The 72,089-nt window shown below is 36.4% G+C and overlaps 8 protein-coding genes and 3 non-coding genes across 13 annotated transcripts in view; 6 read left to right on the top strand and 5 right to left on the bottom strand.

The window, feature by feature from the left end:
* Positions 1-2,261: 2,261 nt before the first annotated feature.
* LOC144445811 (rRNA-processing protein UTP23 homolog) lies at positions 2,262-7,180 on the bottom strand. The gene is made up of 3 exons (XM_078135451.1): positions 6,709-7,180; positions 5,104-5,292; positions 2,262-3,213 (listed from the first exon to the last, which is right to left on the bottom strand). The coding sequence occupies exons 1-3, from the start codon at positions 6,880-6,882 to the stop codon at positions 2,845-2,847; spliced, it is 732 nt and encodes a 243-aa protein (XP_077991577.1). The 5' UTR covers positions 6,883-7,180; the 3' UTR covers positions 2,262-2,844.
* A 413-nt stretch (positions 7,181-7,593) lies between these two features.
* Positions 7,594-15,529, top strand: LOC144445543 (eukaryotic translation initiation factor 3 subunit H-like). The gene is made up of 7 exons (XM_078135140.1): positions 7,594-7,656; positions 9,478-9,634; positions 10,709-10,876; positions 11,974-12,073; positions 13,164-13,310; positions 14,043-14,178; positions 14,441-15,529. The coding sequence occupies exons 1-7, from the start codon at positions 7,606-7,608 to the stop codon at positions 14,654-14,656; spliced, it is 975 nt and encodes a 324-aa protein (XP_077991266.1). The 5' UTR covers positions 7,594-7,605; the 3' UTR covers positions 14,657-15,529.
* A 1,800-nt stretch (positions 15,530-17,329) lies between these two features.
* Positions 17,330-19,954, top strand: LOC144445308 (uncharacterized). Its single transcript, XM_078134848.1, has 5 exons — positions 17,330-17,489; positions 17,705-17,876; positions 18,384-18,516; positions 18,636-18,746; positions 19,538-19,954. Exons 1-5 carry the CDS (start codon positions 17,330-17,332, stop codon positions 19,952-19,954), a joined length of 993 nt encoding a protein of 330 aa, XP_077990974.1.
* A 2,682-nt stretch (positions 19,955-22,636) lies between these two features.
* LOC144445310 (uncharacterized) lies at positions 22,637-25,262 on the top strand. Its single transcript, XM_078134849.1, has 5 exons — positions 22,637-22,796; positions 23,012-23,183; positions 23,691-23,823; positions 23,943-24,053; positions 24,846-25,262. The coding sequence occupies exons 1-5, from the start codon at positions 22,637-22,639 to the stop codon at positions 25,260-25,262; spliced, it is 993 nt and encodes a 330-aa protein (XP_077990975.1).
* Positions 25,263-34,328: 9,066 nt separating this feature from the next.
* LOC144445311 (uncharacterized) lies at positions 34,329-36,583 on the top strand. Its single transcript, XM_078134850.1, has 5 exons — positions 34,329-34,488; positions 34,704-34,875; positions 35,002-35,140; positions 35,261-35,371; positions 36,167-36,583. Exons 1-5 carry the CDS (start codon positions 34,329-34,331, stop codon positions 36,581-36,583), a joined length of 999 nt encoding a protein of 332 aa, XP_077990976.1.
* Positions 36,584-39,158: 2,575 nt separating this feature from the next.
* On the top strand, positions 39,159-41,774 carry LOC144445312 (uncharacterized). The gene is made up of 5 exons (XM_078134851.1): positions 39,159-39,318; positions 39,534-39,705; positions 40,204-40,336; positions 40,456-40,566; positions 41,358-41,774. Exons 1-5 carry the CDS (start codon positions 39,159-39,161, stop codon positions 41,772-41,774), a joined length of 993 nt encoding a protein of 330 aa, XP_077990977.1.
* Positions 41,775-48,775: 7,001 nt separating this feature from the next.
* On the bottom strand, positions 48,776-50,813 carry LOC144445583 (SPRY domain-containing SOCS box protein 3-like). The gene has a single exon (XM_078135190.1). It carries the CDS (start codon positions 50,550-50,552, stop codon positions 49,881-49,883), a length of 672 nt encoding a protein of 223 aa, XP_077991316.1. The 5' UTR covers positions 50,553-50,813; the 3' UTR covers positions 48,776-49,880.
* A 9,553-nt stretch (positions 50,814-60,366) lies between these two features.
* On the bottom strand, positions 60,367-60,564 carry LOC144446072 (U2 spliceosomal RNA). The gene has a single exon (XR_013481956.1). It is a non-coding gene; the product is annotated as a U2 spliceosomal RNA (small nuclear RNA).
* A 1,311-nt stretch (positions 60,565-61,875) lies between these two features.
* Positions 61,876-62,073, bottom strand: LOC144446071 (U2 spliceosomal RNA). The gene has a single exon (XR_013481955.1). It is a non-coding gene; the product is annotated as a U2 spliceosomal RNA (small nuclear RNA).
* A 1,270-nt stretch (positions 62,074-63,343) lies between these two features.
* LOC144446069 (U2 spliceosomal RNA) lies at positions 63,344-63,540 on the bottom strand. Its single transcript, XR_013481954.1, has one exon. It is a non-coding gene; the product is annotated as a U2 spliceosomal RNA (small nuclear RNA).
* A 261-nt stretch (positions 63,541-63,801) lies between these two features.
* Positions 63,802-72,089, top strand: part of LOC144445633 (uncharacterized) — a 10,387-nt gene continuing 2,099 nt past the window's right edge. The window contains exons 1-5 of one of the 3 annotated variants that reach the window (XM_078135257.1): positions 63,802-63,974; positions 64,077-64,301; positions 68,094-68,239; positions 70,417-70,559; positions 71,249-71,498. In XM_078135257.1, the coding sequence (XP_077991383.1) occupies positions 64,189-64,301; positions 68,094-68,239; positions 70,417-70,559; positions 71,249-71,498 (652 nt within the window). In that variant the 5' untranslated portion in view covers positions 63,802-63,974; positions 64,077-64,188. Of the gene's footprint in view, positions 63,975-64,076; positions 64,302-67,590; positions 67,719-68,093; positions 68,240-70,416; positions 70,560-71,248; positions 71,499-72,089 lie in introns of those variants that run through there. The other 2 variants (XM_078135258.1, XM_078135259.1) reach the window with 2 other exon arrangements.

Genomic DNA, 72,089 nt, shown 5'->3' on the forward strand with positions numbered 1-72,089 from the left:
AATCCCATCCAGCATTTCTCGGCTAAATAATCTGAATTTCCCCCAAACGTTTAGCGTGAAATCCATGAACCCAGAAGGATTCGTTCTGTATCAAAACGACAGTCCCAAATCAAGCAGTATTTCCATTTTCCTCATCCACAGTTCTTATTAACCCTGTAAACATACGCATTGTCAAGTCAATGAACAAATGATATCTGGAGATGATATCTATCTCACTTTGTAGTGAAGTAGTTAGAGAACGTACCTTTGGATAGATGAATAGGTACATAACTAGAGGTACTGTGTTTGAGACCCATTTAGGTAAAGTCGATTTTTTACAAACACTTTACTGAGAGACAGGTGCAAAATTAGGTGCGGTAGCACATGTTGATTGCATTTGAACAGTGACAAGGTAGGGAGTGGGCCATAGCCAGTTACATTCATGGATTAACGGTATGCGGATACTTCCTTTGTGTCTGATTAAATAAACATAGTGTCCGATTAACTAAAAGAAATGTATGATTAACTAAAAAAAAAGTGTTCAATTAACTTAAAGTGTACGATTAACTAAAAATAGTGTACAATTAACTGAAAAAAAGTGTACAATTAACTAAAAAAAGTGTACGATTAACTAAAAAAGTGTCCGCTAAATGAAATTAGGAGCACAGTTGAAACAATGGCGATGAGTTGGAAAGGAGTACAACAATTTTAAAACAAGTTTCAAATTCAGTGAAAATAACATAATGTCTAATTTTTGTCAATTGTTTTTTTCAGGGTTGTTGGCCCAAAGCCAGGCTTTTTCTTATTGTTGTAGTTGCCTTAATAATGGACAGCAAGTTGTTAAAATAAAATGAATAATAAATGAAAAGAATTTCCCATACTGTTGTCAGAAATTTTGAAATATTGTGTTCATGTGTGCATGTCTTGTGTGTGTGCGTAGTATTTCTTAAAGACAGCACTTGTCTGTGCGTGTGTGCATGCATGCGTGTGTGTGTGTGTGTGTGTGTGTGCATGCCATAGTATTTCTTAAAGACAGTAATTATCTAACATAACCTTTCCACAAAGGATACATGTATTATGGTAACGTGTGAGAATGAACAAAATCACGACAAAACAGAGAAAATATGGGTATTACTATGTCTAGATATATTTTGCCAACAAATCAGCTCTCTAGTTATTCTAAGTGGAGGTTGCTATTATTTGTTGTTCTCATATGATTTAATATGGGGTTGCGCACACCCAGAATTTTATAAACAAAAACAATTTATGGTAAATTAAATGTGTCTGTGATCACTAAAAAGAATTATGGATATTCTCAGTAAATCTTCAAAATTTCCCCCTAAGGGCATATAAAGTCAAATATTTTCACCCATTCCTAGGGGGAAAATTGAGCACATGTAGTTCCCTTAAGGACCTTCCCCCTATTGTAGCTCCTGGGGTTAAAATACCTTAAGGGGAAATTTTTGGAGGGCTAGAAAGTATATATCTTTTGTTATTTATTTAAATATTATATAAATGTCGATATCTGTAATGACTACCTAAATGTTAGTTAACTGAACAGTAACATTATGAATTATTCTTTTCCTTATGATTTTACAAGCAAATAAATAAAATTTCCCCCTATGGTTGACTTTTTTGGCATTTCCCCCTATGGTTGAATCTAGGTATATATATATATATATATATATATATATATGTCTGCAAGTAAGTGCAACATTTGATAATATGTACGAGTGTAAGTACGCGTGCACTGCAAGTGTGAACAGAGAGGGGGTTTCCTCGACCAGTGTGTGTTCCACGGTGAGGGGCTCCATGACAGCAGTGCAAGCAGTGCAAATCGTGTAACACACTCATTTATTTTTTTCCCCGTTCAAAGAGAATCTCAGATGACAGCACCTGTCAACTACCAACATCACCTTGTGACAAACACACCCCATAGAAATATAATGGACAAATCTTAAGTAAGTCTCTCTCCATGACCACACATGGAGATTTTTTTTTTTAAACAGATCTCTCAACAAGACTCACTGACATACAGCATATAAATGTTATGCGTTTTTTCACTTTTTCATGGCAACTATAGATCGGTCGGTTGATTTTTTTTTAAAAGTAAAACAAATAAAAAATCACCTTCATGTTTCTCTGCCTCTCCTTTTCCTCCTCTCTATCTTCTTTTTATTGGATTCCTAGTAACAAACCCTTTCCCTGCTTCTCTACACAACTGACATGTAAAATGTTCTCAGCCCCCCCCCCCCCCCCACCACTTATATAACTTCCGTCATAAAAGTACATGTAATGCTCTGTTCATACACAAGTGTAATTGCTGCCGCTATGACTGTAGCTGATGTTGACAGTCCAGACACTTGCTTGTTCTGCCAGAGAGGGTACTGTGTGACAAAATATTAAGGGCAGGCAAAAAAAAACAATTTGATGCCGCAGCTGAAAATTTGAGTCGGTCAGGTAATGGGAAACAGAAGAACAAATAGGATTACCCTAATCTATCTTAGTTAGCTTAAAGCTAAGGTTTCCACTGTTGTATCTAAATACAATATACACTGTTGTTTCCACTGTCCATTCCCTTCTTGAAGCTTGATTAATTTTTCATTGTAAGTTATCGATCTTCAAAATAATATTCCATGGCTACTCTCTCGAGTCAAAGTGAATCTGAATAGTCAGAGCATCTCAATGTTAATCATTTTATTCAAAATAGAGAAATAAATACACTGTTTGTATCTATTCCCTTGTTGCACCTTGATTATTTTTCATTGTAAACTTGTCACACTTTCTGTAATACTAATATTCCAAAACTGCTCCGTCAAAGTCAAAATTAAAAAAATTCAATGATATCAGTTGTTTCCTGTATTGCTAAGTACTATCCTGTTTAACATGTCCACCAATGTGAACTCTTTTATGTCGCTTCCTTTTCCTTTTCCCTTCTGTTTTCCGACCATCCTCTGGATTGTGCTTAACTTTCTTTTTCTTACAAGACAGAGGATTAGGTCCCCCTTTTCTTTTCCTCTTTTTCCGTTTTACTGGTTCCTCTATCCCCGCTGCTTTTTTCAGTTTATCGATTGTCTCCTTTTCTTGCTCTGATGGTTTCACTTTGGCGTCGATTATAGCCTCGGCAGCCTTTGTGCTGTTGATAGATGGCTTCTCTAGGACTATCGCATTAAAGTTGATGTACAGTAAAGGTACACCAGCAATGTGTTGTACTCTCTTAGTCAACTCTGGGTCCTAAGATAGATAAAAAAAAAGATCACACGGTCAGTGGTGGAAAGTTTTACCCAGGTCTAGAGACCATCCTCTCTTTAAGTGTTACTATGCGGATATAATTACTCTGGGATTCAAGGCTTCTGTTTACTAAAATAGACACAAACTAAAACTATTGTCGCACTATGCTGATACAACAGTGATAAGATATTGAATGGACATGGGTTAATTATAGTCTCAGTAGGGTGGCTCTCTGAAAGCTAGTTCCATAAACTTACACTGTACTGTTTTAAGACTTCCAATGTTTACACTATCTTGACCACATGGTGATTAGAATCACACAACAGAGGAACCGCTATCGTTGTGTAATCTACTACATCGAACAATAGTTTTACTTTTGTCTATCTTAATAAACCAAAGGTTGGATTATCCAAAGTCGTAATAGAAGCTGGTATCATGCAAGTCTACCAGGCACAAGTTTGCCTGATGTCATAACTTGGTGATCACCTGATCCAAGACAAATTCACATTCTATCTAACAAAACTGGTATACTATTTTGCAAGGACAAGATGTTCTCCACTGTTCTACAGTCTCGTTCTAAATAAATTTTACTCTTCACAGCCGACACATCCCCAATGTAATAGTTGAAAATAACACAGAAAGTCTGACTGTTAAAGGAAAAGTCCAGTTTGACCCTACACTCTTGTGTTTGACACTACACTCTTGACAGAAAATGTGGTAAATGTGATGTCATTTCCTGCAACGGTTTCCCCGGCACACACTTGTAGAAAATCCACGATGTTGCCAAACATATGTAAGTGAAGCAGGACTTCTTTACAAGTTGAGGAAGTTACCAGGGTGATATTTTATCACCTAAATCATCTGTAAACTGATAGCAGTAATCAATACAAGTGTAGTAAAGACAGAAATAAGACTGACTGGACTTTTCCTTAAGTTGTAATCAATACAAGTGTACTAAAGACAGAAATAAGTCTGACTGGACTTTTCCTTTAAGTTGATAGCAGTAATCAATACAAGTGTACTAAAGTCAGAAATAAGTCTGACTGGACTTTTCCTTTAAGTTGATAGCAGTAATCAATACAAGTGTACTAAAGACAAAAATATGTCTGACTGGACTTTTACTTTAAGTTGATAGCAGTAATCAATACAAGTGTACTAAAGGCAGAAATAAGTCTGACTGGACTTTTCCTTTAAGTTGATAGCAGTAATCAATACAAGTGTACTAAAGGTAGAAATTTATGTAAGTCTGACTGGACTTTTCCTTTAAGTTGATAGCAGTAATCAATACAAGTGTACTAAAGGCAGAAATAAGTCTGACTGGACTTTTCCTTTAAGTTGATAGCAGTAATCAATACAAGTGTACTAAAGGTAGAAATTTATATAAGTCTGACTGGACTTTTCCTTTAAGTTGATAGCAGTAATCAATACAAGTGTACTAAAGGTAGAAATAAGTCTGACTGGACTTTTCCTTTAAGTTGATAGCAGTAATCAATACAAGTATACTGAAGGCAGAAATAAATCTGACTGGACTTTTCCTTTAAGTTGATATCAGTAATCAATACATGTACAAGTGTACTAAAGTCAGAAATAAGTCTGACTGGACTTTTCCTTTAAGTTGATAGCAGTAATCAATACATGTACAAGTGTACTGAAGGCAGAAATAAGTCTGACTGGACTTTTCCTTTAAGTTGATAGCAGTAATCAATACAAGTGTACTAAAGGTAGAAATAAGTCTGATTGGACTTTTCCTTTAAGTTGATAGCAGTAATCAATACAAGTGTACTAAAGGTAGAAATGTCTGACTGGACTTTTCCTTTAAGTTGATAGCAGTAATCAATACAAGTGTACTAAAGGCAGAAATAAGTCTGACTGGATTCTTTTCAATACACTGACCTGTGTTGCAATGAAGTATCTATTGCTGTTATCTTTGCCAACCATACTAAGCAGACACTCCTTGGCTGTTACTGGGCTATTTTTATGACCACACATTCTGGGTTTAAATCTCTTCAGAATCAACATTGCTCCGTATGCAGCACTACCCAGTGATTCTGCCTCGTGTATACAACATTGAGTTGTCAAGAGCTGAAAATAAAAAAATGTATTTAAATGTTGAGAACATAATATAAATTTTTAATGCTGAAACTGTTCTTCTACATGTATCATCTCGTTTGTGGGAATGCACTGTGGCTAAGAAGAATTAATTGTGGCTAACACTAAAAGAAAATTTGGAGTGTTTTGCCACAGATTTACTGTATGTTAGACTGTAAGATACATTGTGACATTTCACCCTCACAGCCTCCTCTCGTAGGGGTTGGATGATGTGTGAGGGTGCCCCATCACAGCGTACCTTACAGACTAATTGTATGGGTGATATATTAAAAACCCTAGCACTAACACTGGTTGAGAGTATGAGATAGTGTATTGTTACCCTGTTTGGTCTATAAGAGAATTTGGGCTGAGAATAAAGTAGTGGATACAGGAAGAACAAAGAGTTTCATAATACTTTTATTAAGTATTAATTTTTTGTATTTACCATTGAATTGAAAATATATGCATATCTTCAAATGAACTCAAAGGCTGAGAATTTTGTTTGTTGCATTATAGACGTAGACACTGTCTATGGTTGCATAGATACAAAAGTTTGCATAATGTGTGTCCAAATTAGAATGTGTACTTGTTATCTGAGTATCTGAGTACATAAGTATCTATGTGCCCCACCCCCACCCCCTCCCCACCCAGTAAAGGGTGAGATATGTTAATAGTGTCATGCTGTGAACTCCACGGGTATAACTTAAGTAGTACACATATTAAAGCAAAAAACAATGTGGCAGATTAAAATAAGGTGGCAAAAACATGGATTTATTATGACACCCATAGATCAATGGTAGAACTGACATCTGATGGGACATTCAATTAAAGTAATGACCATGGAAGTACATTTGTACACGTGGTACTTTCATGTATTGACTGAGATTGTACTTAAGTACTGCTATGGTTAATGAAGCCATTATACCTCCATGCTGCTATCTACTAAAGTAAAATGTATTTTGCAATACTGCGGTATGGAACAAATTTCCAGCCAATGTGGTATCATCATCAACTGTACAGGTGTTTGAAAGTCGTCTAGATAAGCTATGGGAAAACCAACCCTTGTATTATGATTATAAGGAAAACACTATTAACATTTCACTATATAGTCATTATAGAGACTGTGGTAAAGAGGAACCTCATGACTAAGTTAGTACAGAGCTGACAGTAGAGGCCAGATAGTCCTAAACTCAGAATGAATCTATGAATGTGGTAGACTTTTCTTTTACGTTCTTTCAGTGATTGGAAAACAAAATCTAAAAATCTCAATCCACACGGATTCCAGGCTAGTCCCTTCATGACATATTTTACAGCAGTTTGCCATCTACTAGTATGAGATGACAAATGAAGGATAATACGAGAATATCTGGAAATCTTATACACTCTGACCATATCAACATTAAGACCTACCTGTACGTCACCACCAATATACTTGGGTAGCTGTTCTTTGATATTAATTTTGTACTGCAAAGCTGCCCTAGTAAATGTCCCATCCATCAAAATTTGATGTGGTTCTCGAAAGCTAAAATTATGACGATAGAAATTAAGGTTCCTCCTAGCGTGTTTGTAACGTTTGATTTTCATGGTTATACGAAGTGTCAGGGAACTGTTACCATGGTATTCAAGTACTCGGGTGGAGAACGACACTCGTACACGTCGTCCGTCTAAAACAAGAGTGTACACACGTGTTCGAACCAGCTATTCGCTCGATGTCCCTTTCCAATCCTGTGTACTTGGATATCACCTATTCCCCGACTCTATGCTCTGTGCATCAGTCTCATTTTGCTCTGGAATAAAACAAAAAGGTTAAATATACACAGGCTATGTCTTCATAAGTAACAAATAGCGAAGACGCAAGGTACAAGAACCCAGACCATGGACGCTGACATGTTGGAAAGTGGCATGCTGGGTAATTACAACAGCCAATATTTTGCATACGTGCTTGTCGCAGTTATTACTCGCAGGAAAAGCTTGAAACAGTTTCCCGGGTGTGAGAATGACGCTATCGTGCCATTTATCACACAATAATGGTAGAAATATGGATGAAATTGGGGAATACAATTATGTTCTCACTTCACCGAAGATGGCGCACTTTTAGAGACAACCTCGTTCATGTGTTATTTTGAATAATATTTAATTTTTTTCCTTCTAATGTTACGATGACACAATGAAATTTTACTTTCTGGGAAGTCCTCTATATAATAAATATTTATGAAGTCAAACTCCACATGTTCGATAAAGCGGACACATATGTTCACTATAATACTTTTGAACGAGGTTCAGTTCATGTGAAAAAAATTTCTCAAGATGGCGGCTAGTGGAGTTTCACCGGTGGCACGTGTACAGATTGACGGCTTGGTAAGTCGTTTACTTTACATCGTAAGACCGTTACACCCATTTATGTAATCCACGGGATTTCTTTATTACGTTTCATATGAAGTCGATGTGCTACATGGGTGAATTTCGCTGGGTTTTTATTTTATACGTACGGCGTCCAATAGCAGTGCACATGATCGCATGAAGAAGTCTGTTCCGTATGGCACGGTATGGAGTTGTACTGTTGTCGAGGGACAGCCTTTTATACACACTTCGTAATAGTACATCGTTTTCTTTTGCAATGGGTTGGTTTCATATGCTAAATATTTGTGTCAATGTCATAATCAAGGTTTAGAAATATATAAAACCACTGTAATGTTATAATTAAGGGTACCATACATGTAGAACATTGGACCACCCAGTATTTTGAGTTTTGACATTGTGACATTGATTTTAGTCATCTTCACGTCAGTGAGTCTAACACAGTGTGCCTTCTAATTTATACAAATGACAGCCAAATTTTCTTGTGGATTTCTTGTGAGTCATGTCACCACATAGTAAGAGATAGGGGAACACCAAATTTTGATGCGTTACTAGAATTTAGAAATAGATTAGTGTCAAATTAGCTTAGCGAGCACACTGGTCTATCACCACTCTAGACTCTGTCACAGCTCTGGGAGCTTCATATTACTGTATAATTAAAGCTAAACTAATTATTTTGTATGTACCGATACCATCTACGTAACATACTCTATCATAACTCTATCATGGTCAGTATTCGAGTATGGTTATATAGCTGGTATCGGTACGTACAAAATAATTCGTTTAGCTTTCATTTTAGTAAAACGAAGCTCCGAGGACTGTGAGAGAGTCTATCACCACCTCAGATAAAATAAGCCGTTAACAGTACATGTCTTTCTGAGGATAGATAGATAATGTACACTAAAGTAAATCCCTAACACCAACATGAATGCAGTTGTGTCTGTCAACCGTTCTACATTCTACATTTTAGATATATATTGTGATGACATGACAACAACAAACTTCAATGATAAAAAGAATAAAGTATTATGAGAGAAGAACCCATTTCTCAATCGATTAAAAAGGTCACATTTAGTTCATTCCTTATACATTTGTACAGGGCCTGTGTCACTGCAGTGACAACATATCTAACTGTGGTGACAGTCAACAAAATATCACATCTTCATGTTTGCAACAGTTTTCACAAAACATTGTTCTAGCAAAGACAGATCAATGAAATAACTGCAACTTGTATTTGATGGGATGGGTGTTGTTTTCAGCAAATAGAATTGCCTGGATCATGGATGTCACATGATCAAAAATTATTAAAATTTGAAACTGACATAAAATGTCAGCACAGAATGGTATTGATTCATATTCATCTCCAAAGAAAAATTGACAGAATATTTACAAGTGAGACATCGACACTTTTATATATGATGTAAACCATGATGAAAATTGTAGCAATCTTATCACATCACTCCAATCGATGCAGTGTAAAAACACAATAAACACATTAAAATACTACCGGAAATCCAGCACTGTATATCACATTAGAAGTAAAAAATTTTTAATCAACTTATCAACATCTTAATAGTAAATACATGTACAGAACGTGTTATCATGAAAGGCATAAACAATTTCAAAATTTGGTTAAAAGTGTGAGAATGAAGTTCAGTAATCATATTGACGCCAGACACCCTCCCTCGAATTAAGTTTATTTATTGAGCTTGTGCGTTACATCACGCAATCATCCCTTTGTACAGTTATCATTTGAAGAAGCCCGATAGGACAACATGACATTCAAATGTATCTTACATTCTAGTATCTATTTGTTTACAGGTAATTCTAAAGATTATCAAACACTGTGAGGAGGAAGGTACAGGAGGTACAGAACTTGTACAAGGTGTATTATTAGGATTAGTGGTTGAAAACACTCTAGAAATCACTAATTGTTTTCCCTTCCCCAGACACACAGATGATGAAGACTTTGATGAAGGTAAACAACCTCAGTGCTGTTAATCAAACTTTAAAGTATCCGTATAGATGAGGATTTGGTATTTTACTATTTTGGATTTTTAATTTATAAAACAATTTATCATGGCTTCCTTCTTGAAAAAATAATGTGAAGCAATATAGGCCAATTCCTTGTTTTGTAACTCAATGAATTGCAAAAGATTAATAAATGTGTAAAATGTTTGTGATTGTATGTACAATAACAAACTTTTAACACATTTTTGAGCGTTTTGTAATTTACTGAGTTACAAACATGGACTTGGTCTATGTTGTTTCACATTGATTTTTCAAGTAGAAAGCCATGATAAAATTGTTTTATAAATTAAAAATCCAAAATAGTAAAATACCAAATCCTCACTCATTGGCTACTTTAAACAATGAAGTACTCAGACATATAGATACAAAGTATTTGTTCTTATGTAAAGTGTTGTCTCCGCTACAGAGAAAGCACAGTTTTAACCACCATACTTTGCAGGTTTCTGTAATGCTTCCAAAAGTGCTCTACCATCCCTGAGTTTTAGTAATGACCAGTGCTATAATAATACTTTCACTTGAAATGAAATGACTGATTCCAGTGTCATTGTGTTGAATATAAACATGCCAGACTTCAATAATGGTAAATGATCCATATTTTCTGTTCAAAGACAATAACTTGGATTGTACATAGTATAATTAGATATTATTCCCCAATATTTTTCTTTGTTCAGCCAAGGAAAATATGAGTGACCGAAGTGGCGGGCCCTCTAGTGACTCTTAGTGACAACCCTTAGGTCATGAGTATTTTCCAGCTGAATGGAGACAAATATTGGGGAATAAATTAACATAATTATACCATCTTCAGTAATATAAAAAACATCGGAGAAAGTAATGGCAATTTTGAGTGTTTTGACTAGTATTTCGAACACTGCAGAACCAGTGATGTAGACACATGTTGTCATGACGTAGACACGCATTGTGATGTAGAACGACCAGAGTATATATTCCTCTTCTTTTTTTTTAATCCGGCTGGTGTGTGGTATAATGATTGACTAAATCTCTGCTTGTCTTTATTTTTTAGTCCATTACCAGATGGAGATGATGAGAAATCTACGTCATGTCAATATTGATCATCTACACGTTGGATGGTACCAGTCTACCATGCATGGATCATTCCTCAATAAAGCATTACTTGACTCACAGTTCAACTACCAACATTCAATAGAAGAATCAGTTGTTCTTATATATGGTTAGTAGTAATACTGTTGGGGGGGGGGGGGGGGGGGGGGTTTGACTAATATTTAGGAATCTCAGTAACAGAGTGCAAAATCTGGTAAAACTTGCATTTCCATATAGCTTGTACCATAATTTTGGTAGGGACCCTGGTAACAGAGGGGAGGGGTTGGGATGGGGTAATCTGGTAAAACTTGTATATATACATTTCCATTCTTTTTGTACTACGATATTGAGGAACCCAGGTAAAAAAAAAGGGGGGGGGGGGGGGGGTCTGGTCGAACTTACATAGATTTTTGCACCTTGTACCATAATTTTGATGGGTAACCCTGGTAACAGAGTTGAGTAACCTGGTAAAACTTGTATATATATTTCCATACTCTCTAGCATTATTTTGGTGGGTAACCTTGGTAACTAAGAAGGACAAGATATCAAAAGTTGCATTGATTTCCATACCTTAATACAGTAATATGAATGGGTAACCCTGGTAACAGGGGAGGGAAATCTGGTAAAATTTGCATAGATTTCTATAATTCATGCAATACTGTAATTTTGGTAGGGAATCCTAATAAAAAAAAAACCTGGGAGACTAAGATAAATTTTCCTACTTCACAAAAATATTCACTCTCTCTCTCAGCCCTGACTGGCTTCACTAAATTGTCTGTTTTTTGCATTTACTTGGGAGCAGCTATCGGCTTTAGCAACAAACACTATCTAGTCCTGAAGGTATCATTCACTGTCAAATTTATTTAAAAATACACAAACAGTGTGTGAATAAATTTGCATAAGAAAAAACCCTTGCTTATCTTATGTGAAGTCAACAAGAATGTTAGATGTCATCAAAGTATTTATAAAGAAAAATAGATTGCCCATTTCCAGTACGACATAAAAGTTCATGGGTACAGAAGTCAGAAGGCTTTTGAGAATCTATAAATTTTGAAATTCTCTATCTTCACATAGCTGTAGATGTTTTTGCTATAATTCCAGTTGAAATTTATTCTGGAGATGGGGTGCTGTTTACTGTACATTTAGTCAAGTTTTGTAAATTTGCTGACATAATGCATTAATTTGTTGTTACTATCCATTACAATTGTTGTCGTCATCCATTGACAGATCCAATCAAAACCAGTAGAGGAACTCTATGTTTAAGGGCATACAGACTAACTCCACTTATGATGCAGATGTACAAAGATGGTGACTTCACACCTGACAGGTAAATATCACAGAAAATACTAGTACGTTGTGTGTGTCGTTTCCGCCCTCAATGGTGTTAAGGTTGGTCGATCGATGAGGGGGCACATCAACACGGTGTACCTTACAGACCAATATCACCGTAGATACCAGTACATTCTGTCGCTCCGCCCTCAGTGGTCTTGGGGTTAACTGATGCATTGAAGGCACCCAATATTGCGTACCTTAGAGACCAATATCACAGAAGTATGATTTTGAATTTTTGGATGCACACAAGATGTGATGCAGATAAATTTCTATCAAGAATGTGGGAGCACTATAAACTATTTCAAGGAGGTAAATGGTGCACACTCTAAAAAGTGGTAACTGAAATGGGAGACATAAATTGTAACATAAATGGAAGAAATGTTGCATTGAATTACACATTTGTATAGTCTTTCATACGTGTTGGTTCTGTGCATTGCATACCAAATCAATACAAGATATCATTACTGTTTCTACCAGTGCTCACACTCCTTGGTGATAGATTAGGTACATTTTTGTACAAAGTCATTCATCTGACAAACAGAAAACATAGCAGCCAGTTATCTACATTTGTATAAATACACCTAATAAAAAAAATCAATAATTTACAAATTCAGCTTATAAATAATATGACTCTGGTAATCCAGCCTTCAGTTTACTAAGATAGGCACAAATTAAAACTACTGTTCTTCAATGGGGTAGATTACACAAGTGGATGATGACAGTTCCTCTGTTATGTGATTCTAATCACCCTGTGATCAAGATAGTGTAAACATTGGGAGTCCCAAAACAGTACACTGCAAGTTCATGGAACTCTGTCAATAAAACTCTGCTGACGCCTCCCTACTGAGACTATAATTAAACCAACATCCATTCAATAGCTTATCACTGTTGTATCAACATATTGCGACAATAGTTTTAGTTTGTGTCTATCTTAGTAAACTGAAGGTTCAGTCAGCAGAGTAATACCAACAAGTTGCACCACTGTTTTCTAGTACAAAAATAGTTGGCGATCTATTTTGGATCTATTTTGATCTGTTGGATTAAAAAGTGTCTAAAGTGAAAATCTTGATATTTTTCCCCTACAGTATAAGGAAGGCAAATCTTAGCTTTGAAGAAATGTTTGAGGAGATTCCCATCGTTATCAGGAATTCACATCTGATAAATGCCATGTTATGTGAAGTGGAAACCAAAGCACCAATCCAGCCTGGAAACTTTCTCTCCTTAGCAACAGGGTAAGTGTACCTTAGCAACAAAGTGTTACTTACCAACAGGGTAGGTGTAAATACGCCTTCTTAACAACAAGAGAAGTGTAACTTCCTCTCATTGGACATGGCTGAGTGGTACAGCCTACCCAGTGAGACATGGTGGAATGGTACAGCCTACTCAGTGAGACATGGCTGAGTGGTACAACCTACCCAGTGAGACATGGCTGAGTGGTACAGCCTACTCAGTGAGATATGGTTGAATGGTACAGCCTACCCAGTGAGACATGTCTGAGTGGTACAGCCTACCCAGTCTACCCAGTGAGACATGTCTGAGTGGTACAGCCTACCCAGTGAGACATGGCTGAGTGGTACAGCCTACCCAGTAAGACATGTCTGAGTGGTACAGCCTACCCAGTGAGACATGTCTGAGTGGTACAGCCTACCCAGTGAAACATGGCTTAGTGGTACAACCTACCCAGTGAGACATGTCTGAGTGGTACAGCTGACCTAGTGAGACATGTCTGGGGGTGATACAGCCTACCCAGTGAGACATGGCTGAGTGGTACAGCCTACCCAGTGAGACATGGTTGAATGATACAGCCTACCCAGTGAGACATGGCTGAGTGGTACATCACTCACCCTGGCTTTGGTTCAATCACTGAAAAAGCTCCGACTACAGTAGGACTTGAACCTGTGAGCTCCTAACAAAAAACTTGTTAATCCTGAATATCAAATTATCTTACATTATTTTTACTATAGGTCAGTTCTTGAGAAGCAGCTTAGATTACTGATGGATTCTGTGGATGAAACGAATCAAGAAAACAACAAATATATGAATTATATGAGAAACAGTGTCAAACAGGACATGGCCAAACAACAACACAAATACAAGAGGGTAAGTTAACAACAAATACCTCCTTTAAAGATAAATATACCACCACCAGTAATATCAAAGAAAAACCAGGAAAAGTAATGGCAAGTTAGAACGTTTTGACTCATATTTTGAATACAGCAGAACCAGTGATGTAGGCATGTGTTGTCGTGTCACAGATGCACATTGTCACGATAAGAGTATATACTCCATATTTTTTGTTCAACTTGGCTTTCGCATGGTATGTCTTAATATTTAATCATATATTTGTATTTCCTTCCAACAGCAACAAGAGAATTCAGCTCGACAAGCAAGGGGAGAACCACCTCTTCCTGACGAAGATCTTACAAAGATATTCAAATCAATTCCTACTCCTTCAAGATTAGACGGATTATTAACATCTAGTCAAATCAAACATCATGCAAATGAGATCAATCAGTTTGCTTCACAGAGCTTTGGCAAGTTGTTCATGGCTGAAGCATTACAACCAAAATCAGAATAAAAAGAAAGTTTACTTCCAAGAACATTATGATGTATCCGAAGAAATGTATTCACGACAAATGGATGTTATGTAAATTTATACCGAATCCGCAACTTAATTTACATAACAAAAATTGATATTTAAATTTTGTCATACTCGTCCCAAATTTACATCATAAAAAATTGATATAAAAATTTTGTCATATTCACTAAAAATTGATATGTAAATGTTGTCATATTCACCCCAAATTTACATAACAATATGTCATAATTTCCACCATATCCATAACTGTATATGAATAGCAAAATCATAATGTAAATTTATGACATCATGTTTACAGGTAATAACTCAGTGAAATTGTCTACTCTGTCATGTCCATTGAAGAATTTTGAAAAAGATCAAATTCTAGAAAAAATATCTACCAAATGAAAGAATCTTATAAGACATGCTGTCTCAAAATCCAATTTTGTTTTAGTTTACCACAGTCTAGTCTAAAATTCTGTATACGGTAAAAATAACAATTTTTTGGAAAACCTTTTGTCACACTACTCTTGGCAGAATGTTTTCTTCAATCATAGACCAAAATCTTACTGAATTTTATCAAAAAGTTGGAGAAAATCAAGAATTTTTAAGAATAATTTTTTGGTTGCCAAAGTATTTATTTTGATACCCATTCAGTCCTTTAGTCAGAACTAATTTCATAACCCCAGTTAATATTGTACATGGAATTTTCCACAATTTCTGTCCAAGATTTGAAAATTATATCTCCCTGCCCCAATTCAAATTGTTTTTGTAAAGACTACATTGAAAATTAACGGAAAAGCAAAAGAGAATTTTTGCATTTAGAAAAAAGAGAAAAAGCAAAAATGACCATGGAGAGAATTTTTTTTCCGAAATAAACGACTGAATGGTTTAACCGAAAACATTCCTTTTTTGGTGTTAGTTTTATTGGTGAAAATGTTGTGGTAATGTATGTAAGAGTTCACTCAGTGTGTATGTACGCCAACGTAGAATCCAGTCATGTGGGGAGTTTAAATTTGCTCTCACTTTCCTCCTACCATGCCTGGCATTTCACTATAACAGTCCTATATTCACACCTAAAATTAGATTACAATTTCCTGCAATGTTGAATATGGTAATCATGTTTACATCATACCCCTCAGAATTGGTTCTAATCATGTGATGACGCCATTGACGTCATCTGACAGCGGAAAGAATTTAAAAAAATCCAGGAATAAATTAAGCCTGTTTTCTGGCATTTGCCTGATTGAAACATTAAGTCATTAGTGAAATGTCAGGCATGGTAGGGTTAAAGTGAGTTTTAGAGCAAAATCTGGATTGCACGCTATAGGGCTGGAGTAATCCCCCTAGTAAACGTTTTCTAATCCGTGCATATCACCATGTATATGTATATAGATCACTAACAACTTGCCATGCAAATAAAACATGGGTTTGTAGTGCATCATGAGGTAAATAAATGCACGATAGTACACACATGACCTCTCTCCTACGGGAAGTTGAAAGATCTCGAAACCGTCGCTGGCATGACATGCACAAATTTGAATATTAACACAACAACAACAAACCTGGGATATGGCGTTCAGGTATTTTATCTACGACGGACATATCTCAAACTTTCAGGCAAAATAAATGCATTATATTCATAAAACAATGAAATATTCGTCATAAATAGCTCAATTTCCCTGAAAGAATGGCATCGGTCGACTAACGATGGACGCATGCGCACTTGGACGCAGTCCACGGATATGGACATATCGGAGGTGAGAACTAAAGTAAACAAACATCCATGGCGCAAAGTTTGGCTGCAAAAACTAAAAGTCTCAGTATTTCTTCGGTATTTTTTTATCAGAAGAAATATTTGTCGACGATCTAATCGGTTGCCACTAGTACTGAGGTTGTGTTACATTGTGCGACATTCCACATTTCATGACAATCTGTACACATTGTTTGTTGAGATCTCGAGGAGGTGATGCATACCAATAAAATGTGAAAACATCACTTTTGCTGTGTTGATATAACAACTGAATATAAAATAAACAGAAACGAAAAAGATCACTAACATAAATCACTTTTAATCAACCGAAAACGTTTTACTGTAGTACTTTCAATCGACGATCTTGCCGTCACAGTTTTCGATTCATATCATTGGTCTGTTATGTTCTGCGTCTTGCGTGCTATGACCATGTTTGTCAAGAAGAACTTTTTAGGGCGTTCACATGGTAACTTTGTTCTGTTTCGGGAAAGATTCTAAGTTCGAAGCATTACCATAGTTCGTCAACTTCGCGTTTAGTTTATTAGTTCGAAGCAGTACGATAGTTCGTGAACATCGTGTTTAGTTTCAGTCCGTAAAATACAAACTGTGTCAGTATGTTCTCTCAGTTTATTTCGCGTTATGAAGGTGTACATGAATTGGATATCCACCAGTCTCAGTGTAAGCCTGGTAAGTAGACTTAAAATTATTACAAATACTTTGATTTTGAGATTTATAATACTGACAGCACATAGTGTACATTCTAAACACACAGCGTCTCCACATACCTAGTTACGTAGACCGGCTTACAGGTATATGCTAATTCCGGTTGTCTTTATCTGTCTTGTACAGAAGATAGGTATTTTCCAAGTCAAACTAAGTGGTTGAAGTGTGTGGACGTTGTGCTCGGGGTACCACGAAAAATGTCGTGTATCTTCAAACGGAACTCTTGGAAAACGTTGTGGTCCGCTGTCAAAAGCAAGTTTCGAACTCCTCAAGACGACGAAGGAGACGGAAGCAACAGTGATAGTAGTCTAAGAGTTAATGGTGGTGGCGATATTGTTGGTGGTTTGATACCTTCTGGTGAGTAAACGAATCTCGTGACTGTCTAAACAAACTTTGAGATCTTCACACACATTCCTTTAACACTTTCGTTTTCATCAAATGTTGGATAATACTAAACCAACTTCCATGATAGTAGAAATATTCCAATGAACTAAATGTTCAGGAAGTTTCGTCATCTGTGCCGATCAAGACGTCTCAGAATGACATTCATAATTTCTTTTTTCAATTTATAGATATAAACCTTGTCCCTTATGACAGTTGGGAAATGGTTGATGTGATTTACAGAGGTAAATTTACTTCTGTACATAAAGTAAAATATGAAGACAAATTTGTGGCGATGAAACACATCAAACTTGGTCATGAGTTGAAACTAAGTGATATTCATAACGAATTGACATTGTTAAGGTGAGTGAACATAAAATATTGCAGATCAATATGTATATCATAATCACTGGACGAAAAACATTTCCAATTTATTAATGTTAGTTTTTATATAATAATTTTCCACTCTTTGCTCAAAGCGCTTTGCAATTATTACCCCTGGAACGGAACTTTATAGGCACACCGTCCCTTTATACTTCCTCAATTCCCTGGAAAGCACTCATACAGTCCATTGCAGCGTATACAAACGCATGTGAATCAAAGAATTCAAATTGCCACCTCTATCCTACCAGGTCCCCATTTATACAACTGGGTTGACTAGGGCAAAACCCTGAGCTGCCCAAGGACTTTAACTATTCAGAAACAAAGGCAGCGATGAGGCTCAAAGCTGCAACCTACAGATTCAAAACCGTTCGGCGACCGACATGACACCTTGCTGGCTCTAAGAAATGTGCCATGCATATATCTACATATGTGCCTAAATTTGATTAAATCTTGTACAGTAATGGTTCATCATCATTCTCTCTTTAGGGATATCACTCGTGACGGAAATGACAAGTTTACCCATTTGTACGGAGCAGCTACCGACGTATTCACCGTATCTATATTTATGACGTATATTTCTGGTGAGAGTACATTAGGTGATGTCATCGAAGACTTACAGGTGAGTTGGTGACCTGTGACCTTATGACGTCATCATAATTCAATGGATATTGAATTTCATTTTCATGAGATGTGAAATGATAAATATGTATTTCAAGTTCCATTTTTTTCATCAAACAGGTTGATTACACTGACAGAATTCGGTTAGCCATTCAGCTTTGTCAGGCTTCCGACTACTTGCACAACAAACTTGGTATCGTCCATAACGACATCAAGCCACACAATATTCTGGTAAGTATACGATAAATAAACAATTCGTCAATAACAAATAACGGGTAAAATCAAAACTAAGCAAAATATTTGAAATATATTATATGTGTGTTTCCGATAACACGACCGAGCCTAGTTTAAGCTACAAATCATAAACAAGTTACTTCTCTTTCCTTGTAAATTTAAGATTCTTTTTGCATTCAAAGCCGACAAAATGGTGAAAAATTTACTTCAATTTCTGTGTAAATTTTCTTGCAAAGTACCATTTAATATCAATTTTAAGTCCTTTTTTTAGAGAGAAACCAGGTCTTTTCAAACTGTAACTTGAGTTATACAGAGTAGTCTGCATATATTATGTCTGTCTACTTCACCTAATTCGGTTCAACTTTTTTCGAATTCACATCTCATCAAACTGTCACAGAGGGAATTATCACCAACGCATATCTTGTCTCTAGTCCAAAGCGCAAAACAAACGTAAAATAAAATATCGACCTACCAATCCTATTTTCTGAAGTCATATTATCAGAAACGAACATTTTGTGTTGTTTTTGCTCAATTCGTTAAATAATTAACTCATTTTTGTTGTTGTAAATTTTGGGTACAATTGAGGCGTTATTTGGTTAGTAAAATAAGCGACCTTTCTGTTTAAAATGACTGCTAAACCATGATTAGCAATCGCGTAATGGTAACTCGAGAACTACTGTACATGTCAAATTGTCTATATTGACAGAAAACAGTGGGAAATACAGAAGAAAGACATGGTAATGTTTGAAGATTTGATCGAATAACATTCGTGTATTCACAATTTACAGGTTGATGGTGATAAATTGATGCTGTGTGATTTTGGATATTCTGGTTGCATTGGATCAACCGATAATGTTGGTAATGGAACAATGCAATACATGGCGCCTGAAGCTGTACTAATGAAGTGTGAAACTTTACAGCCATCGCTTGACGTATGGTCGATAGCTGCTACCGTTATTGAAATGTTTATAGACGACCTGCCATGGCCAGAAATTGACGACGACGACGATATTGAAGTCGAAATTGAATATTTACTCAAGAAATATCACAATGTACACCCCAGTGGATTGAACCAAATTGGTGGTTATACTTTGGTCGAGATACTACAGTCATGTTTCTATGCCCCTGACATGAGAGCAGGTCTGGGAGAAATAATCCCGAAATTTGAAAAGTTAATTCTCGAGTATGAGGATGAAATAGATTAATAGAATTATTTGTGTTTAAATTTTGAAAGACTTTATTGTAGTTAAGGTATTAAAAGATTTCCTTTAACATTTTTAGCTGTATTTTTCATGGCCTGTGTATCAATACGTGTCCTGCCAAGCAGTTGAATGGTTTAATACCGTACCATTGCTGATGTGCCATAAAATCACCATCTGTGTGTGTTGTATGTATGTATGTATGTATGTATGTATGTATGTATGTATGTATGTATGTATGTATGCATGCATATAGGCATGTAGGCATGTAGGCATGTATGTATGTATGTATGTATGTATGTATGTATGTATGTATGTATGTAGGCATGTATGTATGTATGCATCATGTATGTATGTATGTATGTATGTATGTATGTATGTATGTATGTGTGTGTGTGTATGTATGTATGTATGTATGTATGTATGTATGTATGTATGTATGTATGCATATAGGCATGTATGTATGTATGTATGTATGTATGTAGGTATGTATGTATGTATGTATGTATGTATGTATGTATGTATGTATGTATGTATGTATGTTTGGAAAGCATTTTGTCTCACTACTCTTGGCAGAATGTTTTCTTCAGTCTTAGACCAAACTTTTACTGAATTTTATCAAAAAGTTGGAGAAAATCAAGAATTTTTAAGAACAATTTTTTTGGTTGCCAAAGTATTTATTTTGATACCCATTCAGTCCTTTAGTCAGAACTATTTTCATAACCCCAGTTAATATTGTACATGGAATTTTCCACAATTTCTGTCCAGGATTTGAAAATAATTTTCTCCCTGCCCCAATTCAAATTGTTTTTGTAAAGACTACATTAAAAATTACCGGAAAAGCAAAAAAGAATTTTTGCATTGAGAAAAAAGAGAAAAAGCTGAAATGACCATGGAGAGAATTTTTTGTCCGAAATAAACGACTGAATGGTTTAACCGAAAACATTCCTTTTTTGGTGTTAGTTTTATTGGTGAAAATGTTGTGGTAATGTATGTAAGAGTTCACTCAGTGTGTACGTACGCCAACCTAGAATCCAGTCATGTGGGGAGTTTAAATTTGCTCTCACTTTCCTCCTACCACGCCTAGCATTTCACTATAACAGTCCTATATTCACACCTAAAATTAGATTACAATTTCCTGCAATGTTGAATATGGTTATCATGTTGACATCATACCCCTCAGAATTGGTTCTAATCATGTGATGACGCCATTGACGTCATCTGACAGCAGAAAGAATTTTAAAAATCCAGGAATAAATTCAGCCTGTTTTCTGGCATTCGCCTGATTGAAACAATAAGTCATTAGTGAAATGTCAGGCGTGGTATGAGAAAAGTGAGTTTCAGAGCAAAATCTGGATTGCACGCTATAGGGCTATTGTAATCCACCTAGTAAACGTGCATATCACCATGTATATGTACATAGATCACTAACAACTTTCCATGGAAATAAAACATGGGTTTGTAGTGCATCATGAGGTAACTACACGATATTACACGCATGACATCTCTCCTACGTGAAGTTGAAAGATCTCGAAACAGTCGCTGGCATGACATACACAAATTTGAATATTAACACAACAACAACAAACCTGGGATATAGCGTTCAAGTATTTTATCTATGACAGACCTATCTCAGACTTTCAGGTAAAATAAATGCATTATATTCATAAAACAATGAAATATTCGTCATAAATAGCTCAATTTCCCTGAAAGAATGGCATCGGTCGACTAACGATGGACGCATGCGCACTTGGACGCAGTCCACGGATATGGACATATCGGAGGTGAGAACTAAAGTAAATAAACATTCATAGCACAATGTTTGGCTGCAAAAACTAATATTCACAGTATTTCTTCGGTATTTTGTTATCAGAAGAAATATTTGTGGACGATCTAATCGGTTGCCACTAGTACTGAGGTTGTGTTACATTGTGCGACATTCCACATTTCATGACAATCTGTACACATTGTTTGTTGAGAGGAGTTGATATATACGATAAATATGAAAACATCACTTTGGCTATGTTGATATAACAACTGAATATAAAATAAACAGAAACGAAAAAGATCACTAACGTAAATCACTTTTAATCAACCGAAAACGTTTTACTGTAGTACTTTCAATCGACGATCTTGACGTCACAGTTTTCGATTCGTATCATTGGTTTGTTATGTTCTGCGTCTTGCGTTCTATGACCATGTTTGTCTAGAGGAACTTTTTATGCGTTCACATGGTAACTTTGTTCTGTTTTGGGAAATATTCTAAGTTCGAAGCATTACCATAGTTCGTCAACTTCGCGTTTAGTTTATTAGTTCGAAGCAGTACGATAGATCGTGAACATCGTTTTCAGTTTCAGTCCGTAAAATACAAACTGTTTCAGTATGTTCTCTCAGTTTATTTCGCGTTATGAAGGTGTGCATGACTTGGATATCCACCAGTCTCAGTGTAAGCCTGGTAAGTAGACTTAAAATTATTACAAATACTTTGATTTTGAGATTTATAATACTGACAGCACATAGTGTACATTCTAAACACACAGCGTCTCCACATACCTAGTTACGTAGACCGGCTTACAGGTATATGCTAATTCCGGTTGTCTTTATCTGTCTTGTACAGAAGATAGGTATTTTCCAAGTCAAACTAAGTGGTTGAAGTGTGTGGACGTTGTGCTCGGGGTACCACGAAAAATGTCGTGTATCTTCAAACGGAACTCTTGGAAAACGTTGTGGTCCGCTGTCAAAAGCAAATTTCGATCTCCTCAAGACGAAGAAGGAGACGAAAGCAACAATGATAGTAGTCGAAGAGCTAATGGTGGTGGCGATATTGTTGGTGGTTTGATACCTTCTGGTGAGTAAACGAATCTCGTGACTGTCTAAACAAACTTTGAGATCTTCACACACATTCCTTTAACACTTTCGTTTTCATCAAATGTTGGATAATACTAAACCAACTTCCATGATAGTAGAAATATTCCAATGAACTAAATGTTCAGGAAGTTTCGTCATCTGTGCCGATCAAGACGTCTCAGAATGACATTCATAATTTCTTTTTTCAATTTACAGATATAAACCTTGTCCCTTATGACAGTTGGGAAATGGTTGATGTGATTTACAGTGGTAAATTTACTTCTGTACATAAAGTAAAATATGAAGACAAATTTGTGGCGATGAAACACATCAAACTTGGTCATGAGTTGAAACTAAGTGATATTCATAACGAATTGACATTGTTAAGGTGAGTGAACATAAAATATTGCAGATCAATATGTATATCATAATCACTGGACGAAAAACATTTCCAATTTATTAATGTTAGTTTTTATATAATAATTTTCCACTCTTTGCTCAAAGCGCTTTGCAATTATTACCCCTGGAACGGAACTTTATAGGCACAGCGTCCCTTTATACTTCCTCAATTCCCTGGAAAGCACTCATACAGTCCATTGCAGCGTATACAAACGCATGTGAATCAAAGAATTCAAATTGCCACCTCTATCCTACCAGGTCCCCATTTATACAACTGGGTTGACTAGGGCAAAACCCTGAGCTGCCCAAGGACTTTAACCATTCAGAAACAAAGGCAGCGATGAGGCTCAAACCTGCAACCTGCAGATTCAAAACCGTTCGGCGACCGACATGACACCTTGCTGGCTCTAAGAAATGTGCCATGCATATATCTACATATGTGCCTAAATTTGATTAAATCTTGTACAGTAATGGTTCATCATCATTCTCTCTTTAGGGATATCACTCGTGACGGAAATGACAAGTTTACCCATTTGTACGGAGCAGCTACCGACGTATTCACCGTATCTATATTTATGACGTATATTTCTGGTGAGAGTACATTAGGTGATGTCATCGAAGACTTACAGGTGAGTTGGTGACCTGTGACCTTATGACGTCATCATAATTCAATGGATATTGAATTTCATTTTCATGAGATGTGAAATGATAAATATGTATTTCAAGTTCCATTTTTTTCATCAAACAGGTTGATTACACTGACAGAATTCGGTTAGCCATTCAGCTTTGTCAGGCTTCCGACTACTTGCACAACAAACTTGGTATCGTCCATAACGACATCAAGCCACACAATATTCTGGTAAGTATACGATAAATAAACAATTCGTCAATAACAAATAACGGGTAAAATCAAAACTAAGCAAAATATTTGAAATATATTATATGTGTGTTTCCGATAACACGACCGAGCCTAGTTTAAGCTACAAATCATAAACAAGTTACTTCTCTTTCCTTGTAAATTTAAGATTCTTTTTGCATTCAAAGCCGACAAAATGGTGAAAAATTTACTTCAATTTCTGTGTAAATTTTCTTGCAAAGTACCATTTAATATCAATTTTAAGTCCTTTTTTTTAGAGAGAAACCAGGTCTTTTCAAACTGTAACTTGAGTTATACAGAGTAGTCTGCATATATTATGTTTGTCTACTTCACCTAATTCGGTTCAACTTTTTTCGAATTCACATCTCATCAAACTGTCACAGAGGGAATTATTACCAACGCATATCTTGTCTCTAGTCCAAAGCGCAAAACAAACGTAAAATAAAATATCGACCTACCAATCCTATTTTCTGAAGTCATATTATCAGAAACGAACATTTTGTGTTGTTTTTGCTCAATTCGTTAAATAATTAACTCATTTTTGTTGTTGTAAATTTTGGGTACAATTGAGGCGTTATTTGGTTAGTAAAATAAGCGACCTTTCTGTTTAAAATGACTGCTAAACCATAATTAGCAATCGCGTAATGGTAACTCGAGAACTACTGTACATGTCAAATTGTCTATATTGACAGAAAACAGTGGGAAATACAGAAGAAAGACATGGTATTGTTTGAAGATTTGATTGAATAACATTCGTGTATTCACAATTTACAGGTTGATGGTGATAAATTGATGCTGTGTGATTTTGGATATTCTGGTTGCATTGGATCAACCGATAATGTTGGTAATGGAACAATGCAATACATGGCGCCTGAAGCTGTACTAATGAAGTGTGAAACTTTACAGCCATCGCTTGACGTATGGTCGATAGCTGCTACCGTTATTGAAATGTTTATAGACGACCTGCCATGGCCAGAAATTGACGACGACGACGATATTGAAGTCGAAATTGAATATTTACTCAAGAAATATCACAATGTACACCCCAGTGGATTGAACCAAATTGGTGGTTATACATTGGTCGAGATACTACAGTCATGTTTCTATGCCCCTGACATGAGAGCAGGTTTGGGAGAAATAATCCCGAAATTTGAAAAGTTAATACTCGAGTATGAGGATGAACTAGATTAATAGAATTATTTGAGTTTATATTGTGAGAGACTTTATTGTAGTTAAGGTATTAAAAGATTTCCTTTAACATTTTTAGCTGTATTTTTGATGGCCTGTGTATCACTACTTGTCATGCCAAGCAGTTGGTTTAATACCATTGCTGATGTACCATAAAATCGCCATATGTGTGTGTGTATGTATGTATGTATGTATGTATGTATGTATGTATGTATGTATGTATGTATGTATGTGTGTGTGTATGTATGTATGTATGTGTGTGTGTATGTATGTATGTATGTATGTATGTATGTATGTGTGTGTGTGTGTGTGTATGTATGTATGTATGTATGTATGTATGTATGTATGTATGTATGTATGTATGTATGTATGTTCTCTTTGTTGACTATCTCGACTTTCGATGTTACGAAGTGTTCATGGTCTAAGCTTCTGTGATAAAGTAAAATCATATTAACTCTGATTTCCCAACTTGTAGTTTGTTGTGTACAAATTAATACTCCCTCCCCAGAGAAAAAAAAAGGGAAACGCCACTCTAGGGTATACAAATATTATGAAGTTCATAAACTTTGGGTTCAGGAGAGTCGTTTCATCATTTCACATCATTTATAAGTTTCGCTCTGTTGCCAAGAAACACCAGATTAAAACTCTTTTACACCTCTATAGAGTTTCAAATTTAATTTATTCTTGGCAATCAAGCGAAAATAATGTGATATATGAAATCATGAAATGACTCTCCACGACCCACGGTTTATCTCTCTATTTCCTAGTCTAAGAATGGTGTTCTCCTGGAACGCGCCTCGGAGACCAATTTTCTTGAAAATCAAAGTAATCGAAATCTCTCTAAACCTTACCCCTGGTCAGTTTTGAAATTATAATATAACTTTGGGGGTTGTCAGTCTTTTTGTCATGGTAATCACCATATTGGATTCTAAAAAAGGGTTTGATTTTGATAAAAGTTTGATCTCAATGAAAACAACTTGTACGGTTACAACTCATTATTCCGCTTGTATTTTAACTAGAAATGGGTTTAAGTTTACTTGAACAAAGTAACAGAAAAAGTTTAAACAGTTTATTTCCGAGGCGCAAGATTCAAGTAGTGTTTTTACTCATTCCCCACTGATCTATGTATACACGTACACGCGATTCTCTTGCCTTACGACTTGATTAAGAAAAACTGTATACTAATTGTAACTTTCACACTCTCGTTATCATACATACGTATACATATGTATGTATGTATGTATGTATGTGTGTGTATAAAATGTGTGTGTCTCCTACCACGACTTGATTAAGAAAAACTGTATACTAATTGTAACTTTCACACTCTCGTTATCATACATACGTATACATATGTATGTATGTATGTATGTATGTATGTATGTATGTATGTATGTATGTATGTATGTATGTATGTATGTGTGTGTATAAAATGTGTGTGTCTCCTACCACGCCTGGCATTTCACTATTACAGTCCTATATTCACAGCAGCTAAAATTAGATTACAATTTCCTGCAATGTTGAATCTGGTAATCATGTTTACATCATACCCCTCAGAATTGGTTCTAATCACGTTATGACGCGATTGACGTCATCTGACAGCAGAAAGAATTTTGAAAATCCGGGAATAAATTAAGCCTGTTTTCTGGCATTCGCCTGATTGAAACAATAAGTCATTAGTGAAATGTCAGGCGTGGTATGAGAAAAGTGAGTTTCAGAGCAAAATCTGGATCGCACGCTATAGGGCTGGTACAATCCGTTTTCTAATCCTTGCATATCACCATGTATATGTACATAGATCACTAACAACTTTCCACGCAAATAAATCATGGGTTTGTAGTGCATCATGAGGTAAATAAATGTACGATATTACACGCATGAACTCTCTCCTACGTGAAGATGAAAGATCTCGAAACCGTCGCTGGCATGACATACACACATTTGAATATTAACACAACAACAACAAACCTGGGATATGGCGTTCAGGTATTTTATCTATCACAGACATATCTCAGACTTTCAGGTAAAATAAATGCATTATATTCATAAAACAATGAAATATTCGTCATAAATAGCTCAATTTCCCTGAAAGAATGGCATCGGTCGACGAACGATGGACGCATGCGCACTTGGACGCAGTCTACGGATATGGACATATCGGAGGTGAGAACTAAAGTAAACAAACATTCATAGCACAATGCTTGGCTGCAAAAATTAATATTCACAGTATTTCTTCGGTATGTTTTTATCAGAAGAAATATTTGTGGACGATCTAATAATCGGTTGCCACTAGTACTGAGGTTGTGTTACATTGTGCGACATTCCACATATTTGTTGAGAGGACTGAGTTGATATATATGATAAATATGAAAACATCACTTTTGCTATGTTTGTTGATATAACAACTGAATATAAAATAAACAGCAACGAAAAAGATCACTAACGTAAATCACTTTTAATCAAACTAAAACGTTTTTCTGTAGTACTTTCAATCGACGATCTTGCCGTCACAGTTTTCGATTCATATCATTGGTCTGTTATGTTCTGCGTCTTGCGTGCTATGACCATGTTTGTCAAGAAGAACTTTTTAGGGCGTTCACATGGTAACTTTGTTCTGTTTCGGGAAAGATTCTAAGTTCGAAGCATTACCATAGTTCGTCAACTTCGCGTTTAGTTTATTAGTTCGAAGCAGTACGATAGTTCGTGAACATCGTGTTTAGTTTCAGTCTGTAAAATACAAACTGTGTCAGTATGTTCTCTCAGTTTACTTCGCGTTATGAAGGTGTACATGAATTGGATATCAACCAGTCTCAGTGTAAGCCTGGTAAGTAGATTTAAAATTATTACAAATACTTTGATTTTCTGATTTATAATAATGACAGCACATAGTGTACATTCTAAACATACAGCGTCTCCACATACCTACGTAGACCGGCTTACAGGTATATGCTAATTCTGGTTGTTTTTATCTTTCTTGTACAGAAGATAGGTATTTTCCTAGTCAAACTAAGTGGTTGAAGTGTGTGGACGTTGTGCTCGGGGTACCACGAAAGATGTCGTGCATCTTCAAACGGAACTCTTGGAAAACGTTGTGGTCCGCTGTCAAAAGCAAATTTCGATCTCCAGAAAACGAAGAAGGAGACGGAAGCAACAATGATAGTAGTCTAAGAGCTAATGGTGGTGGCGATATTGTTGGTGGTTTGATACCTTCTGGTGAGTAAACGAATCTCGTGACTGTCTAAACAAACTTTGAGATCTTCACACACATTCCTTTAACACTTTCGTTTTCATCAAATGTTGGATAATACTAAACCAACTTCCATGATAGTAGAAATATTCCAATGAACTAAATGTTCAGGAAGTTTCGTCATCTGTGCCGATCAAGACGTCTCAGAATGACATTCATAATTTCTTTTTTCAATTTACAGATATAAACCTTGTCCCTTATGACAGTTGGGAAATGGTTGATGTGATTTACAGTGGTAAATTTACTTCTGTACATAAAGTAAAATATGAAGACAAATTTGTGGCGATGAAACACATCAAACTTGGTCATGAGTTGAAACTAAGTGATATTCATAACGAATTGACATTGTTAAGGTGAGTGAACATAAAATATTGCAGATCAATATGTATATCATAATCACTGGACGAAAAACATTTCCAATTTATTAATGTTAGTTTTTATATAATAATTTTCCACTCTTTGCTCAAAGCGCTTTGCAATTATTACCCCTGGAACGGAACTTTATAGGCACAGCGCTAGCGTCCCTTTATACTTCCTCAATTCCCTGGAAAGCACTCATATAGTCCATTGCAGCGTATACAAACGCATGTGAATCAAAGAATTCAAATTGCCACCTCTATCCTACCAGGTCCCCATTTATACAACTGGGTTGACTAGGGCAAAACCCTGAGCTGCCCAAGGACTTTAACCATTCAGAAACAAAGGCAGCGATGAGGCTCAAACCTGCAACCTGCAGATTCAAAACCGTTCGGCGACCGACATGACACCTTGCTGGCTCTAAGAAATGTGCCATGCATATATCTACATATGTGCCTAAATTTGATTAAATCTTGTACAGTAATGGTTCATCATCATTCTCTCTTTAGGGATATCACTCGTGACGGAAATGACAAGTTTACCCATTTGTACGGAGCAGCTACCGACGTATTCACCGTATCTATATTTATGACGTATATTTCTGGTGAGAGTACATTAGGTGATGTCATCGAAGACTTACAGGTGAGTTGGTGACCTGTGACCTTATGACGTCATCATAATTCAATGGATATTGAATTTCATTTTCATGAGATGTGAAATGATAAATATGTATTTCAAGTTCCATTTTTTTCATCAAACAGGTTGATTACACTGACAGAATTCGGTTAGCCATTCAGCTTTGTCAGGCTTCCGACTACTTGCACAACAAACTTGGTATCGTCCATAACGACATCAAGCCACACAATATTCTGGTAAGTATACGATAAATAAACAATTCGTCAATAACAAATAACGGGTAAAATCAAAACTAAGCAAAATATTTGAAATATATTATATGTGTGTTTCCGATAACACGACCGAGCCTAGTTTAAGCTACAAATCATAAACAAGTTACTTCTCTTTCCTTGTAAATTTAAGATTCTTTTTGCATTCAAAGCCGACAAAATGGTGAAAAATTTACTTCAATTTCTGTGTAAATTTTCTTGCAAAGTACCATTTAATATCAATTTTAAGTCCTTTTTTTAGAGAGAAACCAGGTCTTTTCAAACTGTAACTTGAGTTATACAGAGTAGTCTGCATATATTATGTTTGTCTACTTCACGTAATTCGGTTCAACTTTTTTCGAATTCACATCTCATCAAACTGTCACAGAGGGAATTATCACCAACGCATATCTTGTCTCTAGTCCAAAGCGCAAAACAAACGTAAAATAAAATATCGACCTACCAATCCTATTTTCTGAAGTCATATTATCAGAAACGAACATTTTGTGTTGTTTTTGCTCAATTCGTTAAATAATTAACTCATTTTTGTTGTTGTAAATTTTGGGTACAATTGAGGCGTTATTTGGTTAGTAAAATAAGCGACCTTTCTGTTTAAAATGACTGCTAAACCATGATTAGCAATCGCGTAATGGTAACTCGAGAACTACTGTACATGTCAAATTGTCTATATTGACAGAAAACAGTGGGAAATACAGAAGAAAGACATGGTATTGTTTGAAGATTTGATTGAATAACATTCGTGTATTCACAATTTACAGGTTGATGGTGATAAATTGATGCTGTGTGATTTTGGATATTCTGGTTGCATTGGATCAACCGATAATGTTGGTAATGGAACAATGCAATACATGGCGCCTGAAGCTGTACTAATGAAGTGTGAAACTTTACAGCCATCGCTTGACGTATGGTCGATAGCTGCTACCGTTATTGAAATGTTTATAGACGACCTGCCATGGCCAGAAATTGACGACGACGACGATATTGAAGTCGAAATTGAATATTTACTCAAGAAATATCACAATGTACACCCCAGTGGGTTGAACCAAATTGGTGGTTATACATTGGTCGAGATACTACAGTCATGTTTCTATGCCCCTGACATGAGAGCAGGTCTGGGAGAAATAATCCCGAAATTTGAAAAGTTAATTCTCGAGTATGAGGATGAAATAGATTAATAGAATTATTTGTGTTTAAATTTTGAGAGACTTTTATTGTAGTTAAGGTATTAAAAGATTTCCTTTAACATTTTTAACTGTATTTTTCATGGTCTGTGTATCACTACTTGTCATGCCAAGCAGTTGGTTTAATACCATTGCTGATGTGCCATAAAATCACCATCTGTGTGTGTATGTATGTATGTATGTATGTATGTATGTATGTATGTATGTATGTATGTATACAAGTAATAAATGCCGTCCGGGTAAATACACGCCGACGTAGGAGGCGTGTATTGCCCGGATGGGATTTATCTTGTACCCCGGCAAATAATTCAATGGTGTCATATTCTTCCCAGGAAAAAATCCATACACTCAGTGTTTATGTTTTGATTTTCGACAAGACACCCTGACGCCAACGTGACTTCCAATCGAAGCTGGCAAGTGTCAACAAACTGAATACACGCCTGTGTCAACATTCAATGTCACACACGTTACTATATCGCTATGTTGCACGACAAAAATAGCAATTACATCCCAATGTACAGTGTATTTCATACCACTATGTATTTGCTTGATATTATTATGTAGGACATTCATATTACAAACTACTAAGTACGAAAAATATAAAATACTATAGCAAAAATAAAAAAATACTTTTGGCCTGAACGGCTTCCCATAGTCTACCTCTCGCAAGTTGTAGTAAAATACACCATTCAAACTACAGTGCAATACCGTCCACAATTATTGTGACTTTTTTGTCCATTCCGTCTTCATCCCTCTCCTCGGCCCAACTAGTCCAAACTTGCATGTCATAACAGCAAACCGTCGCTTTCTCCCTGCCAGCATTATACCGTCTCCTCGGCCCAACTATTCCAAACTTGCATGATGAGCTAGTATTTTTTCTGTGTATTTCTGTGTATTTTTCAGTACACTTGTCTTCAGTTTCTGATCTATGTCCTCAAATGTCATAACAGCAAACCGTTGTTTTCTCCCTGCCATTATACCGTCTACCTTGCAAGTACAAGTTGTAGTATGTGTATTTTATTCACCTTCTAAATACACTCTGAGGTAATGTTTATTATTACGACAATAGTTGTGAACGGAAGTCTTATCTGTTCAGTCACAGTCAGGGGTCATGTTTTTGTTATGATTGTCTGCGTCTAATCACTCTTCCCTGGATGCCATTAATTGGATCTCATACACAGCAAATACACTCCCGCCACCGACATTTGATAAATTTGCTACTCTGCTGATACACCGGTCTTCACGCTTTTCCCTGATTGGTCAATAGCCCTCATTTGTAGCTGTCAGTCGAAATTTAACGCCCAGCCGGAGTACAAGTATGTATGTATGTATGTATGTATGTATGTATGTATGTATGTATGTATGTATGTATGTATGTGTGTGTATGTATGTATGTATGTATGTATGTATGTATGTATGTATGTATGTATGTGTGTATGTGTGTGTTTGTGTATGTATGTATGTATGTATGTATGTATGTATGTATGTATGTATGTATGTATGTATGTATGTATGTATGTGTGTGTGTTTGTGTATGTATGTATGTATATATGTATGTATGTATGTATGTATGTATGTATGTATGTTTGGAAAGCATTTTGTCTCACTACTCTTGGCAGAATGTTTTCTTCAATCGTAGACTGAAATCTTACTGAATTATATCAAAACGTTGGAGAAAATCGAGAATTTTTAATCCTTTTGTCAGAACTAATTTCATAACCCCAGTTAATATTGTACATGGAATTTTCCACAATTTCAGTCCCGGATTAAAGACTACATTGAAAATTAATTGAATCTGGATTAGATTACAATTTCCTGCAATGTTGAATATGGTTATCATGTTTACATCATACCCCTCAGAATTGGTTCTAATCATGTGATGACGCCATTGACGTCATCTGACAGCAAAAAAGAATTTTAAAAATGCTGGAATAAATTAAGCATGTTTTCTGGCATTCGCCTGATTGAAACAATAAGTCATTAGTGAAATGTCAGGCGTGGTGGGGGAAAAGTGGGTTTTAGAGCAAAATCTGGATTGCACGCTATAGGGCTGGTACAATCCGCCTAGTAAACGTTTTCTAATCCGTGCATATCACCATGTATATGTACATAGATCACTAACAACTTGCCATGCAAATAAAACATGGGTTTGTAGTGCATCGTGAGGTAACTGCACGGTATTACACGCATGAACTCTCTCCACGTACGTGAAGTCGAAAGATCTCGAAACCGTCGCTGGCATGACATACACATATTTGAATATTAACACAACAACAACAAACCTGTGATATGGCGTTCAGGTATTTTATCTACGACGGACATATCTCAGACTTTCAGATAAAATAAATGCATTATATTCATAAAACAATGAAATATTCGTCATCAATAGCTCAATTTCCCCGAAAAAATGGCATCGGTCGACTAACGATGGACGCATGCGCGCTTGGACGTAGTCTACGGATATGGACATATCGGAGGTGAGAACTAAAGTAAACAAACATTCATAGCACAATGTTTGGCTGCAAAAATTAATATTCACAGTATTTCTTCGGAATTTTTTGATCAGAAGAAATATTTGTGGACGATCTAATCGGTTGCCACTAGTACTGAGGCTGTGTTACATTGTGCGACATTCCACATTTCATGACAATCTGTACACATTGTTTGTTGAGAAGAGTTGATATATATGATAAATGTGAAAACATCACTTTTGCTGTGTTGATATAACAACTGAATATAAAATAAACAGAAACGAAAAAGATCACTAACGTAAATCACTTTTAATCAAACTAAAACGTTTTTCTGTAGTACTTTCAATCGACGATCTTGACGTCACAGTTTTCGATTCATATCATTGGTCTGTTATGTTCTGCGTCTTGCGTGCTATGACCATGTTTGTCAAGAAGAACTTTTTAGGGCGTTCACATGGTAACTTTGTTCTGTTTCGGGAAAGATTCTAAGTTCGAAGCATTACCATAGTTCGTCAACTTCGCGTTTAGTTTATTAGTTCGAAGCAGTACGATAGTTCGTGAACATCGTGTTTAGTTTCAGTCCGTAAAATACAAACTGTGTCAGTATGTTCTCTCAGTTTATTTCGCGTTATGAAGGTTTACATGAATTGGATATCCACCAGTCTCAGTGTAAGCCTGGTAAGTAGACTTAAAATTATTACAAATACTTTGATTTTGATATTTATAATACTGACAGCACATAGTGTACATTCTAAACACACAGCGTCTCCACATACCTAGTTACGTAGACCGGCTTACAGGTATATGCTAATTCCGGTTGTCTTTATCTGTCTTGTACAGAAGATAGGTATTTTCCAAGTCAAACTAAGTGGTTGAAGTGTGTGGACGTTGTGCTCGGGGTACCACGAAAAATGTCGTGTATCTTCAAACGGAACTCTTGGAAAACGTTGTGGTCCGCTGTCAAAAGCAAATTTCGATCTCCAGAAGATGAAGAAGGAGACGAAAGCAACAATGATAGTAGTCGAAGAGCTAATGGTGGTGGCGATATTGTTGGTGGTTTGATACCTTCTGGTGAGTAAACGAATCTCGTGACTGTCTAAACAAACTTTGAGATCTTCACACACATTCCTTTAACACTTTCGTTTTCATCAAATGTTGGATAATACTAAACCAACTTCCATGATAGTAGAAATATTCCAATGAACTAAATGTTCAGGAAGTTTCGTCATCTGTGCCGATCAAGACGTCTCAGAATGACATTCATAATTTCTTTTTTCAATTTACAGATATAAACCTTGTCCCTTATGACAGTTGGGAAATGGTTGATGTGATTTACAGTGGTAAATTTACCTCTGTACATAAAGTAAAATATGAAGACAAATTTGTGGCGATGAAACGCATCAAACTTGGTCATGAGTTGAAACTAAGTGATATTCATAACGAATTGACATTGTTAAGGTGAGTGAACATAAAATATTGCAAATCAATATGTATATCATAATCACTGGACGAATCATATCTACATATGTGCCTAAATTTGATTAAATCTTGTACAGTAACGGTTCATCATCATTCTCTCTTTAGGGATATCACTCGTGACGGAAATGACAAGTTTACGCATTTGTACGGAGCAGCTACCGACGTATTCACCGTATCTATATTTATGACGTATATTTCTGGTGAGAACACATTGGGTGATGTCATCGATGACGAAGACTTACAGGTGAGTTGGTGACCTGTGACCTTATGACGTCATCAACATTTCATGAATATTGAATATCTTTTTCGTCATATGTGAAATGATAAATATGTATTTCAAGTTTAATTTTTTTTCATCAAACAGGTTGATTACACTGCCAGAATTCGGTTAGCAATTCAGCTTTGTCAGGCTACCGACTACCTGCACAACAAACTTGGTATCGTCCATAACGACATCAAGCCATACAATATTCTGGTAAGTATACGACAAATAACCAATTCGTCAAATAACAAATAACGGGTAAAATCAAAACTAAGCAAAATAATTAAAATATATCATATGTGTGTGTTTTCGATAACCCGACCTAGCCTACTTTAATCTACAAATCATAAACAAGTTACTTCTCTTTCCTTGTAAATTTAAAATTCTTTTTACCTTCAAAGCGGACAAAATGGTGAAAAATTTACTTCAATTTCTGTGTAAATTTTCTTGCAAAGTACCATTTAATATCAATTTTAAGTCCCCTTTTTTTTTAGAGAGAAACCAGGTCTTTTCAAACTGTAACTTGAGTTATACAGAGCAGTCTGGATATATTATGTTTCTCTACTTCACCTAATTCGGTTCAACTTTTTTCGAATTCTCATCTCATCAAACTGTCACAGAGGGAATTATCACCAACGCATATCTTGTCTCTAGTTCAAAGCGCAAAACAAACGTAAAATAAAATATCGACCTACCAATCCTATTTTCTGAAGTCATGTTATCAGAAACGAATATTTTGTGTTGTTTTTGCTCAATTAATTAAATAATTAACTCATTTTTTGGTAAATTTTGGGTACAATTGAGGCGTTATTTGGTTAGTAAAATAAGCGACCTTTCTGTATAAAATGCCTGCTAAAATCATGATTAGCAATCGCGTAATGGTAAGTCGAGAACTACTGTACATGTCAAATTGTCTATATTGACAGAAAACAGTGGGAAATACAGAAGAAAAACATAGTATTGTTTGAAGATTTGATTGAATAACATTCGTGTATTCACAATTTACAGGTTGATGGTGATAAATTGATGCTGTGTGATTTTGGATATTCTGGTTGCATTGGATCAACCGATAATGTTGGTAATGGAACAATGCAATACATGGCGCCTGAAGCTGTACTAATGAAGTGTGAAACTTTACAGCCATCGCTTGACGTATGGTCGATAGCTGCTACCGTTATCGAAATGTTTATAGATGACCTGCCATGGCCAGAAATTGACGACGACGACGATATTGAAGTCATAGTTGAGCATTTACTCAAGAAATATCACAATGTACATCCCAGTGGATTGAACCAAATTGGTGGTTATACATTGGTCGAGATACTACAGTCATGTTTCTATGTCCCTGACATGAGAGCAGGTCTGGGAGAAATAATCCCGAAATTTGAAAAGTTAATTCTCGAGTATGAGGATGAAATAGATTAATAGAATTATTTGTGTTTAAATTTTGAGAGACTTTATCGTAGTTAAGGTATTAAAAGATTTCCTTTAACATTTTTAACTGTATTTTTGATGGTCTGTGTATCACTACTTGTCATGCCAAGCAGTTGGTTTAATACCATTGCTGATGTGCCATAAAATCGCCATCTGTGTGTGTTGTATGTATGTATGTATGTATGTATGTATGTATGTATGTATGTATGTATGTATGTATGTATGAATGTATGTATGTATGTATGTATGTATGTATGTATGTGTGTGTATGTATGTATGTATGTATGTATGTATGTATGTATGAATGTATGTATACAAGTATGTATGTATGTATGTATGTATGTAGGCATGTAGGTATGTATGTATGTATGTATGTATGTATGTATGTTTGGAAAGCATTTTGTCTCACTACTCTTGGCAGAATGTTTTCTTCAGTCTTAGACCAAACTTTTACAGAATTTTATCAAAAAGTTGGAGAAAATCAAGAATTTTTAAGAACAATATTTTGGTTGCCAAAGTATTTATTTTGATACCCATTCAGTCCTTTAGTCAGAACTATTTTCATAACCCCTGTTAATATTGTACATGGAATTTTCCACAATTTCTGTCCAGGATTTGAAAATAATTTTCTCCCTGCCCCAATTCAAATTGTTTTTGTAAAGACTACATTAAAAATTACCGGAAAGGCAAAAAAGAATTTTTTGCATTGAGAAAAAAGAGAAAAAGCTGAAATGACCATGGAGAGAATTTTTTGTCCGAAATAAACGACTGAATGGTTTAACCGAAAACGTTCTTATTTTGGTGTTAGTGTTATTGGTGAAAATGTTGTGGTAATGTATGTAAGAGTTCACTCAGTGTGTATGTACACCAACGTAGAATCCAGTCATGTGGGGAGTTTAAATTTGCTCTCACTTTCCTCCTACCACGCCTAGCATTTCACTATAACAGTCCTATATTCACACCTAAAATTAGATTACAATTTCCTGCAATGTTGAATATGGTTATCATGTTGACATCATACCCCTCAGAATTGGTTCTAATCATGTGATGACGCCATTGACGTCATCTGACAGCAGAAAGAATTTTAAAAATCCAGGAATAAATTCAGCCTGTTTTCTGGCATTCGCCTGATTGAAACAATAAGTCATTAGTGAAATGTCAGGCGTGGTATGAGAAAAGTGAGTTTCAGAGCAAAATCTGGATTGCACGCTATAGGGCTATTGTAATCCACCTAGTAAACGTGCATATCACCATGTATATGTACATAGATCACTAACAACTTTCCATGGAAATAAAACATGGGTTTGTAGTGCATCATGAGGTAACTACACGATATTACACGCATGACATCTCTCCTACGTGAAGTTGAAAGATCTCGAAACAGTCGCTGGCATGACATACACAAATTTGAATATTAACACAACAACAACAAACCTGGGATATAGCGTTCAAGTATTTTATCTATGACAGACCTATCTCAGACTTTCAGGTAAAATAAATGCATTATATTCATAAAACAATGAAATATTCGTCATAAATAGCTCAATTTCCCTGAAAGAATGGCATCGGTCGACTAACGATGGACGCATGCGCACTTGGACGCAGTCCACGGATATGGACATATCGGAGGTGAGAACTAAAGTAAATAAACATTCATAGCACAATGTTTGGCTGCAAAAACTAATATTCACAGTATTTCTTCGGTATTTTTTTATCAGAAGAAATATTTGTGGACGATCTAATCGGTTGCCACTAGTACTGAGGTTGTGTTACACTGTGCGACATTCCACATTTCATGACAATCTGTACACATTGTTTGTTGAGAGGAGTTGATATATATGATAAATATGAAAACATCACTTTGGCTATGTTGATATAACAACTGAATATAAAATAAACAGAAACGAAAAAGATCACTAACGTATCACTTTTAATCAACCGAAAACGTTTTACTGTAGTACTTTCAATCGACGATCTTGACGTCACAGTTTTCGATTCATATCATTGGTTTGTTATGTTCTGCGTCTTGCGTTCTATGACCATGTTTGTCTAGAGGAACTTTTTATGCGTTCACATGGTAACTTTGTTCTGTTTTGGGAAATATTCTAAGTTCGAAGCATTACCATAGTTCGTCAACTTCGCGTTTAGTTTATTAGTTCGAAGCAGTACGATAGATCGTGAACATCGTTTTCAGTTTCAGTCCGTAAAATACAAACTGTTTCAGTATGTTCTCTCAGTTTATTTCGCGTTATGAAGGTTTAAATGAATTGGATATCCACCAGTCTCAGTGTAAGCCTGGTAAGTAGACTTAAAATTATTACAAATACTTTGATTTTCTGATTTATAATAATGACAGCACATAGTGTACATTCTAAAGACACAGCGTCTCCACGTACCTACGTAGACCATAGACAATATTGTCTATATTGTCTATGCGTAGACCGGCTTACAGGTATATGCTAATTCTGGTTGTCGCTATCTTTCTTGTACAGAAGATAGGCGGCATTTTCCAAGTCAAACTAAGTGGTTGAAGTGTGTGGACGTTGTGCTCGGGGTACCACGAAAGATGTCGTGTATCTTCAAACGGAACTCTTGGAAAACGTTGTGGTCCGCTGTCAAAAGCAAGTTTCGAACTCCTCAAGACGACGAAGGAGACGGAAGCAACAGTGATAGTAGTCTAAGAGTTAATGGTGGTGGCGATATTGTTGGTGGTTTGATACCTTCTGGTGAGTAAACGAATCTCGTGACTGTCTAAACAAACTTTGAGATCTTCACACACATTCCTTTAACACTTTCGTTTTCATCAAATGTTGGATAATACTAAACCAACTTCCATGATAGTAGAAATATTCCAATGAACTAAATGTTCAGGAAGTTTCGTCATCTGTGCCGATCAAGACGTCTCAGAATGACATTCATAATTTCTTTTTTCAATTTACAGATATAAACCTTGTCCCTTATGACAGTTGGGAAATGGTTGATGTGATTTACAGAGGTAAATTTACCTCTGTACATAAAGTAAAATATGAAGACAAATTTGTGGCGATGAAACACATCAAACTTGGTCATGAGTTGAAACTAAGTGATATTCATAACGAATTGACATTGTTAAGGTGAGTGAACATAAAATATTGCAGATCAATATGTATATCATAATCACTGGACGAAAAACATTTCCAATTTATTAATGTTAGTTTTTATATAATAATTTTCCACTCTTTGCTCAAAGCGCTTTGCAATTATTACCCCTGGAACGGAACTTTATAGGCACAGCGTCCCTTTATACTTCCTCAATTCCCTGGAAAGCACTCATACAGTCCATTGCAGCGTATACAAACGCATGTGAATCAAAGAATTCAAATTGCCACCTCTATCCTACCAGGTCCCCATTTATACAACTGGGTTGACTAGGGCAAAACCCTGAGCTGCCCAAGGACTTTAACCATTCAGAAACAATGAGGCTCAAACCTGCAACCTGCAGATTCAAAACCGTTCGGCGACCGACATGACACCTTGCTGGCTCTAAGAAATGTGCCATGCATATATCTACATATGTGCCTAAATTTGATTAAATCTTGTACAGTAATGGTTCATCATCATTCTCTCTTTAGGGATATCACTCGTGACGGAAATGACAAGTTTACCCATTTGTACGGAGCAGCTACCGACGTATTCACCGTATCTATATTTATGACGTATATTTCTGGTGAGAGTACATTAGGTGATGTCATCGAAGACTTACAGGTGAGTTGGTGACCTGTGACCTTATGACGTCATCATAATTCAATGGATATTGAATTTCATTTTCATGAGATGTGAAATGATAAATATGTATTTCAAGTTCCATTTTTTTCATCAAACAGGTTGATTACACTGACAGAATTCGGTTAGCCATTCAGCTTTGTCAGGCTTCCGACTACTTGCACAACAAACTTGGTATCGTCCATAACGACATCAAGCCACACAATATTCTGGTAAGTATACGATAAATAAACAATTCGTCAATAACAAATAACGGGTAAAATCAAAACTAAGCAAAATATTTGAAATATATTATATGTGTGTTTCCGATAACACGACCGAGCCTAGTTTAAGCTACAAATCATAAACAAGTTACTTCTCTTTCCTTGTAAATTTAAGATTCTTTTTGCATTCAAAGCCGACAAAATGGTGAAAAATTTACTTCAATTTCTGTGTAAATTTTCTTGCAAAGTACCATTTAATATCAATTTTAAGTCCTTTTTTTAGAGAGAAACCAGGTCTTTTCAAACTGTAACTTGAGTTATACAGAGTAGTCTGCATATATTATGTTTGTCTACTTCACCTAATTCGGTTCAACTTTTTTCGAATTCACATCTCATCAAACTGTCACAGAGGGAATTATCACCAACGCATATCTTGTCTCTAGTCCAAAGCGCAAAACAAACGTAAAATAAAATATCGACCTACCAATCCTATTTTCTGAAGTCATATTATCAGAAACGAACATTTTGTGTTGTTTTTGCTCAATTCATTAAATAATTAACTCATTTTTGTTGTTGTAAATTTTGGGTACAATTGAGGCGTTATTTGGTTAGTAAAATAAGCGACCTTTCTGTTTAAAATGACTGCTAAATCATGATTAGCAATCGCGTAATGGTAACTCGAGAACTACTGTACATGTCAAATTGTCTATATTGACAGAAAACAGTGGGAAATACAGAAGAAAGACATGGTATTGTTTGAAGATTTGATTGAATAACATTCGTGTATTCACAATTTACAGGTTGATGGTGATAAATTGATGCTGTGTGATTTTGGATATTCTGGTTGCATTGGATCAACCGATAATGTTGGTAATGGAACAATGCAATACATGGCGCCTGAAGCTGTACTAATGAAGTGTGAAACTTTACAGCCATCGCTTGACGTATGGTCGATAGCTGCAACCGTTATTGAAATGTTTATAGACGACCTGCCATGGCCAGAAATTGACGACGACGACGATATTGAAGTCGAAATTGAATATTTACTCAAGAAATATCACAATGTACACCCCAGTGGATTGAACCAAATTGGTGGTTATACTTTGGTCGAGATACTACAGTCATGTTTCTATGCCCCTGACATGAGAGCAGGTTTGGGAGAAATAATCCCGAAATTTGAAAAGTTAATTCTCGAGTATGAGGATGAAATAGATTAATAGAATTATTTGTGTTTAAATTTTGAGAGACTTTATTGTAGTTAAGGTATTAAAAGATTTCCTTTAACATTTTTAACTGTAGATGGTCTGTGTATCACTACTTGTCATGCCAAGCAGTTGAATGGTTTAATACCATTGCTGATGTGCCATAAAATCGCCATATGTGTGTGTGTGTGTATGTATGTATGTATGTATGTATGTATGTATGTATGTATGTATGTATGTGTGTGTGTATGTATGTATGTGTGTGTGTGTATGTATGTATGTATGTATGTATGTGTGTGTGTGTGTATGTATGTATGTATGTATGTATGTATGTATGTATGTATGTATGTATGTATGTATGTTCTCTTTGTTGACTATCTCGACTTTCGATGTTACGAAGTGTTCATGGTCTAAGCTTCTGTGATAAAGTAAAATCATATTAACTCTGATTTCCCAACTTGTAGTTTGTTGTGTACAAATTAATACTCCCTCCCCACCCCACAGAAAAATAAAGGGAAACGCCACTCTAGGGTATACAAATATTATGAAGTTCATAAACTTTGGGTTCAGGAGAGTCGTTTCATCATTTCACATCATTTATAAGTTTCGCTCTGTTGCCAAGAAACACCAGATTAAAACTCTTTTACACCTCTATAGAGTTTCAAATTTAATTTATTCTTGGCAATCAAGCGAAAATAATGTGATATATGAAATCATGAAATGACTCTCCACGACCCACGGTTTATCTCTCTATTTCCTAGTCTAAGAATGGTGTTCTCCTGGAACGCGCCTCGGAGACCAATTTTCTTGAAAATCAAAGTAATCGAAATCTCTCTAAACCTTACCCCTGGTCAGTTTTGAAATAATAATATAACTTTCGGGGTTGTCAGTCTTGTTGTCATGGTAATCACCATATTGGATTCTAAAAAAGGGTCTAATTTTGATAAAAGTTTGATCTCCAATGAAAACAACTTGTACGGTTACAACTCATTATTCCGCTTTTATTTGAACTAGAAATGGGTTTAAGTTTACTTGAACAAAGTAACAGAAAAAGTTTAAACAGTTTATTTCCGAGGCGCAAGATTCAAGTCGTGTTTTTACTCATTCACCACTGATCTATGTATACACGTACACGCGATTCTCTTGCCTCTATAGGTTACAACTTGATTAAGATATACTAATTATAACTTTCACACTCTCATTATCAGACATACGTAAAAGTACAGAACTCGATCACGCGTGGTTTTTATGATATATTACGTTGAACAAAAATGGGTAAGTCGTTTTTCAAAACATGCAAATCCCCAGGACGGTGCAAAAAAAAAATTACGACAATATTGTTGTAAAACACATATAGGCCTATTTACGGTAATTGTAATCTATGCCCCCCACCCACCCCCCCCCACCCCCACCATTCGATTATGTGTTACAAGGATGTAGACTGTTACAATCGCTTCTATTTAGCTAGATTGTGTAAAATAAATGTACGGTGACTTTTTATCAGTTTAATCTCGGGTGAATGTAGTCTGTACGTCGTGACTGGCCACCCTCAGGCCAAAGAGGACTCAGCGACAACCGACAATACAGTCTTGGGTGACCGCCCGGTGACGGTAATCACACTTCCATTCGAAAACTGACTTTAACAGTCACTGAAATTCAAATTATTAATCAGGAGAATGTAATTTTATTTTTTTTATTTATTTATTTTAAAAAAGAGAGAAGACTTTGTACGTTTAACAAGAAAACAAATTTTAATGTGACTTTAAAAACACTTAAATACACAAATGAACCCTTTCGCTGCGTTTGGGATTTCTTTCCGTGATTTACTCATAGATTAGAATCAAGATAAGCGATCGATTTTTTAAAGCAGATGTGCTGTTACCCGACTGTTACCCTTTTGTTCGTCGCCATAGCAACGTACCGTATGAAGTTTTCACACGGTGTCCTGAAGATCACGGAGTGCCTATTCATTCAACCGTACAGTGTGTAGGGTCAAGGCGACGTACGTTACCCATAGAGATAACACGGACTAGAGTATACACTCCATTTGGTCAAGTGTATGGCTATGGCACAGATGTTAAGATGTGACGTCATGATCTGGTGCAGCCAACGGGTGGATTTGTGATTTCCATTAATTACATATTATTTCAGACCAAAAATGATGTTTTAATAGATGCCCCTACCCCCAAAAGAATTGTTGGGATGGTTGTTTTGTTTTTAGCTGCTGTTATGTGCCCTCCCACTTGTGGTGAAGGATGTCTGTCTTCCCTCTGGGTTTCAATTTTCCCGCCAGCCCGCCAGCCCACAGCCCACAGCCCACCCGATATTGTCAATAGTTTACCCATTCCGCACCAGGAAAACGTTTGTGCTATACCAACGATTCATTTCGACATTCCTAATTCCACGTTTTCCAATCCCACTGTATGAAAATCAAGACTTACCCGCCGAAATTCTTTCTTGCTTGCTCCTCTCCCACTACTGATCTCCAAAAAAATGCCCGTCAACTGAAAAATTGCGCACGAACAGCAGCTTTTTGCAAGAACAGCTTCATTGAGTGAACCTCCTGACTTTACAGGGGAATGCCACACCAGGTAGTAAATGCATTTCAGTAAACTGTGAGTTCTTGGAACTCATTTCATAATCTCCTGATTTATAAATTTCAGCATTAAAACACGAGCGTCCCATTCCAGACATACAAAGTGGTCAAGAAGCAACAAAATTGAAAATTAAATCCTGTTTTATCTCTTACGTCACGTTGCTCATTATCTTCAGATAAATAGTCATAAATAGGCATTGTTCATCTTATAAATATGTCTGTCTGCTAAAATAATTTAAATTTTTTTTTAAAAAAATTTAAAAAAATGTCTGTCTGCTAAGTCGGCGGAAGGAAACCGAGGACCAATACTACTCAATGAAGGTAAAATCGTTTCAATTAGGTGTTTCATGGAGTGGTGTTACCCTTTAGTAGGACCTATATACATGTAGTCTCCTGAAATCCTCCTGACTTACAGGACATGTACAGAAGGTCTCTTGAAACTCTCCCTACCATATTCAAAGAAAATAAAATTGTGTGTGTCCTTACCGAGAACACTTACGTCACTGAGGTCTTTTGAAATCGTCCGATTCCAATACTAGTATTCTAGAGGTCTTTGCTTTTCGACCACGTGACGGTCCTAACCCGATCATTTTTGGTGTGAGTAGATGTTACTATGGTTTGGTGACCGACTTATCCTTGGAAAGGAGTATTTGGTCTTGAAAGTAGTCTGTCTATGTCACTGTCTCTGACTGTATCTAGATCTATTTCTGTCTGTCTGTCTGTCTGTCTGTCTGTCTGTCTGTCTGTCAGTCAGTCTGTCTCTTTCATTGAAAATATTGCCAGACATTGTCTCTGTATGTCTGCCTGCAGCTTGCCTGCCTGTCACCCCTCTCTCTTTCTTTCTTTCTCTATCTCTTTCTCTCTTTCTCTCCCCCTCTCTCTCTCTCTCTCTCTCTCTCTTCTCTCTCTCTCTCTCTCTCTCTCTCTCTCTCTCTCTCTCTCTCTCTCTCTCTCTCTCTCTCTCTCTCTCTCTCTCTCTCATCAATGACTCAGTGTACTTCAGAGTTCAATATTATATTGCCAATTGGCGATGTCATTGAGTTCAATTAGTTACGGCCAACGAACGAACGGTAACGTCTCCCGGGTAAATGCACCAGCTCAATGATTTGATTGCCGTAGAAGACGCTACCGACCATCCAACAATCAAATGCAAAATTGATCGAAAACACTGCAGACGAGAATTCGAAAGATTCAAAAGATACACCAGTAATATGACGAGTCAGACGCATAAAAACGGCAAGCTCTCACTGTCACTATGGTTACTGCATGTGTAAGATTGATCAAACGTAAAAAAAATAAATCAAACGTAGCTAAATGGTTGATTTTTGCTACAAACAGTCAATAATAATGAATAAACAATGAATGTTGGGTTTTTGGCCCTAAGGCTTTTTGTTTATTCTTTTTAGAAACAAAACCTAATCGCAATACAGCATCACTTTATATGTGTTTTAAACAATTTTAATTTATCTGCCACTACACTTTAATATTGTGTATTTGTAAAACAAATAAACAACAACAAAAACAAAACAAAACAACAACATATTTTCGCTGAACACTGGACTAAACATCATTGTGTTGTTGATGTTTTTGAGAGACGTGACTTATAAGGCATAACTTTTAAAGGCTTGTTTGTCTCTTTCACATTTCGATTTGTGTTATCCACACGTGTAGGGCCTATGGTTGATCGTCGTAAATCTACAGACCGTTTTACGGCACTATCAAAGACACACCACTTTTCTCCTTATTGTTCGTTGCCTTGGTGGAAAAATATGCGCTGGATCTCCAGAATAAATTATTTATCCAAATCTTTCTCTACAGGAGGTCTCGACCCCCTAATGTCAATATAGCGACCGAAAGGCCAGTCCACAATGTACTATATTATCTCACTGACAAAATCAACTTTCATTTTCACAGTTTGCAGCCGAATTTTCATCTTGTAGTCAACTGATGAATAGAAAATACCTCGAGTCAGATTTTACTAGCAATGTTTAAATATCGCAGATTTATTTCAGTCGGACTCATCAAAGTCAAATTGATATTATGTTCGACTACTAACTTCGACTACTAACACAAAGAGTTTGGAGTGCATGATGGCAGCAGCGAGTCTCGACGGTTATCGCTAATTTTCCCCGTTTGAACCGTAACCATGGTTACGCTAGAACAGTTGTAACATGGTACGATCCACATTAGCTTGTTATGAATAAACCGTGATTTATTCTAGGCAAAATGAATACTGAAAAAAAGGCATAAATTGTCAAGAACCCCATAGAGTCGACGAACCACCTGTTGGATTCTGAGGGACTCGAGTTGGCAAACATCGTATGGTAGACTTAGTTGCGCCTTTGCCCTAAATCTCAAGAATAGGCCTGGTTGGTCAGAATTTCAGTGGTATATCTCAAAACTATGTATACACCGTACATGTTCATAGCAATGGACAGTTTCTTATATATATATATATATATATATATATATATATATATATATATATATACAAATCAAATTGAATGGTCTCAACAAAACTCAACTAATGGGAAAAGTGACTCTTAGTAGCCCTGTTCACACAGTGTCTTCAATTCAGCTTATGCATGTGGTCAGTCTGTGTGTTTGTGTGTCTGTGTCTGTGTGTGTGTGTGTGTGTGTGTGTCTGTGTCTGTGTATGTATGTTCATGTGTTCGTGTCAATTTCCATGTTCAATGTCATCCATTACAAGCTTCTTGAAAATGACCTCTATTTAGTCGAAGATTCAAGTCGTGTTTTTACTCATTCCCCACTGATCTATGTATACACCTACACGCGATTCTCTTGCCTTACGACTTGATTAAGAAAAACTGTATACTAATTATAACTTTCACACTCTCATTATCAGACATACATGTTCATGTACCTCAACAAAATAACAATTATGCTGGTTAAATTTAAATTTTGCAGGTCGAACTTAAAGTCAGGGTCTGTGGTATTAGAAAGAAGAGTACCAAATCAAAATGGAAGTAGCCGTGGTCATATTGAACAAATAATCACCTTTGCTGTTTTTGTATATATTATATTGCTTTTCTTTCTTCAAATACCAAATGCATTACGTTGTGACGTAAACATATTCCAAACATTTTTTTTCAGTTGGAATTATTTCTCCGTCATTAAAAACAAAGAAAGGTAAAGGAACGAGTAAGTGTGTATAAGTGCGGTGTTTCCGGTCCGGTCGTTCAATACTCACAACTACGACATGTTAGATCACGTTTGACGTCGCTTTTCATAGCGGTACGGAAGTTATCGTCAGTGTTGTGTAGCTATTAGCTGACGTCACACTACGTTCCGGAAATTAGCTAAAAGCGTTTCTATAGTTACAATAAATGCTATTCAGTGCAACCTAGAGTGCGAACTACACGTTCTGTCTTGTTTTTGTCGAGACAAAACTGGGATAAAGTTCCGTATAATTGCGAGACTGATGATGAAACGCTTTGAAGGAGAATCGCCTGAGCATAAGAAGGGCCCCCTTCTTTTGTTGTTAACTTTCCGAGGTAGCGAGGCAGACTTCAACTGTAGCTTCCCATTTAGTAGTCAAAATGAAACCGAATATGACTTTTTCACGTTATCAAGTTCGGTCATGCTTTTTTCAACAGAAAACAGTTTGAAGAAGAATCGCATGTGACAGTCTCGGCGCTAGCGCTCTATTTTTGCCCTCTTTCGAGGGTGACGCGTTTTTCGCGAGGTAGATTTTCACTCAAACTTCTCAGCACTGCTGGTCAAAACGAAACCGAAACCGACATATTCAGATTAAAAGCCTCACATAAGTCATGTTTTTTCAACTTAAAACGCTCTGAAGAAGAATCTCAAAAGACATGTCCGCTCTATTGTAACCTAGTCTCGTTCCAGATTAGAATAAACCACTGCTGGCTGGTCAAAATGAAACCAAATATGACGCATTTAGGTTACCAACACCACGTGGTTCTTGTAAGCTTCAATTCCCCCTGCTGTTTCATATTCTAATGCAATATATCTGCATGAATACTGCGACAGTTTGCATCGACCGGTCGCACTACTGAATGCGGCAGCGGCTGTCACACCGTCTTTGTCCTCGAGTACTTATTGGAGGAAACATGGTGCAAACAATTGAAAGAGACAAGTGGCGCATCTGTGGATTTTCTTGTCTGCTTGCGTCGGTGAATTGAAAATCACACAAAATATACACAATTTTGCATCTCTTTGGGAGGAATAATGTTCCATATTATGTCGGGTCATATGAAATATCAAAATATTGAAAAAAAGTACGAATAGAAGAAGAAAACATTTATTTTTTTTCAAAACACATAAAGGGCAAATGAGATGCAAGTCGAACGTCATCCCGGTCTATGCAAAACAATAGACACTGCGTATTTCGATTTCTTTGTGTTTATTCACGATCAGTGAAAAGAAACAATGCACAAAACTTTCTGCCACAAAACAACTCACGATTTCAAAAACCGTATAAAATAATATACATAAATAGAATATATTAAGCTAATTTTTGGTTTTAAGTTAAATTCACATAAGAATAGAGCGATAGATAGAACGCATTTAAAAATGGAACAATAACTCCGTAAAGTACATTGATCACGTGATGTCATAAATGGGTTCATTAAATATTCAACAAGGCGTTTAAAGGTAATTGTATTAGTCACAATTACGATAAAAAAAATTTCCAGACCGAAATATGACATCGTTTGCCGAGAAACTGTTTACATATAGGACATAAGTTTGAATTAAAAATTAGTTAACTCAACGTAAGTATTGGCAGTATTAAGTTAGCTCGGTTGGCAACGGCTACTACACGGTAGCCGTATTTTCAGGAAAAAAAATCGTATAATTCGGAAGCACCAAATGAAAAATAACAAAGGGAATATTCAAAATGGCGCCGGTGAAAATGACGCGTTCAATCTAAACGCAAGATCACATCGCAGTGATGTCACTTTAGACAGCTTGGAAAATGAAAATGAGTTGAAATAAATATTGGAAAAAAAGAAATTTCAGTTTCAGTTTTCCGAAACGTAAAAATGCGTAAAAAAAGATACAAAACATCTCAGAATATTGCACGTACCGTGGGGCACAGTAGGTTTTTTTTTAAAGGTACAAACACATACATACGTCACTTGCACATAAATACACCGCTGTTACCGTGTACATAAAAATCCTAACACTAACGTATCCTGATGAAAATATCACAGAATAAAAATCACAAAATCGAAAATTTGATTTTGTTGTCTTTCATATTGCACGTTGTGGGCCTGTTATGAGAGATTCTCAAAAGAGAAATCGTCTCAAGTTAAATTTTTCAACACTGAAAAGTCTATGCTACAAAGTCGCTATTTTCTGTCTACCTTAAATAAATTTGTTCTAGTACGTCACAGATAAATAGGGAAAAAAATGCGGGTAATAGCTGATGATCATCTCCGCCATTTTGATTCCTTGGTGATGTTGTTCTTGTGTGGTTTATACTATAAAACAATTAAAACACTAAATGTTGAGTTCCTATTTTTTCTAAATGTATCCCTTTACATCCCCTCTCGGATGAATTCAATAAGTCTGTTTGGTAAAAAGAGTTGTTCTAGCGAGTTTTCACCTGTAACGTGTTTAATGATGACGGCACGGCAACGGTCTTGTAGAGATGTATAACTGCGTCTCGTCCTTTTGAGTCCCATTTCTGTCTTCGCTGCTGTCGAACATATGATGGGGAAAATATCCGACTCCGCGTTCTTAAATCCGTCAAAGGCAACTCCAAGGGCTTCACCATCTTTGAAATAAGATAAAGTTCCTTGTAAACCATCAAATAAAATGCCGATCGTCGTCGGTTCGTTTTCTGTAAACGGTTTGGTGTAGTTTTTACTTTCGCCTCTGTGCCATAGAAGTCCTTTGTGCGACAGTCCCCAGCTCTGGTCACTCTCTCCTAACATATTGATAAAGGCGTCAACATGAAGACGAGCTCTTTTCGTCCCAATGCCAAACATCATACTTGTGCCAAAAATTCGTTGCGAAACATCGATTTCCCAGTAGTGGCGACCGTCGTTAAGTACCCGAGATCCCCGTGCGCCTGCCGTGCCATTTGACCAATTTGGATGGAAGAGGGCTGTCCGGTTTCTTTTGCCAAGTAGTTTTACCTCGTGTGATTTATCTTTTCTGCTCCAGGTCCAATTGTCTTCACAGCTATCCGGTAATTCATAGGGCATCGTCGGTCCTCGATGGCAGGATCACAGAGTGACGATCTAGCAGCGAAGAGAGACAAGACTAGTCTTCGCTCCTCGTTCATCGGTGTTGCGATCTCTCTACCCCGGAGTCGACTCAGTAACTACGCTACACTGCTCCGCCGCAGTCGGCAAGCTTGCCCTCTGTGTGCTCTGTGTGCGCAAGGTGCATCCCTCTTATAGGGTCGACAGTCTTTGCCAACTCTTTGTCATGCAATCGTCTATCATTTGTTGTTATTGTTTACAGTTTTATTATCGGGTGTGATCGTAGCGTGTGGCTGGCACGCGGCTCTGTGTACACAAGTTGATCCGATTGGTCGAGCACGACAATGCAATCAACCAACAAAAGAAACAGCGGCATACGGGCAATCTCGTTACCTGCTCGCCCAAACAGCTGTTATCCCATCCTCGATCGAAACGTAATATTTTTAGTGCGTCAAACAGTTTTCATAGCAAATTTAACCAGAATTTCAAATATTTTGCAATTAAATACACACTTTTATGAAGGGAAAATTATGAAATAGTTTCTGGGACTTTCTGAATAAATGTTATGATTTCATTATAGTAGGTTTTGCGTGGAATATAACAGGTGCTTGAACGAGGACTGATTCGTTTGCCAGCTTATGAATCAAGTCGTTGATTAGCCATTGGAAAAAACAATAACTCAAGTGGCAGATGCCTTTGAAATGCTAATTTTCCGGGTTTGATCAAGGAGTCGGAAACTTTACATTACTTCAATGGTTTGGTTAGGGATTTTAATATTGAAACAATTTTCTTGAGTATACAAAGACATGGAATCGGAGTGACCAAGAACAAAGTTCTGGCATGGTCTCTTTTTTTTCCCTTTTTTCCCTGCAAACTTAACACACCGATGAAGGGTGACAGGTGCATGAGAACGTTTTGCTCGGCAAACTTTATGTTTGTTCAGCGTAAACTCCATGTAGTTGATAATTGTACACTTTTGTTTCATAGTCGAAAGTTTTCTTTATCTTGTGGTTTCGGACCAAAATGAACAACATATGCGGCCACAGGTGCGTATGATCGTTGCCGTTCACAAACTTCGCGGACTTCGCTTTCTCGTATATATTTCTTGGCAATTTATGTGCAACACATGTCCCTAATGCCCAAATTTTAGAATCCGAAAAGTTGGCCCGTTTTTTAAAAAATAGTTCTATTTTTTTTGGCACAAATAAAGATTTTGTTATGGCTATGACGATAGATATGGTTAAGTTTATTCGCTGGGAAAACCGCAGGCGCTTCCACTCTGTGGCATTGAGATATATACGTAAAACGTGAAACATGTTCAGACGCAGGATCATGCACTTTCAGTGACCGCGTCTATAGAGTGACTTGGTTCACTACAGTAGTTAATATTTCTTTGAGTCAACTTGTTAAATATTTAAGTTACTTAATAATCCATACAGAACCCTACCAATGTTCAATTCAACTCCTAAGTCCACGGTGCAGTTCAGGGCGTTCGGAAACATGTCATTTTAGTATGTGACACGACTGAGCCCGGGCCTTTACCGATATATATATCCCGTCTATCCCCTTAAAAGAAGAGGAAAAATATTCTTTTTTGTTTCGTTCAAGTACTCAATAATATGACCATCTTAAGTTCTGGTCGTCTAAAATATTCCGAAATAGTCGCAAGCAGGGACCGTTATCGTAGCTAAGCAATATTTCGACAATAAACCCGGGAATATATCCCAGAAGGTGTCAATGGAATATTAACAATACTCGTGGGAAGATTGCGAGTCCTAGTTTCTTGGCCGTCCCAAGTGTTACACCTGCCTCTTTTCCGTCGGTCGCTTTTGTCTTTCCATTCGACTTCAGCGTCTTTATATTTAGGTCAAAGTAACTTTCTTTGATTTTTTTTTTGTATCTCGAAGAAAACTCTAGTTCTCCACAAGATGGTGATTTTTATGCGTCCATTGTGTGCAGGGCACACGGACAATTTCTCGGACTTTGGAGACGATGTGCGCGAGTACCCATCGCTTTTAGAGTCTCGGCACGTGCCAACTTTTGTAAGTCGTTCACACTGACTGGACTTAATCCGTATTTTAACTAGCTGGAACGCCAGGTTTTTTGTCCTTTAAAGTGACATCCGGCACGACTACTAAGTCCGCGTAATTATGGTGACGAAACGAAGAACCCGTGCGTGACACAACGCCCGGTACCCGGCGATCTTCATGAACACTTGAGATTTGATGAAGTCCCTCCTGGATCCCGAGTTTCTGTACCACAATGATCGTATAGAGTCAACTAACTTCTGAAATTATCATAACTACTTTCTAAATCTACACTGGGTAATAAACGAGATAAAATTATATCACCCGAATGTATGATGGCCGCAATTTATTATCTAAAATGTTAAAATTGTTTTACAATTGTGAAATACAGTAACTTCCGTGGGGATGGAAAACGCTATGGTCGAAGTTGGCGTTCCAGGCTTGTAGAGGATTATGAAAAATGAAATTAAAAAACATCAAATCTATGTACATTGATGTCGGTTCAATTTAATATTACAGAGTCTGACTCGTCTAGCAACAAAAAAATAGATTTTGTAGTTGATTAAGTTTATCGCAGTTATATCAGAAAACATTTTTTTTTAAGTTTAGTTTCTTTTATCCTACCCAATAATGCCTTGAAACAAAATAGGGTGGTTAAAATGTACTTGGCAACACTTAACCTTCAACTTTAAGTTGATCCTAAGTTGCTTAGTTATATCTGTTTGCGTTACTGAGAACGGAAACTTATCATTCAGAAGTAAACACTTCACCAAGATATGAAACCACGGAAGTATTAATTCTCAAGTATACATCTCCATCATGAAAACCAACACTACGATCCTTTCCAATAGTAAGATATTTAATATTTAGTTACCATCAAATCAACGTAAAAGAAACATGAAATACTCAATGGAGTTTCTCGAATATATGTATATTTCAGAGTTCGCTATGTAGAAATGATGGACCGTTAATACATAATGAGGTGTTCTTGTAGTAGCTTCACGTTAGGGTATGGTTCGGGTAACTTCTTTGTCGCTAGGCCTGAACTTGCTTCGTTCTCTATAACACGCATGGTATGAATTCGTTAAAATGTGGATAGCAGTCAGTAGTATGTACACCAGTAAAGTAGATAGTAACCGTGGCAGAAAGTTAAGATTTTAATCAAGTAAAAAGCGAAAACTTCAATATCCCATCAAACATATTAAAGCCTGGACGAATTCACGCTTTACCCCCATCTCGTTGGACAACCAATGCACGGTCTAAGCCCCCCCCCCACCTATCACCCCCACGACAAATGGACAATTTTTGCTTCTTATCTTACATACGGAGTGACGGGGAGATGGACCTTTTTCATTCCCGCTGATCGTCTGTCCGGGTATAGGTCGCTCTTGATGATCGACACAAAGACACCACACTAAAATGTATATCGAGAAGATAATGTTACCGGGTGGACGCATATTTTTTTTTATAAGTGTATATTTTTTAAAAACACAATTCATAGTGTTGTAGTACAAGAAGAGAGGGGAAAACGGACAGGTGCATGGACAGAATGAGACTCAGTGGACGGAGAGACCAACCAAAAGAGAAAGACAAATTTAAAAACAAATGCGTCGCGGTTTATGCTTTGTAGAACAACTAAAATTAGAATCGGGGCATGGTCGGACAAGGAAAATCGTTGTCGACTTTTTTTATACACTTTATGTTTCTACATTTTCGTTTGAGTCGCCCCTTACTATCTGTATCTACCTATACTCGTAAACATTTGAAAACAAAGCTACGGAATATTGGTATGTGAAGACGACTGACAATGAAATAAGCGACTGAAACGGACAATGCCACTCAGAACTACGGAAGGGGGGTTTTCCGACGGAAGTTAATTTACATAACAATAGAGTCGTTCACATCAGACTGCAAGGTAATTAGTTTTCTTTAGACGTTGGCCAACCGTCTATAGTTTTTCTTTGAACAGGTCGGAAGGAGTTACAAGCGTTCTTTTGTTTCGTTATATGTCCGGAGTCGCACTAGTCTGAGACATGTACTTACAAGATCCTCATAAACGTTTTACACCCGTTTTTTGTTGTTGAATGAAGTATGAAAAAGTATACAATACATCATGAAAGACCATTTTTGAGTTTTTTTATCGCTAAAACAACACCTTCCTTAATATGCGAACGTTAGGTTCCGTTTTATGTAAGACGATAACTAAGAAGACACAAAGCGGACAGTCTTTTGTCTTCTTTGAGAAATGTTATGCGCTGTGGCGATATCGTGATTATTCGAATCAAATATGCCAGTACGAAGTTCAACTTCAGTAGCAGGCTGTGGTCAAATTTCCGGCGACTTTGTTCGGCAACAATCGGAAAATTACCGTCGGCCCAGTCCAACTAAAAATCACTGAAAATTTGAAGTCACGTTGAAGCCAAAATTCGACTCGCAAAGCAGCCTGCCAGTACGGTGAAGACTGTGGTGAAAAAACCCGGTCACTATAAATCCTATCGCTAAGCAAAGCAGTCACGGTTGCGATTTGAGTTATAGCTAGGGTGGGTCAATTTTTCCCCCGACAAGGTCTTTTTTCTTCTCTATTTAGTTACTGTATATCAAAATCAAGTTAAGTCAAATTATTTGTTTGGCCCTAAACAAAAGTAATACTGCAAGCTACGAACATTTGTCCTCTGTCAGAACGAAAATACCAGGGAATATTTTGCTGTTAATAGTTGGACACTGGTTTGTTGTGTAAAGGGACGGGTGGGGTGGGGTGGGGTAGGGATGGTGGGGGTGGGAGGACTGGTATTGCCGTCGGGAAGTCTGTTACTTTACTACGACTCCTGAAAATATTTGTTTTATAATGAGCGATAAACATCACTCGCGGCTACTACCAGTCGTGTTTGCACAATTTCCTTAAAAAACAAAATCTTGGCAAAATTAAATAAAAAAACAAACTTTCCCCGAGTCATGGAACAATTATTTTGAACAAATTCAAATCTCTTTGTCCATGTTCACTTTTTCCTTCATTTTTATTCTAAGTATTATCTGTGACGTCAGGGTGGTTTAGTCATTGCGTTGGTTTAGGTGCTATTTTATGAATAAATTATCGACCCATGGTTTGTTGTTCTTGCTAATGGACTTCACGTAGACAAAAAGACAAGGAACTAACAAAGCACGCATTGAAGTTGAAACAAAATATTGTAATTTCGAAAGTAAGTGAAAGAAGTTCAACCCCAGTTACGGTTTCGGCAAACTGATTCAATTCTATGTAATGAAGGCTTTCTAGGTGTACTTTTTTGGACCCGGATTCCGACTGCAGAGAAACTGTTTCTCTTTTTGTTCTGCTTTGAAACGCTGACATCAGACTGGTGATTTTCAATCCCCATTTTAGAATATTATTAACAGACCCCCACACCAACAGCTATCACACGAAAAAACAGACATACAATGACGGTCCTGGTTATTACTGTTGGTTAATACTCTACGAGTTGAAATTCTCCTCCCTAAGAAAATAAATGTTTAGTTCTGGTTACCCGACCCCCACCTAGCTTTTCACTCGCGACCCTAAACTTCTTTTACACATTTCGAGAGAGAAAAATAATAAAATCGCAAAAAATGTGAAATCGCACGAGAAATAGTGGATGTGGAAACAGACATCAACTTAAAAATAAAACTATTCTTCCAATCGGTAATGGCTGTACAAATGATAGGAAGAAATAAACAACACATAGACCAAATTTGGAAAACAATGGAAAACCTGAACTAGACACTCTCACAGGAAACAATATATAAAATAAAATAAAATAAAAAACCTAACTACCCCACCTATTCTAAAATTGAGCGTAATCGGAACCACACAATGTGTTTACAGAAGGGAACTTGAAAAAAGTTGAAGTTGACGAGTACAGTCAATATTGGCAAAATCGCTTAGTTTAGTTACACAACGGGACACGACACGTGCCAAGGTTTAATTAAAACAGGTTTGTTCTTCACAAAGCGTTCTAATTCAACATCACCTAATCATAGGAGTAGGCTTAGTGGGGCATAATTAACTGGCACGCGACCCCATCATTCAAATAAAACAAAGCATTGCAGGTTGCTTTGTTTTCAAAATGGTAAGAACACATTCAGTTTGTTTTTGACGGTACGGTTACTGTACTCATGGAGGTATAAGGGGACCTCCATGCTGTATTTACAAATGTAATAGTTTGAGTGACTAAGAGATTCTTTAAATTCGGATGTCTGTTTTTTTACAAGTCATTTTAACAAACAAAGCTGCACTGCAGGTCAACCACTGGCAGCCTTTGAAAGTATCCGACTACATGTACTTTCTGTATACTGCCTTGCATACTGAATAATTCGCTTACTAAGAGATTATCAAACTTCGGATGTATTTTTGTATCGAAAGAAAATAGACATAACGGCAAGATATTTCATGCCTTGCCCTTGCACAGGTTAAGGGTCTATCAGTGTGTTTGATAAAATAATGAGCGAACAATAAAGTGCGAACTTTGAGGGTTACTGCATTTTCTGTCACTGTACTTTCCGGGTTAACTAGCGACAAATTCTAGTGTAAAGGGGTACAAAGAAAACACGTTAACATAACAAGTTGGTGATGAAATATATAACGGGTCAACTCTGACGCTGGCCAAATATGACAAAAACATGTGCACCCCTATAGTCCCAATTGCACACATGTACTACATTCTACACACTCGCGTCAAAGCATGCACTGTGTATAGACCGTATGTACGCGAATATCGATCGACACAGATTGTTATATGAGACGGTGATGGACGTATTGTTCTGTACTCGTCTCATGTTGCCGACCCGTTGTCTCAGCAATTAAAGTCGCTACCAAATGGTGCATACACACGGCGTTCTTTCTTTTGTTTTGTCATGAACAAACCGAATGAACTTAACAGTATATAGCTAAGAAAGGAGACCTGGTTTCTTTGTTTCCTTGGTAACGGTTTACTTGGACGAGCTGCCGCATCTGTCCCTTAAATCAGGACGACCACGTGCTGTTGGTGACTGAGAAGCAGGAGAAACTGAGAGGACAAAAGGGTTACCGAAGTCCACCGATTTTTTGTTTGTTTTAAAACTCAAACTTTAACTTAGCTATGAACTGTTACAATTTTATGTTTGAAGGTACTAACACAATTTTATTACACGGGTACGTACGCTGTGTAGACTATCACGAATATTGATAGAGAAGTGTTAGAAGTCTTATGTTAACCCCCCCCCCCCCACACACACACACTTTGTAGTTCAAGACCCGAGACCCCTTCAAACGACGAGGCATAATTATAATGTCGGACAGGTAACAGTTCAGTTTATGATAATTTGAAATATCTATTTAACATCAAAGTCCAGTGGTTGTCAGAAATGCTTACCCCCCCCCCTCCCTCCTGTTTTTACAAACACGGTGTATCCATGCATCATCGTATACCACAGCCTCGCAGCCGTCGCAGTCTCGCGAAAGAAGTGTCAGCTCTGGTTTCCAGAAATGCTCTTTCGCACTGTCGCGGAAGAAATATTAATACCATGATCAGCTCTGGTTTGCGAGAGTGAATGCCATTATCGCGTCGCTGTCACTTTGAAAGCCTTTTATATACCATCCCAAGTCCGAATCCCGACCATGACTTTGACCTTGTTTTTGCACTACGTCAGAGTTCACTTGGAGGACTTTCGTAAATCATGGAAAGTTGTGCTTTCAAGAGTCCCTAGTTCCTGGCTTAATTAAAGGAAGCGATACACTGTTATTATATGAATTATTTGCTTTCATTTTGAAATATCATTTGATGATTCCAACTACTCAAAATATAAAACATGTTGAATCGTGTACAATAACTAGAATGGCAACGAATTCAGTCTGTGGTTGCCAAAACTCTCAATTACCCAGTTTTGGTTCGTATTTACATTTGTATTTTGAAAAAAAAATCTTTACTTTTTAGGCGAGTTTTGTAACCCTTGTGAGTAAATCAGAGGGCCCACTCACCGTGCACTGACTCACTCTAACTGGTCATTAATATTCATGAATCATTGCAAGAACGTATCTAATCGGTCATGAATATTCATAAGTCACTGCAACAAACTATTGAATATATGAATATTTAATAGCCACTGCAAGACAATACCAACTATTATATGAATATTTATGAGTCACTGCAAGAAAGCAACAAATATGATATGAATATTAATAAGTCAATGCAAGAAAGTAAGAAAATATATGAATATTCATGAGTCACTACAAGAAAGTAACAAATATGATATGAATATTCATGAATCAATACAAGAAAGTAACAAAATATATGAATATTCATGAATCAATGCAAAAAAGTAACAAATATGATATGAATATTCATGAGTCAATGCAAGAAAGTAACAAAATATATGAATATTCATGATCGTTACAAGAAAAAAAAACAAATACTAATAATGGGTTATGAATATTCGTGAAATATTGATTGCAAAGATGCAAAGACGAGATGAAAATAATACAATTTCAGAGTATTTTTCTGTCTCTTGTTTAATATAAATTGCGACCGACAACCATCGTATAAGCTCATCATCGTGGTTACGGGGCTGTATATAACTCAACACCCCCACCTCCCCCTACTTTAGGTGTAATTCCATATTGGACCAACAATCTATGAAGGCTTTTCATTGGACAAAGTTTGGAGTTCTTATCTATAATAAACTCTTTCTACTGGACAAAGTTTGACATTCTCGAAAAGCCAGACGTGTTATTTCTTCTTACACTGCGAAATAACGAAATAACGCACCTCTTAGCGGTGCGTCTTGGACGGTGCCGTAAAAGAGGCTGTGGTTAATTTACGACGATGAATTAAGAGTTGTATTCCATAAACGCTAACATGACAAAGTTTCGTTGTTTTTAGGGAAGAACAATGGTGTGACATTGAATACTTGGATTAATTACACAGTCTTATGACTGAGGACTGATTTAATATTTTCTGAGAGATACAAACGGAGTACAAAACCGCACATATCGCATACTTTTTATAACTTTAATACCCTATCTCACGGCGAAATAGGTTTTAATATCTGATGAAAAATTGACGTTTTCGTTATGTGTGATTGATTATCTAGTATAAAACAGTAAATGACATTGAATATCGTAAAATCACGTGACCTATCGAGGAAACGATACAGATATGTGTACATAGGTCGTAACGGTGTGGTGTATTCTAATATAAGAAAAGAAGAACTGAGAAGATAATAGACAATATCCCTTTGAACATATAACGATGATCTACGTATCATATTATGACTGTATACAGATACTTTGAAAAGAGTACATCCATCAACATGTAGGCCTACATACACACACACACACACACATACATACGCACGCACGCACCACGCATACATAATACATACATACATACATACATACATACATACATACATACATACACACATACATACATACGCACGCAACACGCATACATAATACATACACGCACATACATACATACATACATACACACATACATACATACATACATACATACACACATACATACATACACACGCATACATACCCACGCATACATACATACATGCATACATACATACATGCATACATACATACATACATACATACATACATGCATACATACATACATACATACATACATACATACATACACACATACATACAACATACATACATAGTACATACATACATACATACATACATACATACATACATACAACATACATACATAGTACATACATACATACATACATACATATTAATCTATCTTTTGATTTGCATATTAGGGCCTATATCCCAGATGTACTGCAATACTGGGCTGACCCTACTAATCTCGTTGAAGCAAGCTTCTCAGAGACCCGTCATTGTCAAAAATTCAGGTAACAGATTTGTGTTGCCATAACAACACCGGCAGCTGTTACGCTGACCGAGAACGGATACTACACGCGATCTTAGCCTCCAAGGGCCGTGAAACGCTATGTGGATGACGAGAAGTTGCCCGTATTTATACTCAACGTGCCAAGTAGAAGGTATGGTTTGATAAAGACGTCGGATCGACGTAGTAACTCGTATCGTCCGATTGACGTCGTTGTGAGTAACTCGTATTGTATTGTTCGTAAGTCTTTAAACTGATGATGTAAAGTCGCCTCTGATTGGCCAAATATTTACATATGCAAATTATATACCAAACGTCACGGCGACGATTTCTCATCACAATGTATACAAAGGTCATAACACCAGAAACCAAACTATTCGTATTGGATGGACGGCCATATCCTAAAATATTAAGTTATTTATACCCTATCTCACTGCGACAAATGTTTTAATATCTGATGAAAAAATTGACGTTTTCATTGTGTGTGATTGATTGTCCAGAATAAAATAATAACTAATATTGAACATCACGTGACCTACCAAGGAAATGATATAGATATGTGTACATAGGTCCTCATGGTGTGGTGTATTTTTAAAAGAACTGATAAGGTAATATAACTGACGATAATAATATGTTAATTACATGTCACAGTCAGACTAAAAGTACATATACTGAGTAAGTTGGAAGTACATCATATGTATGAAAACTTGACAATATTCCTTTGAACATAACACGATGATCTACGTATCGTTATGACTGTATACAGATACTTTGAAAAGATTTGTGGAGTACATCCATCAACATGTAGGCCTACATACATCTATCCACCCACCCATCCATCCATACACACATACGCACTCACGTACACACATGCATACATAATAAATAAATACATACATACATACATACATACATACATACCTACATACATACATACATACATACATACATACACACAATACACTCATACATGATACATACATACATACATACATACATACATACATACATACATACATACATACATACATACATCCATGCATACATACATACATACATACGTACGTACACACATACATGCATACATACATACATACATACATACATACATACCATACATACATACATACATACATACATACATACATACATACATACATACATACATACATACATACAAACATACACACAATACACTCATACATGATACATACATACATACATACATACATACATACATACATACATACATACATACATACATACATACATACATCCATGCATACATACATACATACATACATACGTACGTACGTCCATACATACATACATACATGATACATACATACATACATACATACATACATACATACATACATACAGTCATACATATTAATCTATCTTTTGATTTGCATATTAGGGCCTATATCCCAGATGTACTGCAATACTGGGCTGACCCTACCAATCTCGTTGAAGCAAGCTTCTCAGAGACTAGTCATTGTCAAAAATTCAGGTAACAGGTTTGTGTTGCCATAACAACACCGGCAGCTGTTACGCTGACCGAGAACGGATACTACACGCGATCTTAGCCTCCAAGGGCCGTGAAACGCTATGCGGATGACGAGAAGTAGCCCGTATTTATATACACGGTATGGCTGGACGTTGGGTCGACGTCGTAGTGGTGAGTAACTCATATTGTTGAAATACAATAGAGCAGAACAAAGGACTATTGTATTGCATTGTGCAGAAACCAATACACAACGTCTGCATACAGCATAGACCCGCCACCAACGTTGCATACAGTTACTTACGTACGTAGAAATAACGTTCTCTGTGGACACAAAACGTTTGACCAAATAATGTCGAATTCCCGTGACGTTTGACCGAAAAACATTACCAAAACGTTGCTGTGGTATTGAAAACAAATTTTCTGTATGTCAAGATAGCGTTTTCTAAACAATTGACACACACACACACACACACACATACACACGCTTTAAAGATGGCAGTTAAACCATATATCTTGGAGGGGGACACAATTGTAATTAATATAGCCCTCTCGCCAGTCAGTTTGGTACAAATATATTTCTGTCAACAGAAATTATTTTTGCTATTAAAGAATGTTGAATGTGATGATCACAGCAGTGAAGATTGTACATGGTGCAAATTTTTGATGTATATACTGACAGTGGAATATATACAAGATCTCGGGGGGGGGGGGCGGTTACTCAAAATACCCATGGGGTTAGTCTAAGTTTATGAGGAGGGAGGGGGTTGTCACTTATATTTTGGGACATACATTCCTCCGATTCCCTCCCAGGCCGTAAATGACGATGGCACCTTAGTGATACTGATAGCCGTGTTTGTAAATGTGTGTATTTATCCACTCTCGCAAGCCATAGCACATGATTTCTACCGTAGCAACAAAATTTGTCTTGGCAGTGCGTGTTGGACGGTGCCGTAAAAGAGGATGTGGTTTACGACGATGGTAGTAAATATTTACCTAGATCTGTACCCGTCTCTGTCTCTATTGTGCAGGAGGTATTATTAAGAGGTTTGGTGTTTGAGAATGTTATAACATCATAATAATCATGTACTGATGTATCAATTACAATGAACAAATTTATAGAACTGGAAAGTATGGCATAAGTTTTGGGAGAGCTAATATCTATTATGACACTGGCACTGACATATTTGTTACTACAGAGCATAGACCCTCCTGGTGGAGGGTCTATGTACAGAGCTGGGCCTGTTGATACACTTTTATAATACATTCGTTGCAGCAGCAACAACAACAACAACAACAACAAATGTTTAAGAAAAAAACAGACAACGTAGAAGTCAAACGCCTTGACAAATTCACTTTCTATCTTTTGATTTGCATATTAGGGCCTATCCCAGATGTACTGCAATACTGGGCTGACCCTACCAATCTCGTTGAAGCAAGCTTCTCAGAGACGAGTCATTGTCAAAAATTCAGGTAACAGGTTTGTGTTGCCATAACAACACCGGCAGCTGTTACGCTGACCGAGAACGGATACTACACGCGATCTAAGCCTCAAAGGGCCGTGAAACGCTATACCACTGTCATGAAAATCAATCATTTTATACCCCAGTTTGTTGAAATTGCGGTGCAGTTCGAGTTTGACGAAGGGCTGACGTTTGCCTTTTCACGTCGGTCTTACGTTCAAGAAAACAATGTCTGTCGTAGAGGGCGACATTTGGTGAACTTTGCTCCAGATAGATACGTCATCGTTATCCCTTTTCTTTAGAACTGTTCATTTGTTTATCCATATATGGTAGACCTTCCCACGCCTCTAAGTAACGTCACAGCGGGTATCTAAAAACTCATCCGTGCATGGGTAAACTTATATCGCATGTTTTCCGGGAAGAAACTTTATTTCCAGAAGCTATTACTAGAAATACGACAAACGCAGACTAAGTTTTAATCTTGTGGTAGTCTTCGAAATAGTACACACGCTACCGCTGGAAGTTGAGACGTACATTGGAAGGTGAACAATTCTCCAACCGAGACTGAATTTCATTTGTTTTTTTATTTGGTACTGAACAAGTCTCATACGCCGCTGACACCGGACCTTTATTTACATCTTCAGGCCATCTGGTTTCCGCTTTTCTTTTCTCCCTTGGAAGGTCGGAGTGGAAGTGATCCAGTCACCTACAGCATTTTAATATCGGTGTCACTTTTCAAAAAACATATATTATAGGATGGGCTCGTTGACTGTCGACTCAGATAGCGTGAGTTGTTGTGGTTCTGTGGATAAAGTTGACGCTGCTGTTGATATGTACGGCTGGAATTTCAACCATGGGGAGAAATCTAGGTAAGATTTTTGAAAAATTCATTTAGAGATATTAGTTAATACAGAAATTCCAGATTCTAAACTCTGGTTGTACTTGCCTGAATATCTCTCTCAGGCTCGCTAGATCGCTCGCTCTCTCTCTCTCTCTCTCTCTCTCTCTCTCTCTCTCTCTCTCTCTCTCTCTCTCTCTCTCTCTCTCTCTCTCTCTCTCTCTCTCTCTCTCTCTCTCTCGCTCGCTCGCTCTCTCTCGCTCGCTCGCTCGCTCTCTCTCTCTCTCTCTCTCTCTCTCTCTCTCTCTCTCTCCCACTCTCTCTCCCACTCTGTCTGTCTGTCTGTCTGTCTGTCTGTCTGTCTGTCTGTCTGTCTGTCTCTCTCTCTCTCTCTCTCTCTCTCTCTCTCTCTCTCTCTCTCTCTCTCTCTCTCTCTCTCTCTCTCTCTCTCTCTCTCTCTCTCTCTCTCTCTCTCTCTCTCTCTCTCACCCCAGGCTCTCGCTGGCATCATATTTGGAGGGGCAGTTTATTGTATAGAGAACAACTGAAAAACAAATCATTAAAAAGCAACATAACGCTATACAAACGTAGGTTACACAGGAATGGGTTAAACATCACCTTTAATCATTAATTATATGTGAAAAGAAACATAACCAACTTGAAGAAAGTTAATATGGCAATGCAGTTATAACACTCATAAACCAGTACATGGTAGGAAATTCTATACTAGGATACCCCAGAAAATGAATTGATATGCACAATTTTTCTTCTGACCTAATCTGCCAAGCATCTGTATAGCTATAGGTCTAGGTATCATTAAAATATGTTTGTGACATAAACTATATATATGTTAAACCAAATTTGACAATTAATATCACAAGGTTGTAAAAAAGTGATTAAAAAAAAATAATTTTTCCTACATAGTCGACCTTAAAATTTAGTACTTAACACTTTCCCACCAAAATTGTCTGAAGAGAAATTGTTTTCCCGCCAAAAATTAATTCAAGAAATTTTTGTATTCTTTTAAATTTTTGACAAATCTTGACCTAATTTTGGATTGTTATCAAAGAAGTACTCCTTATCAATGAATGTGTGTCCAAATTTTGGTTAAAAATCAACAAATTTACAAAAAAAAGAAGAAAAAGGTCATGAACACTGAGTTGGTGTCCTTATTCAACCATATGTCTAATAGTGAAGGATGTCCTGTGGAGGGAACATATAACATCTGTGAATCAGATACGACCTTTATAGTTTGATGATTAACATGATACTGATGCTGTCAAAATATTCTGGATGTTCTTCCCCTGATTTTATTACAAGCTGAAATGAATCATATACAAAAAATAGTTTTGATATTTGTAACAGAAAATGTAATGTTTTAAAATTGAAAGTAAAAACTGCATTGTCAGCAAGGTGTACTGCTTTCATGCAGAGACATACTAATGCTGCAGTGTTTGACCTCCAGGTCATTGACCTCAGTTTTGACATGTGACCAATCATGTGATTATTTTAGGTGTGTTAACTTCTCATTACGATGTAGTTGAAGGACCTTCTGCCCTCCTGTCTGACACACCCGTGCCGTGCTTTCGAGTAATACAAAGAAATTCTGACAGTGAAAAACAAACACAGAAATAATCACCAGTGCACTGACCGGCTAAGATAGAAAACTTGAGCGTTATAGTTTGGGTGGGGGTATATGGGCTAGGTCTGGTCCTCTGGAATATTCCAATATTTTCTGACATTGTTCCTGTTCCTTCTCTGGGATGGTCCTAGTACAAAATATTCACCTCATTAGACATACAAAAATATTCACAAGCAAATCACCATAGTTCACTATCATTACAACATGTTGTGACAATGACGATGCCTTGTCAATATTTGTAAATGTCTGATGGACTAGAACCATCCCTGTATTGAATCTGTATATTTAGTCCATGTGTGACTATGGTTATTGCAACAGAGGCAACATTATAACCCCCCCCCCCCCCCCCCCATGTATTGTTATGGGTGAACTCTGATCCTGAAATATCAGGTTGAAAACAATACAATTGTTGCCCAAATCTTATCAAGATTCTAAATGACAATAAAAGTGTATTCCTTTCCTAAATCAGGTGGCCAATAAATCAGTTGAGTGTCAGATCAACGTGACAGTTTGATCAATTGTAATTGATAGTTCACAGTTGTTTGTTTGTTTGATTGATTGATTGATCAATTGTATAAATTCTTTTTATTGTTGTTTGATCAATTATATTAATATTTGTTGACACTGATTGATCAATTGTTATTTGGTTGAATGTTTTGATTGATCATATTAAATTCAGGTGATTGATCAGTCAATTGATGAACTGTAAATCAGTTAAATTTTCAATGTATCCTATTAATTAGGATGGTATTTTTCATTAGGATATGTCGTTGAAATAAAATATGTTCATTGAATTGAAAATGAGGGATTGCTTACATGTAATAGTTATTTTAGGTGTCTGCTAGAGTTCATCAGACCCCCAACTGAGGAGGATATATGGTTTAATTTTCAGTATTAATGTGTTAGCAGTACCACTCTGCCCTACTCCCCATCTGTCATCTTGCCATTCTTGTTCATCTAATTAGTTAACTCTTTTGATGTCCATCAGTGTTGTTGGGTCCGTTATAGACAAATTTATATTGGTTAGGCCTAACAAAAAAAATTGTGTGGTTCTGATTATGCTCAATTTTAGAATAGGTAGGGTAGGATTTTTTATTTCATTTTATATATATATATTTTTTATATGTAAGTGTCTAGTTCAGGTAGTTATGTTTTCTGTTGTTTTCCATATGGTCTCTGTGTTATTGGTTTATTCTCAACAGATATACAGGTTGGAAGAACAGTTTTATATTGTCTGTTTAAGTTGATATCAGTTTCTGCACCCATTATTTCTTGTGAGATTTGACAATTTCGTGATTTTATTATTTTTTTCTCGAATATGTAAAAAAAGTTTAGGGTCACACTAGGTGGGGTTGGGTATCCGGAACCAAAGAATTTTTTTTAGGCCTTATATTCACATTGTGTTGTCCATCAAGTTATCGAAGCTAAGCAAGAAGAAATGTTCTGTAATACTTTGGTATAGTTACAGTCTTGTCAATGATGAAGTAATTGAAATGTTGATAAAAATGTCAAAAAATTTGAACTAAAAATAAGTTAGACATCATTCTATAGTCTGTCACCAGTTCAAATGTCAGATTACTGAACGTTCATACTCGTTTCTGACAAACTACAAAAACTGTTGACGGAATACTTGGAAACGTTCATGTGATCATCACATGGGGCTTAAACTTTCGTCACAAAACAAACAGTGTTTGACAGAGCAAACAAGGAAACAAACAAACACACCTTTCTTTCTAGTTTAGACCAGTTGTCTAAGAAGACATAGAACAAGCAACATACACAGTATTCATGCCACTGGAAACAATGGTAGGCACCTTCAGATGTAGTCAGAAATTTTCCCGCTAATATTTGCTTAAAAATTTCTTGTCTGTCTGTAATTTTTAGATGACTACTTCTTTATTTTGGACTGGAATTATTGAAACAATACTTTTATGTGAATTGATGATAAAATTATGAAAGTTATGCTTGGGTTTTGGTCAAAAAATGTTGTACAAAAAATGAACGTAATTTTTATCATTTGTCTGCTCGAGATTTTTTATGACGATGTTATTTTTTTGAGAATCTTATAAACTTCTCAATTGATCAGCTAATTTTAAGCATCCATATTTGACAATTCCACTCAGTATAAGTTATTTTCATTTAAAAAATTTCATTTTCTGCTTCTGTTTATTTTGATTTCAGTTTCTGGCAACAGGAAGACAAGTTTCTCCCAGGTAGACCACCAACATATACAATGAGCTGTATCAAAGATAAACACCTGAAAAATAAAAAAAATGAAAAAAGAATGGTGAACCAAAATGGCAAACTCTCAGACTTGACATTCAAAGGTAAATTTTCAGATATCCAGTATGTTGTTTGTTTTCTGTACAAACATTGATAGCTCGAGTAGCGGCCAGGAAGTGGCTGCACATTGGCTCAATGACTAGTACGCATGTGCATCCTATATACTATGCGATGTTTTTTGGTGGTTTTACCCAAGGATGCATTGCGGCGCAATGACTACGCATACGCATGCTATATGTTATGTGCATTCTCCACGTGGAGGGCGCTATCTACAATATCATCTGAGGCTGCCCAGGCAGCCAGTCACAAATGAATCTACCCTGTGCGAGATTATGGGCTTTGCCTAGTTATGATATTAGTCTAAAGGCTATCTGTGGCTTCACATCTCAAGATCTCTTCACCCCATCTAACTCAACGAGAAATCATGAACCAAAAGTTGTTCATGCAAAAGAGTAAACCCCTAACTGTTAGAATGATGCAAAACAATGTATAAGTAGTTCCCTGATATGACAAATATACCATATTTACATAACTGCCGGCCCCAATGAACACTAACTTATTATTGGTTAGAATTCTGTGATTGATTAACAAAGATATGATGTTAATGACTGTGTGGGTGGATCTGGATGAATTTGAAATTTCATCTCAGGACCTCACTGAGCTAGACATAAAGAGATTCAAAGTCACAGATAACCTCTAGACTACATGCAAATTGGAATTAATAGCTGGGTTATGTTGTGTGCAGGAATTCAGTAAAAACATTCTTAAATACAACTGGCGACATCAGTGATTAGTTTATAACAGGAACCTGTTATAAACTAAACAGGGAAAGTAAACTGAATTGGATTAATAGCACTTGGCTCATGTTGGAAGTACAGAGACTTGTATTACACCCAATGGTTTGATAAGAACAGTTTTATGGCCTCTTTACATAATTTCCAGTTCCCCTGGCATTGCATGTACACATAAAGAGGCCATAAAACTGCTTACCAAACCATGGTGTGTAATACAAGTCTCTGTACTTCAAACATGCTGTGTCAAGTGTTATTAATCCAATTCATTTGTTTCCTTTCCCTGTTTGTAAAAGGCTTCCGTTCGTCCACGGTCTGATGTCAGCAGTTGTATTTAATGAGTCATCCTATCTGTAACTTGAGTGTACACTGAAATCAAAGGTTATCTAGATAACTGTCACAATTTGAATCATAAAATGGTTTATGTCTACATCTTTGTATTTATTTATTTTTTGATCTGTAATCTTTACAACAGTTGTACACTAGGGGGCGCTATTTGATAAATAAGATTTTCTTTTGATATACTGTAATGAATGTAAGTATTTCATCCCCAAATGCATTTTAGTTTTTTTATTCAGCTGAGGCCTAAAAACATAAATAGGTGGGATGGGTAGATATTTTATTTTTATTGTTTTACACATCTTTTTTTTTTTTTCACATGTGTCTAGTTCAGGTAGTTATGTTTTCTGTTGTTTTCCATATGTTCTCTGTGTTATTGGTTTCTTCCCATCAGATGTACAACCATTACAGATTGGAAGAACAGTTTTATATTGTCTTTTTGAGTTGATATCAGTTTTTGCATCAACTTTTTCTTGTCAGACTTCACAATTTTCGCGATTTTATTATTTTTTCACTTGAATATTTAAGTTTAGGGTTGGCAGTGAAAAACTAGGTGTGGTCAGGTAACCTGAACCAAACAATTTTTTTTTAAGGCCGGAAACAATTTTCATGTCAAAATAAATGAGCCTGAGAATTGAATCACTTTCTCTGGTAAACTCTGTATAGGGTAATGACAGATTTATTTAGTGTCAAACAATACATTAACTTCAAAAAAAGTGATGTGGGTAGAAATACACTGTATCATAATTGTTTATCCTCCAAAATAAAGTTGAGCCACTATGTTGAAAATTGTATTTCTGCTGAAATATTGCATTCTTACAAACCAGAGCTGTTATTTCTTCTGCGACACTGCAAAATAACGGCGCATTTTGGACGGTGCTGTAAAAGAGGCCGTGGTTTGTAAGATGAAATTTTTGTACACCAAAATTGTTTATCCCCCAAATAAATTTGACCAAAAATATTAAAATCCAATTTTTCTGCTAAAATTTTTGTACATTAATATTTTTCACACCAAAATTGTTTGCCCCCAAAATAAAGTTGAGCCAATATGTTGAAATCATATTTCTGGATGGAATTATAATTTTTTCCAGAGTTGGAACAGCATATAGAAGAAACAGTACAGCCATTACTGACGGACACACAGTGTAGTGAATGGAGACAATGTCTACTACATATCATGCAATTCTCACTGAGAGATAGATTAATAGCTATCGTCAAATACTTTCAACATCTGGTGAGTTATTTATGTTTTGAAATTATTGTTTATCACTGAAATTTAATAATTATTGTAAATAAATGAAATGGTTTATAGTTTTGTTTTTTCAGACTTTAATTTGTCATTTTTAAGGAAGGCAGACTCTTTAAAGTATCATGATGAATTGAAAGTATCACCAAAGTGTACAAAATTAATGTACTTACAGCTACAGTGATGGAGGCTTGGTGTTTCACTCATGTGATATGATATTTATTATCATATCATATCATATCATATCATATCATATCATATCATATCATATCATATATCATATCATATCATACCATATCATATCATATATCATACCATATCATATCATATCATACCATATATCATATATCATATCATATCATATCATATCATATCATATCATACCATATCATATCATATCATATATCATACCATATCATATATCATATCATATCATATCATATATCATATCATATCATATCATATCATATCATATCATATCATATCATATCATATCACATCATGTCACATCACAATAACAGCTGGGTAAGGCTAAGAGCCGATAAGCTGGTCCGCAAAACAAATGTATCAATATGTCAGCTGACTGACATTAATATTACACCCAAGAACAGTGACAAACAAAGCATTCCTTTTTCTCACATTTTTGTAACTTTCCAATCTTCTACTTTTGATGTTAGATTTCAACAGCCGTACACGTTCATGAAATCGATCCAGAAAGGCCGCATGAAATACCAGTCGATTCGTTAGATCTCATCAAACCATCAACTCTTAGTGTTGAACAGTGGAGGAAACTAGTAACGTCCCTTCATCTTGGACTTGAAGAACCAGATACAAGTTTTGATTTAAGATACACTACTGTGGTTGTACCTGCTAATGTCAATCAAGCATCACTTGAGGGGTTTCTATCAGCAATTAACGCTGTCTTAGGTGAGCTATTTCCTTCTTGCATTTCCATTGGTACTGGCTGTAAATGTATTGTTATGCAAATCTCAGTAAACTCATCATTTTTTTGGCTGATGTTTTGGCTAAAAATGTATTTTATTGGTACCGAATTAATTATGTCATAACATTATTATTGAATCATATTTGAATACTGAGTGAGAACTCTATTTAAAGGGGATCGCCACTCCGGGAAATACAGACATTTTCATAAACTATGAGTTCTGGAGAGTCATTTCATGATTTTACATCACCTACAATTACTTGTGATTTCAGAGAAACATCAAATTGATCTTGTGCCTTTATAAGGGTATATTTGCTATTGGACATTGAGTCATGGAGTCAGCAGAAATAATATATTCATGGTTGCACAATGAATATTCATGAGAGAGATGCTATGAATATTCATTGTGCAACCTTGAATAGATTGACCAAAAATATTCATTAACTTGGTAGGTGAAATGTTTTACAAAAGTTATAAAACACACTTTGAACTGCTGGTGTGTTATGACCATCATAGCTCATGAATATATTATTTCTGCTGACTCCCATCATGCACTGACCCATAGTAAATATATC

Source organism: Glandiceps talaboti, chromosome 14 (assembly GCF_964340395.1).
Source record: "Glandiceps talaboti chromosome 14, keGlaTala1.1, whole genome shotgun sequence".
Classification (NCBI taxonomy): domain Eukaryota; kingdom Metazoa; phylum Hemichordata; class Enteropneusta; family Spengelidae; genus Glandiceps; species Glandiceps talaboti.

Coding starts and splice junctions, on each gene's coding strand:
- LOC144445311 (XM_078134850.1), top strand. CDS start 34,329: ATGTCGTGTATCTTCAAACGGAACTCTTGGAAAACGTTGTGGTCCGCT. Junction 34,489..34,703: donor TGGTGGTTTGATACCTTCTG/GTGAGTAAACGA, acceptor TTCAATTTACAG/ATATAAACCTTGTCCCTTAT. Junction 35,372..36,166: donor TCAAGCCATACAATATTCTG/GTAAGTATACGA, acceptor CACAATTTACAG/GTTGATGGTGATAAATTGAT.
- LOC144445811 (XM_078135451.1), bottom strand. CDS start 6,882: ATGAAAATCAAACGTTACAAACACGCTAGGAGGAACCTTAATTTCTAT. Junction 5,293..6,708: donor ATATTGGTGGTGACGTACAG/GTAGGTCTTAAT, acceptor TTTTATTTTCAG/CTCTTGACAACTCAATGTTG. Junction 3,214..5,103: donor GATACTTCATTGCAACACAG/GTCAGTGTATTG, acceptor TATCTATCTTAG/GACCCAGAGTTGACTAAGAG.
- LOC144445310 (XM_078134849.1), top strand. CDS start 22,637: ATGTCGTGTATCTTCAAACGGAACTCTTGGAAAACGTTGTGGTCCGCT. Junction 23,184..23,690: donor AACGAATTGACATTGTTAAG/GTGAGTGAACAT, acceptor TTCTCTCTTTAG/GGATATCACTCGTGACGGAA. Junction 23,824..23,942: donor ATGTCATCGAAGACTTACAG/GTGAGTTGGTGA, acceptor TTCATCAAACAG/GTTGATTACACTGACAGAAT.
- LOC144445308 (XM_078134848.1), top strand. CDS start 17,330: ATGTCGTGTATCTTCAAACGGAACTCTTGGAAAACGTTGTGGTCCGCT. Junction 17,877..18,383: donor AACGAATTGACATTGTTAAG/GTGAGTGAACAT, acceptor TTCTCTCTTTAG/GGATATCACTCGTGACGGAA. Junction 18,747..19,537: donor TCAAGCCACACAATATTCTG/GTAAGTATACGA, acceptor CACAATTTACAG/GTTGATGGTGATAAATTGAT.
- LOC144445583 (XM_078135190.1), bottom strand. CDS start 50,552: ATGCCCTATGAATTACCGGATAGCTGTGAAGACAATTGGACCTGGAGC.
- LOC144445312 (XM_078134851.1), top strand. CDS start 39,159: ATGTCGTGTATCTTCAAACGGAACTCTTGGAAAACGTTGTGGTCCGCT. Junction 39,706..40,203: donor AACGAATTGACATTGTTAAG/GTGAGTGAACAT, acceptor TTCTCTCTTTAG/GGATATCACTCGTGACGGAA. Junction 40,337..40,455: donor ATGTCATCGAAGACTTACAG/GTGAGTTGGTGA, acceptor TTCATCAAACAG/GTTGATTACACTGACAGAAT.
- LOC144445543 (XM_078135140.1), top strand. CDS start 7,606: ATGGCGGCTAGTGGAGTTTCACCGGTGGCACGTGTACAGATTGACGGC. Junction 9,635..10,708: donor TGATGAAGACTTTGATGAAG/GTAAACAACCTC, acceptor TTTATTTTTTAG/TCCATTACCAGATGGAGATG. Junction 14,179..14,440: donor AACAACACAAATACAAGAGG/GTAAGTTAACAA, acceptor TCCTTCCAACAG/CAACAAGAGAATTCAGCTCG.